This window comes from Nannobrachium achirus, assembly GCF_963921795.1.
Source record: "Nannobrachium achirus genome assembly, contig: SCAFFOLD_278, whole genome shotgun sequence".
NCBI classification, from domain to species: domain Eukaryota; kingdom Metazoa; phylum Chordata; class Actinopteri; order Myctophiformes; family Myctophidae; genus Nannobrachium; species Nannobrachium achirus.
In genome coordinates this window covers 2,361-74,449 of record NW_027664790.1, presented here as the reverse complement: position 1 = coordinate 74,449, position 72,089 = coordinate 2,361, and the positions used below count along the sequence as shown (strand labels likewise).

At 40.9% G+C, this 72,089-nt stretch overlaps 2 protein-coding genes across 2 annotated transcripts; both read right to left on the bottom strand.

The window, feature by feature from the left end:
- Nucleotides 1-45,962: 45,962 nt before the first annotated feature.
- LOC308280793 (uncharacterized protein) lies at nucleotides 45,963-55,455 on the bottom strand. Its single transcript, XM_080755111.1, has 19 exons — nucleotides 55,434-55,455; nucleotides 52,779-53,268; nucleotides 52,496-52,601; nucleotides 52,046-52,263; nucleotides 51,563-51,694; nucleotides 51,274-51,441; nucleotides 51,011-51,147; nucleotides 50,801-50,912; nucleotides 50,636-50,716; nucleotides 50,307-50,487; nucleotides 50,035-50,124; nucleotides 49,872-49,958; nucleotides 49,266-49,326; nucleotides 48,544-48,582; nucleotides 48,411-48,449; nucleotides 48,279-48,317; nucleotides 48,004-48,191; nucleotides 46,934-47,118; nucleotides 45,963-46,578 (listed from the first exon to the last, which is right to left on the bottom strand). The coding sequence occupies exons 2-19, from the start codon at nucleotides 53,217-53,219 to the stop codon at nucleotides 46,225-46,227; spliced, it is 2,658 nt and encodes an 885-aa protein (XP_080611237.1). The 5' UTR covers nucleotides 53,220-53,268; nucleotides 55,434-55,455; the 3' UTR covers nucleotides 45,963-46,224.
- A 3,894-nt stretch (nucleotides 55,456-59,349) lies between these two features.
- LOC308280794 (uncharacterized protein) lies at nucleotides 59,350-70,730 on the bottom strand. The gene is made up of 14 exons (XM_080755112.1): nucleotides 70,624-70,730; nucleotides 69,983-70,000; nucleotides 69,522-69,655; nucleotides 69,273-69,399; nucleotides 68,318-68,493; nucleotides 67,431-67,593; nucleotides 67,137-67,220; nucleotides 66,301-66,471; nucleotides 66,038-66,109; nucleotides 65,825-65,890; nucleotides 65,011-65,070; nucleotides 64,821-64,880; nucleotides 63,181-63,243; nucleotides 59,350-61,921 (listed from the first exon to the last, which is right to left on the bottom strand). Exons 2-14 carry the CDS (start codon nucleotides 69,993-69,995, stop codon nucleotides 61,590-61,592), a joined length of 1,521 nt encoding a protein of 506 aa, XP_080611238.1. The 5' UTR covers nucleotides 69,996-70,000; nucleotides 70,624-70,730; the 3' UTR covers nucleotides 59,350-61,589.
- Nucleotides 70,731-72,089: the final 1,359 nt, after the last annotated feature.

Sequence of the window (72,089 nt, the reverse complement as noted above, 5' to 3'; positions counted from 1 at the left end):
CTATCAGCCAAGGGGTCCTTGGCCTAAAAACGTTGAAGACCCCTGATGTAGGCCCCAAAGCATGATAATTCTGGACCGTCATTCCTGTGTATTGTCTTGGAAAGTATACTTTGGATTACAATAAGAATGTGGTAGAAATGTTTGCACATTTATAAACAATGAAACATATTTCAATTCATAAACATATTTTTTCGAGGTTATACAATATAATAGAGAGACTATCATGGTGTTAATCATCAGTGGTCAATGATCAAAATCAGTGATCCTAATGTGTTGCACAGACCCAAGTTAGGCCCATATCTGTCTGTGTTCTATCTGTCTGTCATTCAATGTTATATGAGTTAAATAGTACTGTGTGCTATCTGTCTGTCATTCAATGTTATATGAGTGAATATGTCTAATATTCTCAAATTATTTTTTGAATGTGCTACATTTTTGAGCGCCCACACAAAAGTCTCTTAAATTCCTGTTATTTCTGTAAGATCTAAGCTACAAGCTCACAGCTTTGAGCTTAAAAAATGACAAAGAATTCTTCTAAATCTAAATCCTAATGTTTTTCAGGAACAACTGTTTCTAAGATTAATATTGCTCAAATGTTTTAATATTGTATTATTTTTCAAGAGGTGAATTTAACATAAAAAGATGCGTTCCCAGTCTAAATGGGATTATTGTCTCCAATTAAATGTGCACACCCAGTTATGTATTTATACACATGTACCATGTGTCATCAGTTTAAAGAATATGTAAACTTTAAATAAATTGTTAAACTATGTAAGAATTATTATTATTTCTATGCATTTGATTGATGTATTGACCTTGCTTATTGCTCTGGATTAAGAGCATCTGCTAAATGCCTGAATAGTTGCCCATATTGTTACACTACTAGAATATAATTATATTGTAGGGGACAGGGCCATGAATATAATTATCATCTGAAACTGCAGTGGAAACGTATGTTGCAAATGTTGCAATTCGGACCTTTTAGCCTGCTGCACTTAATAGATTAAGCCCCCATGTTTCTACCCTCCCTCCCCGGCTCTCCCCTATAATTATCGGGTCAATTCTATAATAAAATTACACTCCATATGACTGCTTACTTGCACAATGTGTAGATCTACTACAAATAAAAGCTTTTAATATAGTACACGAGTCCACGACTGAAAAAAAACTGAAAGAACTACAACCGCAACAGATTTTCCGGTCACGTGACACTTACGTCACTGCTGCTTCCGTTCTGCGTTCTTTCATTTTTCATTATGAGAGAATGACACGGAATAAGCAAGACCCAGAACGGACCGCGGAGTGGTTTCGCAGTTTTTGCATTGGCTATTTTGGTTTTGTCACGTGTAAACAACAGAGTGGAAATGGACGGTTCGGGATTGGTATTCCGTTCCTCGATTTGTTAATCAAAAACAAAAAACGGCAAACCAGAACTAATTGTCTCCTTTTTCGTTTTTCGTTCTTAAAAACCAAATCAAATAACAAACTATCAAAAGGTACACGGACCTACACGGACCAGTGTTGCTTGATGGTGGAGCTTCCCCGCAACCGATAGATTGTGGATGTATTGTGTGAGGAACCTCATCTCTGAGCTGCATAATAGTCCATGGGCCAGACGGGTTGTCGGTATCAAAAAGGTGGCAAAGGTTACCATGCATTTTTGAAAAGCTCTATATCTGTAGATTATATTTTGGTATGATAACCCTTTCTTAGACCCAGCTAAATTGGTGTTATCAGCCGCTAGAGTTGGTCCCATTAACTTTACATTACAGGGAAAAAAAGCAAAAAATTAATCTGCTTTAAGTAGCATAAGAGGGGTCAAACTAGGGGGTTTTCATGATGCTGAATCCATTGCAAGCATCTGTTTAGCACGAAAAACATTCCTGGGGCTAAAACAGCCCCCACAAAAGTGATGACTCATCACTTTTCATCACTAAACCATAGTCTTTTTAGCCCAAGGAATGTTGTTTGTGCAAAACAGATGCTTGCAATGGATTCAGCATCATGACAAACCCCTAGTTTGACCCCTGACACCCCTCTTATGCTACTAAAAGCAGATTATTGTTTTGCTTATTTTCCCTGTAATGTAAAGTTAATGAGACACCAACTCCAGCGGCTGATAACACCAATTTAGCTGGGTCTAAGAAAGGGTTATCATACCAAAATATAATCTACAGATATAGAGCTTTTCAAAAATGCATGGTAACCTTTGCCACCTTTTTGATACCGACAACCCGTCTGGCCCATGGACTATAACGGAGGGAGAGGTTCAGAAAGGAGAAAGAAAGGTGAGCTGAGCACGATGACGTCAATCACCACTAGGATGTTGTGGAGATTGGAAATGAAGTGACCCCTCTTGTTCATTTTGTAATCAAGCTCCAGAAACGACTTCCCATTTATTTTTCCTGTGCAATTTCACTCGTAAGTTTTGGTCAGATCTAGAAGCCCACTTTTTCAATTCGGTCAATCTAAATTATTCCTTTAACCTCAAGGACATCATTTGCTACTACAGCAACCCAGACAATGACGAATTTGAGTTTATTTTTAATTTCATTATTCTTTATGCCAAATTCTTTATTCACAAGCAAAAATTCGCCAAATCTCCACCTATTTTCACCCACTTCAAATTGGAATTCTATCTTTTAATTAAATCATTAGATCTAGTAATTAACAAAAAAAAATTAAAACTCTTAGATCTGTATCATTTCCATTTTCCCGATCTCTCTGATTAATGTTATGATATAATATGGTTGTACTGTTGTTTTTTTGTCTTTTTCCGTTCCTGTATGTAATGTTTTTATGTCTATTACCTGTGCTGTTTGAATACCTGAACTTTTTTGTAAATTGTATATTCAATAAAAAAAAAAAAAAGATTGGAAATGAAGTCCTGCACAAGTTTATGTAATCTGTAAACATTAACATTGAATTTTAAGGACCTTTTAAGATCTTTGAAACGTAAAAGAAAGAAATAATAGATAGAAACAACATGATCTCTATACTGCAGCAGAAGTAGGCTAACAAAACAACACAATGCATCACAACACCATTTAGTCAAACTAAATGTAATGCCTCAACTCCTACATTCTAAGTGCTTGTCAGGGTGGGGGTCCCTAGTTCAAATATGTTTTTTTTTTTTGGTGGTGTGTATGTGGGGGGGGGACCAACATACAATAATTCTACTCTTTTCTCGTATATAATAATAGTAAATCTTGAACATATGATATCCCACTTTTCAAGATCAAATAGATGACAAGACTGGAGGTGGCGTTTCTGAGGACACATGCTCTTTTGAGAATTACTATTTTACACAGAAACAAGGATTATATATTTATATTTATTATATTTATACACTGTAAACAGCATATGAAAGTGATGCATTTTTACAATTCGAGTGAGTGACTGTGAACATTTCCCCATTACATTTGGGTTGGGTTTTTTGGTGTTTTTTTTATCCGTCTGTAAAAGTGCCCTCTCCAGACCATGAATGCAGTTTTTACTATGGTGAAAGAAACGCAAATGTTCCCTCCTTTCCATGATGCCATACCTGAACTTGAACGCAGCATCTTATGTTGAAAGAATTGCCCTCTCTGTGTAGAAATCCATGCCGTTACGCCACATCTCCAGTATTGACTTGATTATGCTTAGTTCAGTGTGATATCTAGCACCGAAAGTAGCCGACCTCCAAGCTCACAACGCGTAGCGCTGCAACGCGTTGTGAGCTTGGAGGTCTGCTATTTTCTAAATTTCCACCAAAAGGCCCTTTTAGAAATGTCAGTCCCTGCCTCTGTAACATTCTGTGCACGTCCCCGGTCAGGATCTACGGTGACGATGTGCTCCCTCCTCCTCCTGCTGCTGCTCTGCGTCGCCGCCACCGGCCGGGTGACGTCATGGCCACAAGGCAAGTGACAACCTTTCATTCAACACTGAACAAGAATACAGTCTTAAGAAGATTATCACGTTACTGTATATTGGTAGTGTTGGTTGGCCGGTATGACACAGACACACTACACAGGGGTGTGACTTACGGCACCCGATTGGTTGAAATTGGCAACCCACCAGAAAATCACAATCATCATCTTCATTCTCTCATCACAGGTTTATATATTTCTGCTTTCTGGCAGAAACCAGCTGTGTCCACAATATTGTAACGATGACGCAAAAGACCCGTCCGTAACTTGCTCCTGTAAGGCAGTGGTTCTCAACCTTTTCAGGCCGTGACCCCCAAAATAATCATATTTGAACTGGGGACCCCTCACCCTGAAAAACACTTGGAGTTGTAAGACTTGAGGCATTACATTTTGTTGAACACGGTTCTATTGTGAAAATAGCTGATTTACATGCTCATATTACCATTGTGAGCATGTAGATCTGCTAATAGTTGACAATTATTTAAAGGAGTAGTTCACCCCCAAAATGACTTTTTTTCTATTGATTAGTCACGCCATGGAGACTTGAGTTCAATAATATTTTTTGGTTTTTGTCGCATTCCTAAGACAAAAATGTGATTCTAGTAAATTTACCCCAATTGATTCCGGATGGTGACCCGTTTCGAAACGAGTCACCATCCGGAAACAATGGGGGTAAATTTATTGTTATCACATTTCTGTCTTAGGAATGCGACAAAAACCAAAAAATATTATTGAACTCAAGTCTCCATGGCGTGACTAATCAATAGAAAAAAAGTCGTTTTGGGGGTGAACTACTCCTTTAAAACTCCTTAAATTGTCACTTTTGAAATGTGCAGATACCCTCTATACACTTATACTGTATGAGTGTATGTTGTTTGTTTACTGTTTAGTGAGAAAACAATGTTTCAAGAGTTTTGGTGAAAGCTAGTATAGGGCCTAGGCTAGGGCATACTGCTCAGCTAAGTATTGGGATTCTGACAGTTTGCATGGAGTTGCATGAAAGAGACGTTTCCACACACATGGTTCATTCACAATTCAAACCAACAAACTGTACTGTCTTTGGTCTCTGCTGACTCCAAACACTTGAAACTGCAACTCCACAGAGCCTTTACTAGAAGTACACAATCATTCTGTTAACTAGTTATCATAACTAGAACACAATCATTCAGTTAACTAGTTATCTTTACTAGAACACAATCATTCAGTTAACTAGTTATCTTAACTAGAACACAATGATTCTGTTCAAATTGTTGAAAGAACAAGATTGAAGTTGTTAACCACTTAAACCCTGTATTCTTAGTCAAATGACTGTACTTGGACCGCTGCTTCTTCTTTTTTTTTTTTATCTCCACCAAATCTCTAAAACAGAATTGCTGATGTGCACAATGTTGTGAGCTTTTAGATCTGCCACTCTTGGCTATGTTCCCCCTTCCAAAGAACACAATTACATTTTCACTGAGGGGAGGGGGGGCCGGCACAGCACATGCACACAAGGACAAAATTGTTCCATAAGCACTTTAAGCAGTGTTTGTGGTTCACAATGACAATGACAGGAAATCAGACCCTACGATGTACGTTTTATCAGCGTGAAACAGCCAGTGATTTGGTGGAACTATTTTCCAGCATGCCTTGCATGCAGCAGCCCGGGAGGCTCTCTCCATTCCGACATGTCGCCACTCCGAAATTGACTTCTTATTGTCGGAGTGGCGACACTCCCATGGGCCTAAGGTTTAGGGTTAGGGTTAGAGATAGGGTTAGTGTCGGAATGGAGACATGTCGGAAAGGAGACATGTCGGAGTGGAGAGATGCACTCCAGCAGCCCAGCCCACTACGAGTCCCTAAAAGTGTGGGAGTCGGTCACAAAAGCAGTCCCCTGGTTTACACCTCCAACGTTGCTGAGTCCGCTACTCGACACGGAGACTCGCTCGCTTTAGCTCGCTCAGCGGTTTCTCACGTGGATCAAGGATTGAGACGGTGCGCCTCCGTCGTGGTCAATAACTATACTTTATCTGCAAAAGGTTGTCTGTCTGTGGTGAGCAGGAAAAAAGTAGCACAAGCAGATGCAAACCCGGGAGGTGTGTTTTGGGAGTCTAGTGATTATAGCGAGCCAAGCCACTGAGGCCGGTGCCGAAATGGGGCATTGAATGGGTCTGTATTAGAATGGGACAAAATTGGATTTGTATTAGAATAGGACAATGCCCAACCACTGTAAAAAGAAAAGAAAAACACGCAGGGGAGGGGAAGCCTACAGGGCGAGGCTTCCCTCCTAGCTGGGGAGGAACTGGTAAAGTTCGTGCACTTGGTGCAAAGTTTTAGATTTTTTTGGTATGGTGTTAGGTATGGGTATAAGATTTTCAAAAACCATCACAAACAAGTTGGGCTCGCCCCCTAGTGGTCTACAATATACTGATTTATCTAATATTTGATTCATTGCAAACAGACCACTCCACCAGGTCAGGTAGTTTATTGGGAAACCCTGCTCTGATCATTATTGTAATTATTATTTCTGTATTATTATTATTTTTACAGTTTGATACATTCCCGTAATGTATTAATTTTTGTTTTGTTTGTTTTTGTTTTGATGTGTTGACGTTGTATTTCTGTTTCCCCAGAGAACGCTGTGGTCTCGCTATCGGCGTGGTGCCATGGCGTGGTGAGGGTGGAGGGCATCAGGTTGTGCAGCGACCGCTGGGACAACAACCACACACAGATAGTCTGCCAGCAGATGAAATGCGGCGATGCAGTGAGCTTTCACCAACTAGGAATGACCCAGTCGCATGTCTACCACGTCCACTGCAACGGCTCTGAGTCCAACCTGGGCCAGTGTGAGAGAGACTGGGGAAAGTGCCATGGTGGACTGGTGTCTGTCAACTGCACAGGTCAATACTTTCACTATATTATATCTTGTAGCTTCGATGAAGAAAGTCTGCAGAGGGAAACAGGGTCTGTTTTTGTTTCAGCACTTTTACATTTTCTTTATCTTTGCTGGTTTAAAGATGCAGTTCACACATGCAAAGTGTGGTTTAATTCTCAGAAAAACGATGATCAATAAAACTACATGCTAATAATTTCCCCACCCCAAAAATGTTCCTAAATGAACTTTATGGTATCTCAAACTTTGCCCTATATGTACCTTCATTTACAATGCCAGGATCTATGAATATACCACGCCCTCATCAATATGCCAGTATATGACATGCCCCCTACTCATCAATATGTCAGTATATGCCACGCCCCCCACTCATCAATATGCCAGTATATGACATGCCCCTTACTCATCAATATGCCAGTATATGCCACGCCCCCTACTCAAAATGCCCAAATCTCCAGTCCTCTGCGTGATGCCACAGACATATTGATGACCCCTGCTGTTTCCCATTGTAACTTCAAACTCCATGTCAACCATGTTAGATTCATCCAAAACACCTGTACTTAGCTCTTCTTTTTTTTTCCCAAAGAATTAAAATAAGTGAAAAAAGTAATCGAAATAACACATCCCCCTCACATATTATTAGGTATTGCCAGAACCAAGTGTAGTGATGCGCAGGAGCGGGAATCGAACACCACTTTCCCACTCGCCAGTCCGACACCCAAACCACTGTGCCAATAGAGCTGAGCTCGATTGGCAGGGCGTTTGCGGGTCGGTTTATTGGCTGGGGCTACAATCACCCCCTCTGTCTTTTGAAGCGCGTCCTCGCGCTTCACACAAGTACGGGTGTTTTCTATGAATCTATCATGGTTACAATGGAGTTTGATAAAAAAAATAATATCAAATATCTAAATACTGAATGGAGCAACTTAAAAACTGTCCGAGGTGCTCCCAAAGTAGATAATATTAAAATAAAATGACCCAAATCTTTTTTTGAAAGTGACATTCCCCCTTAAAGGACCACAATATAAGTTCTCAAGCTCTTTTTGTGTTGTATTTGTGTTTTCCCGCAGGAAGAACCCCGTGGCGTGTCCTCTCAGGGAACTGCTCTGTGGCCGGGGTGAAGATGGTGGACGGCATGCCCATGTGCCCCGATGCGTGGCACAATCACATTCCCAACTTCCAGGGTTCAGGAGACCGTTGCTCTGGCAACCTGAAGATAGCATACCAGGTAGGGATGGGAAGATAATCATCGTTATCGTTTATAAAAAACTTGATAAAAAACAATAATTGTATCGTGGAGGTTTAAATTTATCGTGAAATTATTCTCCGTCATTCACTGGGATCAATTGGCCTTTTATTTGTGGAGCTGCATATCTGGTACCACTTGAACCCTCTAGAATTAACAGACATGGAAATAACATACTTCATACACTCTCTACCAAATCCCTGCCAAACCCCATGCCAAAATGTAGACAATCTACAAGCTTGTGTTGCGACGTTGCAACGCGTTGTGGGCTTGTAGATCTGCTCTTTTTTGGTAGATGTTCTGCCCCAGGATAATGGGTGTTGGGGATATTTTGATTATCGCGATAATACCGTATGGTAAATCGCAATTTCTTTAATCACAATAATCGTGACTTGACGTTTTCATATCGTCCCATGAATCCCTCCATCCAGGGCAGACAGCTCTCGGTCTGCGAGAAGGCTCTGAAAAACGAGCGCAACGTCCGAAACGCCATCTGCAGACAGCTGGAATGCGGCGAGACCGGAGAGTATCTGGAACACTCCGGACCTTTGCCGCTGAGACCGGAGATAGTGACGCACCTGAGTTGTTCTGAAAACAGCTGGACACTGTTGACCTGTTCCAAACAGTCGCAGAACTATGACAGCTGCACTCTAGGTGGCCTCCGCTGTTACGGTATGTTTTTAAATGCTCTTCTACTGGGGGTCCTCGGAGTTACTACAGGTGGGCCACCAAATCTTTGTGGGATAGGATTCTTTTGATACTGTATGTATTTAGCTGCGGAAGTGGTCCTTTAATTGCCTTGGTTTTCTTAATCTGTGCTTTGCCTCTGTCTCTTTTACTCTTCATCTTATCTCAGACTGGCAGAAGATCATCCTACAACATCCAACAGTGCCTGGAACGGCCTCTGAGGGCAGTGTGTTTGTTGACAGCCAGATGGGTCCCAGGATGGTGTCTAACCATGGCTGGACACAAGCAGAGGGAGAGACACTGTGTCGTCATCTCAACCTGGGAGGATATAAAAACCATACGACATCAGAGCTTTCTTCTCCTATGTGGGTGAAGAGCTTCAACTGTAGCCGTGTGAAGGAACCCCAGAGCATCTGGGACTGTGAGAGTGAGGAGAGACCCTCTGGGAGCCAAGGAGTCTACCTCCAATGCCAGAGTAACAGCAGTTATTAACAAATAGTCAAATCCAAGATGATAAATAAATAATAACAAGAAGAAAAAGATAATAATGTAGCAGAGTGGCACACATAGACACCGAAGGGGGATTGAGCCCTGCCATTTTGCCAGTGCCCTCTCCAGACCATGAATGCAGTTTTCACTATGGTGAAAGAAATGCAAATGCCCTCTTTCCATGCCATACCTGAAGGCAGCATTCAAGACCTTGTCCAAACTCTCCTGAACTTGAATGCAGCATCTTATGTTGAAAGAATGTCCCTCTCTGTGTAGAAATCTGTGCCGTTATGCCACATCTCCAGTATTGTCTAGATTATGTTTAGTTCAATGTGGGATAAAGCACTGAAAAAAGGCAACCTCCAAGCTCACAACGTGTTGCGCTGTGCCGCGTTGTGAGCTTGGAGGTCTGCTATTTTCGATATTTTCACCAAAAGGCCCTTTTAGAGATGTCAGCCCCTGCCTCTCTAACATTCTCTGCTACACTAACTTCACCACTGTGGATTTAGCAAGTCCATTATTTACACATTCACAGTTAAATTAACACAGGATGTACAATGTACAAAAGAAATCAAGACCATTTGATGTAGACACTTTGAATGACATCTCTACTTGAGTCCAGATGAAACATTTAATTCAGACATATCTGATTCAACTGATTTATTAGTTGATGTTTTACGGCTGTTTTCTCAGAATCTCCCGAGGTCACGCTATCAGGGAACTGCTCTGGCGAGGTGAAGATGGATGACAGGTTGGTGTTCAGTGATCACTGGGACAGCAGACACTCTCAGCTGGTCTGCCAGGAGCTGGGCTGCGGCAGCGCCCTCCACTTTGAATCCTTTCAAACAGAGTCAGAGGTAGACGCGTACCAGATGCACTGCCAGGGCTCTGAGTCCAAACTGGAGCAATGTGAGGCGGTGCTGGGCCACGGTGCTGGTCAAACCATGTCTGTGGACTGCTCAGGTGAATAGTAATGGCATAACCATGTCTGTGGACTGCACAGGTGAATAGTAATGGCATAACCATGTCTGTGGACTGCACAGCTGAATAGTAATGTCACAACAGTCACCCTCCTGATAGCTTTGATAAAGAAGGTATGTGGAGGGAAAGGGTCTGTTGTGTTTTTTGCTGCCTTTCACACCATTAACCCATTATGGACAGTCGGGTGCACATTAAACTTTAAAAGTGTATTACCCCTTCAGGCTGGGAACACATTTATGTGTATTACAGTACATGTACAGTATGTAGTACAGTAATTTTACGTTTTTCAGATTTCTTTTTTCTATGAAAGCCAAAGGTGTAAGCTATCAAATAGTTTTGGAATTGTGTTTCTAGCTGCTACAAAGCCTGAGTAATATGTTTTCCAGAAAGACGGAGGGTAATTTTCAAATCGGACATACTCTGGTGCGAAACTCCTGGAAGGAGCTAAGCTCCAACATCTGGCTTTGTCCGGGCCTCAAAACATGTCCGGGCTCTGAAGCATGGCCTACATCTGGCCTACATCTGGCCTACATCAGGCCTACATCTGGTCTACATCAGGCCTACATTTGGCCTACATCTGGCCTACATCTGGTCTACATCTGGTCTACATCTTGCCTACATTCTGGCACAAAGCGCTCACAGTTAATGTACGCACAGGGTCACATTAGCCAAGCTACACAAGACCCTTAATGAAATTAACTCATAAATAGCTCCACTCACTTCACACTGGGTGTGATTTTTGTATTTCGTTGAACTTGTTGCAGACACTGTTGAATTCAAGACCACGGAGAAGTGTGGAGGCACGCTTCAGGTCCTGTTTAGAAAGCAGTGGCAGCAGGTGTGTCCATTCCATCTAACACAGCATCTCAACAACCTGCTGTGTAAGAGGCTTCCTGGAGACTGTGGAGAAGCCATAGACGACCCAACACCACATGTGGAAGGCTGGACCAAGGTAAACTCCTGTTTCCTCTTAGTGTTGTATTTTATGTCACATTAAAGGTGTCGTTCACCCCCAAAGTGACTCTTTTTCTATGGATTACTCTTCCCATGGAGGCTGGAAGTAATGGATATTGTTTATTTTTTTGTCGATAATCTGATTACCAGCACTGGTTCCGTAGGAGACACAAAAGAGTCTGTTTTTGTACATTTTGGGCTTTATTATTATCATCAAATTATTGGCCTAGTAATGCGACAAAAACAAAACTAAAAGAAATTCCATGGGATGAGTATATCGATAGAAAAACATACATTTGGGGGGTTTTCATTCCTGACTGAAAACAGACTCTCACACTAAAGGACGTTTTTTTTTTTTACAAATTTCTTTATTGTTTTTTGGCAGATGAACAGAATAAAGGATTAGTCACACAAAATTACATATCTGCTTTTTTTCCCAACAAAGAAGAACAAAAGAAAACAAGAAGAAGCACTAAAGGACGTTTTGATTATTATTTTTTTCTTTCTTTAGAACATGGACATGTCGTTGATTTGCAAAGAAGATCATTTGGACATCAGAGACTGTGTCAGCAAGAAGCCTTGTAAATATGTCCTACCAGCTGAAATCTATTGTCAAGGTAAATATGTCCTACCAGCTGAAATCTATTGTCAAGGTACCAAACCTACTTTCATTATAAGCAATTCACAAACAATAAATCCTGTTAAAAATTGTGCTTTTACCTTAATATTCAGTTGTTTTATTTAGCTTCTTATGCATCAATTTTGAAATTAATGTTGTCTTTTTAAAATTATGATGGCGATCAGGCATATGCACACATAGACATCAAAGGGGGCTTGAGCCCCTGCCCTTTTATTCGTCTGTAAAAAGTGCCCTCTCCACACCATGAATGCAGTTTTTACTATGGTGAAAGAAATTGATTATGCTTAGTTTGGTGTGATACCATGCACCGAAAATAGCCGACCTCCAAGCTCACAATGCGTCGCGCTGCAACGCGTTGTGAGCTTGAAGGTCTGCTATTTTCGATATTTTCACCAAAAGGCCCTCTTCGAAATGTCAGCCCCTGCCTCTCTAACATTCTCTGCACGTCAATATCAACAACAACATTAACCACATTAGCCCTTGCCTCACTATTTGGGTAATGTCATTATAGTCTTAAGTGGAGTTTAACCACTGTAAGAGGTTAAACTCCATTCTGTCAACTGATTTCAGGTTATCCACTTCCCCTCTCAACTACGGAGGTGACGATCATTATAATCGTCACTGTCCTTGTGATTGTGACAGCGTTGATTCTCCTCTTCCTCTTCCTAAGAAGAAAACGCAGAACTCTTAATCGTGAGTAACATTATTGTATTATATTCTGTAGTCATAGGATGTTCTGTCTTTTATTTGAACATCATGAACATTCAATAAGCTGTTGGGTCAAATGGTAAATAAATGGTGCCTTTATCCAAGGCACTTTTACAGAGATTACATTCACACATTCAAACACACATTCATACACCGATGGCAGAGGAAACCATGCAAGGCACTTCAGAGTCTTGCTCAAGGACACTTCGACACTAACTCAGGGGGAGGCCGGGATCGAACTGGAAACCCTTCGGGTACTGTAATCTATTATAACACAGAGGGTTCCTCTGTGTTCTAAAGACGACAACTCTACCGCTGAACCACTGCCGCACTGCTGCGGTCTTTGAGATGAAGATAACAGTCCTGTTTCAAGTGTCTGACATGTTTTAATACTTCCAGTCCAGTAATTAATGTTTTAATGACATGTTTTAATACTTCCAGTCCAGTAATTATAAAGAAAGGAACTGCTATTTGATAGAGACACTGATATCCCTCATTTGAACTGTAGATGCAGCAATGCTACTCTCTGGCCAGAAGAGGGCAGTATTTGAACACATAGAATCATGTTGTCCATAGTATTTAGCCCAGCCTTGGTAGTCAAACCAAAATAAAAAATTGTATCAACTTATTGCCTTGGCCAAATATTAAATGGTGAAAAACAAAAAATCTAAAATATGCAAACAAAAAAACAACAACCACAACTTCAAAATATGCTAAGACTATCACAACCACCCAAAGACGCTTTCCTCCACCATTGATAGCTTAATAAACCCCACTCCCCCAAGTGCCAACACCTTTGCCCCCCAAAATAAATAAATAAATAAATCAACCTACTTCAGTGATAAGGTCACCATATGATTAATATTAGCTGTACAAGATCAGCAGAAACGGCTAAACGGACTCCTGCACGCTTTATTTGCACTTTAGATTTCAATTTCACTCCAGTGGACACAGAAATGATTAGAAAAGTGGTAATTATACTCTAAAGTCTTCTATTTGGTCCCCATTACTTTTTTTTTAAATATATATTTTAACTGTCCATCTGACAAATGATTAGAATGAATCAATCAATCTAGCTCAGGGTTTCTCAAAGTGTGTTTAAAGTTTTAACTTTAAAGTTATGTTTAATCTGTTCTAATTGAAACGGACATTCTGAGATCCTCTCAAGTTTTCCTCGTGACATCACTTTATCTGAGTGGGAAAATAAGACACATGTAAACTTATTCTGCAGTCTTGTCTTGTGTGCCTTCGGTGTAGGACGTACAGTATGTACATGTGTGTGACTGTTACAGCGATGTAAATAAATGTTTTCTATTATCTTTTAACATAGTTTCTGAGTCAAGGTTTTCTGTTCTTTTGAGAGTTTCAATTCTGCTGGGTTTTAGTCCATGAATAAAGTAGGATTTCTACGTCACCCCCCAAAAAACCTTAGTTTTTTCACTCAAATACATTTTGAATTCTGGACTTTTACTTACATTGCAGTATTGATACTTTTATTTAAGTAAAACATGTTCTTCTTGAACCAATATGTTGTTGTTTTTTTACTCTGTTGTTTTCTAGTGAGCAGAAAATCACAAAAAGACAAAGAGGTTGAAAATAAGGATGTGGGTGACACTGCAAATGAAATGAAAGCCCTGAATGATCTTCGTGAGTGGAATTGACATTTTCATCAGACAGTGACACACATTCACTGTCAAACTCTGTTTCATTGTCTGTATAACACTGTATACCACAGCATAACAACAGTATAACACACCCTGTAACAGCTCATTCGCACTGCCTGCGACGCTAGCGACGAAATCTCATTAAAGTACATTTGTTTCAATGGAACCGTCCTGACGTACCGCGAGCGACAACACATCGTGCATCGACGTCGTCCACCTCTCCTATATTTGCTCACAGAGTCTCTATTTGAGCGAGGTTTCACGGCCACGTCCCACCCCCAAATACTTCTTCTTCTTATTTATCTATTTGATTGGTTCAGGCTACATCGCAAGTTCGCAACGCAATGGCTGATGCTCCAGATGAGGACAGTTTTTCGCACGACATCGCGCCACGTCGCTCACGTCGCGGGCAGTGCGGATGAGCTGTTCGCCTTATAACACACAACACCATATAGCCTACTGTAACGTTGTATAACACAACATCATATAGCCTACTGTAACGTTGTATAACACAGGGCTTTTGTGAAGCTTATCACCAGTTTCAGTAGGTTGTGTTAGGGCAAGAATTTCATGGAGGCCACGAAGGCCATGACCGTCGTTGCCCCTCAGTTTGGCCTTGTGATCCTAAAAACCAATTTGCGGCTTTACGGCTTATTTACACAGGGATCACGTTATGTTCAAAGCACGGGATGTGTAAAAAGATAATTATCGTTTTTTATAAAATGTGCAGCAGTGTCTGGATACATGTAAGTTGTTTAACACTGTTTCTGTTTATTTTCATCTTTAACGCAGAATCCAGATCAGAGGCAGCAGCTAACCAGGACCTGGAGACCACCTAGACTAGAGTGTGAGTGTGAGTGTGAGTGTGAGTGTGTGTGAGTGTGAGTGTGTGTGTGTGTGTGTGTGTGTGTGCGCGTGTGCGTGCGTGCTAAGGCTGGGCGTTATCAGGTAAACCTTCGATAGTTGATAACGTTGAATACCTCGATATCGATATTACTCATGATATTAGTAAAAACAATTGCATTATATTGTTTTTAATGTTTTTCTGCTTTAGGTCCACAGCCTGCCTAACGCAGATAATGAATAGCATATCCATGCATGCACACTGCACAGTATACATAGAATAGAATATATATCCATATTCCAACAATAGTTTTATTGAAATAACCACACCTGGTTACAGATGGACTGCTTTTGTTCATGTGCTACGTGCATGCATAGTGTGTCTGTTAATTAATTTGACACGTACACCAATACCTCATTTCAAGCAGGCATTGTTGGCTTGCAGATGTGTTGTTGCTCTTTGCCAAGCGACACCGTCACCATGCCATGCAACACCTTGCCTGAAGACTCACCTCTTCAGACTCCGCCTAAGCCCATAGCACTTACCGTAGCACTCGCCTACCCTCAATGACCACACATGAAAGGTAGATAGCATTTTTTTTATATAACACTTTTTTACTGAACAGGTGCTACCTAAGTTATTTTTTATCTAGATTGATATTTCTACATTTGATGTATTCATGTATTACCTTGCTTATTATATTGATGTATTACCTTGCTTATTGTATTGATGTATTACCTGCTTATTGTAAATCGCTCTGGATTAAGAGCATCTGCTAAATGCCTACACTGTAAACTGTGTGACAAATACACAGAGATTTACAGATTTATCAAGTCTGGCTCTGAATCTACAGTAGCATCCAAGGAGTTGCTGCCGATGGCAACAACTGAGCAATAAAAGATGACCAGCGTCATATTATGTCATGGACGTTCGCTGGCCTGACTTTATTGTTGAAGAAAGTAGGAAAAGATTTTTTATCTACCTGCCAATTTTGAGTACCTGCTCATGACATGTCAACTCATTATCAAATATATATGAAATATGGCGCTCGGGTGACACAGTGGTAAAATGACTGTCAGCACTGAAGTGTTTTGGCGAGAGGAGTAGGACGAAGTCTCTCCATCCTCCCGAAGGGGGCTCCTTGCTCCATTGCTTTTACTTACATAGGTCTTTGCACTATACTCTAGTTTTCTTCATTTGTTTTTATTGTATTTGTTTGTATGTACTTTTATACATTTTTATTTCCCGATGCTTTTTTGCATTCTTTTTCTCCCATGCTTTATTTTATTTGCTGTTATTTTTTAATTATAACCTACTCTGTTGAAGCACATTGAACTGCACTTGATGTATGGAATGCGCTACGGGGACTGCCCATAAGTCAGAAATCTCATTAGTCCGAATTTAGTTAGGGTTAGGTTTAGGCATAGTTTTACTGAGGTTAGAGTTATGTTTAGCCATAGCATTTTTTCACCATGTTCACCAGATATGCTACAGTGCATATAAAGTAACATTGATTGATTGAACAGCAGTTACAACACACAAAAGTGTGGGTCTAAGTCAGAGAGAAAAAGGCGTAAAAAGCATGAATAAATAACTACAATATATCACATTTTATACTATTTATTTGTTTGCATGGATCGTTATGGTGATTGTTACATTGTACCACTGATGATGTGTGAGGACACCTGGTGCAGATGGCTGCACTTGGCACCTCATTATTGGTAGATGCCAGGCGTTGGCATATTGATAGCACCCTCTGCAAATAAACTGGACGATTATGGAGCAACTCTCTAGTCTCTACTGCCTTCATTCATCTTTCTCTCAAATCTTTCCCTGGACCTTTTTAAGAATTCAGTCTAATTAGGGAGTATTAAAATATACTTCAGTAGCTTCAGCAGACTGAGGCAAATATATTTTCTTTTGCCCAAAATAGCAGACCTTCAAGCTCACAACGCAATTTGTTGTGAGCTTGTAGATCTGCTGTTTTATCTGAATGTTTGCCCCAGAATAGACAGACTGTGTTTGCTGGGTTCCATGCATAGACTGTTCCATGTGGTTAAATGTTGCTTCTCTCCTCAGTCAACCCCTCTTACCACTAGGTGGTGGTAATGGACACATTTTTGTCAAACTTCTAATCAAGCATTCAGGGTGATAGTCTCCTCCTGGAAGTATGTTGATATTCTATGTTGTTGTTAGTTAACCATCTTCCCGCTTCTCCTATAAAGGAGAATATTAGGATACAGTTCACCTTGATATTTCAATAATGTAAGTAATGGCTGGGCTCAGAGGTGTCACAAGGGGGGGGGGGGAGTGGGACTGAGTTATTAGGGCCCAAGGTGGGGGGGCCTTAATTATTCTATACTTTAACTATTGAAAAATAGCAGATCTACAAGCTCACAGAGCGGCACCGAGTGCCACGCTGCGAGCTTGTAGATCTGCTCTTTTTGAAAATGTGTGCAAATCTTTGAATATATGTATTTTTTAATACTCAAATGTTGCTTCTGGGGGTCCCTGGACGTTTGAGCACCACTGACATAGAAACACAGGTTTTTCAAAAAACCTTCAAAGACTTAAAGCACAAAATAACGCAGTGAATCCTTGTACCCAGGGCCCAGAATTTGGTGCGACACCCCTGATATTAGGATACGGTTCACCGTGATATTTCAATAATGTAAGTAACTAGAAATAGATTAAAATGTTTTCAAAAATCCATTTTTAGATTAACACACACAAACAATTACAGCATGTGGATGGCGGCCATTTTGGCAGGCATCTTGAAGAAGGTGTGCAGAAAGCTGATTACATGAATTAATTTTTTATAATTTTTTATCAGCATCACAGGCTGCCCAGAGAGCAGTGAACACATTGCTGTCTCATATATTAGTGAACAGTGCCCCCCAGTGGCGACAGGGGGCGAATCAGGCTTCAAACATGTCCGTTTTGTGGAGGCTTCATGTCCGTTTTGTGGAGGCTTCATGTCCGTTGTGTGGAGTGTGGGCGTGGCTCTTAAAGGAATGTATATATAAGATGGCTGGGCTTAGTGGGTTACAATCTTGCAGACACATACTCCCTGGGGAGTAGCAGGGCTGGGCAGTATACCTTACTAGAAGGCCTACAGTACAAATGTAAAATATTAATATTGTAAATATTATGTATTTTCCTAGCTAAATATAAGAGCTCCATTACATTCCCTGTGTAGAGAATGTAGAGAATGACATGATAACACAGATCATATTGTTTTGTTCTTTTTTAAGATTTGTTTTTGGGCTTTTTGCCTTTATTGGATAGGACAGTAGACTGACAGGAAATGGGGGAGACAGGGAGTGACATGTGGCAAAGGTCGCCCGGATCGGGAATCGAACCGGCGACGCCGACAGGCATTGATGCCGAAATGGCAATGCCTATATGGTATGCGCCTAGGCCACCAGGCGCCCCACAGATCGTATTGTTGTTGGGCCTGTTTTCCAGTCAATTCTTGGGATGGAGGCGGGACATGAACATGTGGTTTATCTACACAATAAAATCCAGAGTGTTCTTTTTGCGACCGTCAGGTCGCACTTACTATCAAAACCTCCACAAACTGTGAGTCAGTCAGTCAGTCAGTCAGTCAGTCAGTCAGTCAGTCAGTCAGTCAGTCAGTCAGTCAGTCAGTCAGTCAGTCAGTCAGTCCGTCCGTCCGTCCGTCCGTCCGTCCGTCAGTCTGTCTGTCACATCTCACACGTCACACTATTGCCCTGCTCATATCTCCGCAACCGTTGCCCCGATCCATGCCAAATTTTGCACACACACTCCTTGCCTGCCAAACTACAACCTCCAAGGACCGCCGGAGCTCCAGGGACCCCCAGGTCCCTGGGGGACCCCCAGATGTAAAAAATGACCAAATGTGCAAAAATGACCAAATGACCACCCCAACGGCTGCTCACGGGGAATTCCCGGGGACCACCGACTCCTGGTGCTCCAGAACGGATGCCAAAGTGGTGGCGCCCCCAGTGGAGGACCCCCTCCACTGCAGCTCACATAAAATGCCGTAACTCGGGCTAGGAGCGTCCGGGAGAGCCGGGGCCGGTACCTATTCGTCCGCCAAGGCAACGCGGAGACCCCACCCCTCATTTCTCACATGGCCCTCTTCTAGCGCCACCATGAGGCCGATTCTTGCAAAACACATTTTTGGACACTGCTCCTACAGATTTTGCCCTAAAATCACACAAATCGGTACACACTATGTCTACACTCATGTCATCAACATGGATCTGTCCCATATAGCGCCACCATCAGGCCGATTTTTTCAAACACATTTTTGGACACTGCTCCTACAGATTTTGCCCTAAAATCACACAAATCGGTACACAGTATGTCTACACTCATCTCATCAATATGGATGTCCCATATAGCGCCACCATCAGGCCGATTTTTTGAACCACATTTTTGGACACTGCTCCTACACATTTTGCCCTAAAATCACTCTGCGACCTGACGGTCGCTTATCTCCCGATTAGGGAGTCTTACTGGTAACTCAGAGTATATAAATGTAACAAAGTGGACCTGACATATTTAGGATGGCATTTTGTTTACCCTTTATTCTGCTGGTCATGATGTTGAATTGTTCATCTTTGTTCAGTGTTTTAGGCATACTTGCAAAGCAAAATCAAAGAGTTTGTCTGATTTGACTGCCCCAAAAAAAGCCATACATTTGATCATGCATTGATTTATCAACCATTACCATGGCCTTTGTTTTGAGTGAGAGAATTCAAAACTTTACTGTCATAGAATAAAGTATTCTCAGACTAGCTCAGGACAAGGTGTGTGTGTAAAAGCTGCCTGCTTCTCATCTTAACCATAATAATAATAATAATAAAACGCCATATTGTTTCAAGATTTTCCAATGTGCAAATATAACGCTTTAAGTCCTGAGGATCTTGCTCTGAGTTTATTTATTTCGACTTTATTATCCTTCCCCAAGGTAATTTAGAACGTTTCAAATAAAGAATAATATATAAAATAAAAGAATAAAATCATCATCATCATCTTTCTTTGCCTTAGTACCCTATCTTACTTCAAAAGCTGCAATGAATGAACTTTGTTGATCATTATTCAATGACAATTATTAAATGTAACAGAAACACCAAGAAAGTATTGTCCAAAAGTGTTCACTTGGCCAGCAGCACATACAGTAATTGTTTTACAGGTCCAAGAAGAATTGTGAATTTCTGATGGAAAAGAAAGACTGCCTTTGTGTTATCGTTAAACAAATGAATAGCACTGTTGTTGTCCAGAAACGACAGCATTCACCTGACTACCCAGATCATTTAGTATAAAATTGGATTATTGACAACTGAAGAAAATCCATTTTTATTGGTTGAGTGACTCGGCAACAATATTATTTCAAAAGAGCATCTGGCTCAGTTCTGCACAGCTTCTGTCCGTCGACTTTTCTCCACATTTGTGGTGTTCAGGGGAAGTGAATGAATGGGATCCAACCTGATGGAGGTGTTCTTGTCTGCTGTCTTTATGCTTCATGTGCTCTCGTTGGGAGGTGGATATCCAACCGGTGCACCCACTTCTGCCTGCGTGGATATGGTACCTCGCCATGGGGTGCAGCCACAGCCCTTACCTTCACCCTATGCTCTCCTTACCAACGCCAAGACATTTCAGCCGGGTGAGCCCATCACAGGTAAGAGGAGTGACTGGTACCCAATCCTCTTAATTTGTCAAAGGTAACTGTTTATCAGGCAAGGTTGTGTGTATGTTTAATTTGTGTTTAATTTGTCATTTTCAAATTGTCACTTTAGAAAAGTGCAGGTACCCTGTTTACACTTAAACTTTATGTTGGTTTGTTTACTGTTGAGTGAGAAAACAATGTTGCACAATAAGTTAATCATCTGGGGACACCCCAAAATACTTTGGGGACCCCCCTGGGGGTCCCGACCGGACCACAGGTTGAGAACCAGTGTCTTACAGTATAGGCGCATATGCTGTATCTGTTTGCCTGTATTTTGTATCAGGGAAAAGGAAACCCTCTTGTTCATCTGAGCTTAGTCACATATTTGTAAAGTGAAAGCAGAAGTCAATGGAGCTCCATCCACTGTCACTGCATGAATGGATGAAGGATTATTGTGGGCTCGCCTGGAAGGCGAGCACACGTATGTTATCTTCATTATTTATTTCTATATTTAGTGTGGTTGCCCAACAGGGCAACACACTATAGTTCTAGGGAAACTTTATTTCTTTCTTTACTTACTAGAGTAACCAAAAGTTTGGCGCGCTACTCCTCCCACAGTTTTTGCACCACACACTCGCGCCATATGTCAAATCGACCGGCTTAATCGGGAATCGTGTGCTATTACTTTTCTAAGAGAAAAGTTGTATCGTTTAATTGATATTAATTTATTAGTGAATTCATTTTCCCCATTGACTTATAATGGGAATCGCAAAAACTCACATTCATGTATTTTTCTCTTGCAAACCATAGGGTCTACAGTTTCAAAACTTGGAGAGGAGATTCATAATAATTGTAAGAATTAATCAAAAAATAATTACATCAGTCGGCCACATGGTGGCGCTATAACACTCCACTTTACGTTTTGCCCTATAACTCTTGAACCGTAGGTCGGAAAATTAAAATTCCTTTTTCCCTGGATTCCTTGGGTCATGACGCATCTCCCCATATAGGCCCCGCCCATTTGCGTCAGGATAGATTTTCCGCCATTTTGAATTTTCTTCAAAACACACTTTTTGCTCCTTTTCCTACATATTTTCTCCAAATGTCACAAAAATCAGTACACATGATCTCTGGAGCCATGCGATGAACATATTCAAGCGATATTTCGATAGTCCATACCGTTCGTCCGTAACAGGCTTCCAAAGTTAGCGGGAGGGGCCCGTTTCGCAAAAAATAGCCATAAATCCGGAACGAAACATCCAGTCAACACCACATTTTAACCACTAGTCGGGGGTGGTATACTCAACAAATCCCCAAAAGCATTTCCATTTCGACCCATAGGGGGCGCCGGGCAACCACACTCGCAATTTCCCAAATTGCACATTTTCTAGTTAGTGTGGTTGCCCTAACAGGGCAACACACTATAGTTCTAGGGAAACTTTATTATTTTTTTTCTTTATAGATAAACTTTTATTTCGGCGCGTTTCACCGCCCACAGTTTTTGCGCCACACACTCGCGCCATATGTCAAATCGACCGGCTTCATCGGGAATCGTGTGCTTGTACTTTGCTAAGAGAAAAGTTGTATCGTTTAATTGATATTAATTTATTAGTGAATTAATTTTCCCCATTGACTTGAATGGGAAAATGCAAAAACTCACATTCAATTATTTTTCTCTCGCAAACCATAGGGGCTACAGTTTCAAAACTTGGAGAGGAGGTTCATAATGCGTACAAGGATTAAATAAAAAATAATTACATCAGTCTGCCTCATGGTGGCGCTATAACAGCTCACTTTACGTTTTTGCTTATAACTCTTGAACCGTAGGTCGGAAAATTAAAATTCTTTTTTCCCTGGATTCCTTGGGTCATAACGCATCTCCCAATATAGGCCCCGCCCATTTGCGCCAGGATAGATTTTCCGCCATTTTGAATTTTCTTCAAAACACACTTTTTGCTCCTTTTCCCACATATTTTCTCCAAATGTCACAAAAATCGGTACACATGATCTATGGACCCATGCGATAAACATATTCAAGCGATATTTTGATACTCCATAGCGTTCGTCCGTAACAGGCTTCCAAAGTTAACGGGAGGGGCCCGTTTCGCAAGAAATAGCCATAAATCACAAACGAAGGGTTAGGGTTAGGGTCAACAGTCAACACCAAATTTTAACCACAAGTCGAGGGTGGGATATTCAACAAATCCCCAAAAGCATTTCCACTTCGACCCTTAGGGGGTGCCACAGACGCGCAAAACGTAACCGTTTCATGCCAAAACGTGTTTTTCAGGGGGAACAACCCTCTCAAAACGAAACACAAGCGATCTCGGATGCGACACGACAACGCAATCGCCTGGCGAAACGGGGCGGGGCGGGCAACCACACTCGCAATTTCACAAATTGCAAATTTTCTAGTTATATACTAGTCAGTATCCTCAAAACTTTGGCGCGATTCATCTCCTACACGCTTACACCTTTCAACACCATTCAAATTTTTATGTGTTCAGCTTACTGAGGACACGTGTGCTTGTATTTTTCGTTTTGAAATGTTTTGTAGAATAATTATAAAAAAATAAAAATGTTTAACTTTAAGCACCCAATGCATTTCCAATGGGTTTAGTGAGTGGGGACAGAGTGTAGACAGAGGAAAGGGACCCATGTGTAGACAGAGGAAAGGGACCCATGTTTATGTTAAGTCGCTGTTAAGTCGCTGTGGCTGCAATGTTCACACTTCAGATATGCTATTTATATCATTGCGTTCACACAGGTCTGCTCTCTGATTTGATCCAAATATCTAAGCTGTGTGATGTATAAAACTATAGTTATAGTTAAAACTATAAATAAATGTCCCTCTCCACTCTACTGATTACACAGCTGTGATTAAAGGCTTGGCTGTCATTGGCTGTTCTGTGGTGCTGCAAAGTAACTAAGTACATTTACTCAAGTATATACAAGTACTTGTAACTACAGTACAATTTTGAGGTACTTTTACTTTACTTTCCATTTTTGTTACTTATACTCTACTATAAATACAGCATTTGACAGCTTCAGTTACTTGTTACTTTGCAGATTTTATTATTAATAAAAAAACATAGATGGACCACTTAATACTGCTATGAAGTTGATCTACAATGTGCACACGCACGCACGCACGCACGCACACACACACACACAAACAACTGTTACTGTGTTACTGTGGAGACGTTTGCTTGTATTTGTCTTTGAGACATGTTTTGTAGTGTTTTAGAAATTTTAGTTAAAAAGAATAAGGTTTTAGGATCCCGGGCAATGGGATTTACAGTATATATCCTAGAACCCGCAGGGACACTCAGCCGTATTAGTGGTTGTTGTTGGTTGTCAGGGAGATATCACAACCAATGCATTTTCAAATCAGATCCACAAACACAATAAAAGTCATGCTCCACTCCTCAGTCTGGAGTGGCCACATAGAAGAACGCCTTGGTTATAGACATAGTGGAGGACAGATGTGATCTGGGATTGTTAACCTACAGTATATGCACTCAATATACACCTCTAGAACACATACAGTACAGTAAGGTACAGTAAAGTACAAAACAATACAGTAAGGTACAGTAGAGTACAGTAAAGTACAGTAGAGTACAGTAAAGTACAATAAAGTACAGTAAGGTACAGTAGAGTACAGTAGAGTACAGTAAAGTACAGTATAGTAAGGTACAGTAGAGTACAGTACAGTAAGGTACAGTACGGTACAGTAGAGTACAGTATAGTATAGTACAGTAAGATACAGTACAGTACAGTAAGGTACAGTAGAGTACAGTAAAGTACAGTACAGTAAGGTACAGTACAGTAAAGTACATTAGAGTACAGTAAAGTACAGTAAGGTACAGTAAAGTAGAGTACGGTAAAGTACAGTAAGTTACAGTAGAGTACAGTAAAGTACAGTAAGGTACAGTACAGTAGAGTACAGTAAAGTACAGTAAAGTACAGTAAGTTACAGTACAGTACAGTACAGTACAGTACAGTACAGTACAGTACAGTACAGTAAGGTGCAGTACAGTACAGTAAGGTACAGTACAATACTGTAAGGTACTGTACAGTACAGTATCCTATTTGTTGGGTTGGAAGCGAGCCCACACTGTTTCGAAGGAACAGTATTTCTAGTTTTCGTGTGTTGTCGTAAAACCCATCCCTTACGGATTTTAAGACACCAAAAACACAATATCACATTCACTGAAAACAGAAAAATGCACAAATAAAAATGTGGTTAATACCCCGGGCCCAAAACTAAAATAAATATACATCACATATATATATTTCTTTGTCCCACGCTTTCGCTAAATTTCTGCAAGTGAAAATATCTTATTTAAAGAAATCCATGCAAGTCGCTCTGCAACACTTAAACATATCAAATCTATAGGGTTTTATACCTATTCAATATTTTTGGACACAGCGGTATACAATAAAATAAATGGAACTCATTCTCAATATCATTAATGGCACAATAAGTGGAGAGCCGCTCTTCTTCTACTATACTCCTCAATACCTATCAGTCTCAAGGTGCAGGGGCAAGATCCCAGAACGGAGTTAGGCACATAGAGATCTTTATCTTTCGGATAATGGAGCACAAACATACTTTACACATCAGCATAACAGCTTTTCATCATAATAAATATTCACAGTTTTAGTTAATGCAATATGTCCTGTGACCATTTGTTCTAATATAAGTGTATATAAAGTGTGTCTCTAACCATAGAGATGTTTACAATGCTGTTATTATGCCATCAAATGCTACCCAATTCTTAGAAGTGTATCCTCTACTCTACTGCACTTGCCCATGCTCCTTACAGTATATAGATACATCCCAGTTACATATTATGTTCCTGCATGGCAACTCTATTCTCTGGCACTTAGATTAATCTACTCCATAAGGCTATCATGCTGCCTTTCCACCTTATCTCACACCCTATTCTGGACCATTTGAATTTGAGCCCCATATACCTGCCATATAATCCATAACAGGTCAGACACAAGTGTGTGAAACAGTTCGGAGCAGATTCAGCCAAAACAGATGTAGGCCTATACCATATTGAAAATGGACAAATGTTCATCCAAATTACGACCAAAGTATTTATGAATTTCAACGTAAATTTGTTTTATCTAGACAATCTGCTGGAAGGCTTGCAGGGTTTTTACTGTATGTACAAAAGGTAGAAAAGAGTCTCCATTTTGTGAAAAAGGTATGTGTTAAGAGTGAGGATCAACACCTAACCAACAATGCTTGACCAACAGTGGACATATATGCATCCCAATAAAGTTATTTCTATTCATAGATGTCAAACATTTGTAAATACAATGTGCTTCATAAAATATTCAACGTTTATAACTAATGCGAAAATATATTGCCATAATAGATTGTTATCTATAAGAAATGTTCAGATTGTGTCACTGTCATAGCAGCCCATGCAAAGCAATTCTGCTCTTCTGTTCAAAAGTGACAATAATGGGACCGGACTACAGAGGTTTGCTTTTGGAAGCTCGAACAGGAGAAAACACAGATGTTTTGGGACGTTGGCAACTACCCCCTCCAGACACCAAGTTTATTGAGGTATCATTCATGTTTTTTTCTGTCTTCTCTGTCTTTTCCAATGTTCTATTATACTACAATAACTGCTGAAGAATTCATGATAAATGGTAAATGATGATGAGTAACATGCACGCTACTTGTTGTGTGCTTTTAGATCGGCAATTTTTGCTATTTGTCGTAACAACAAAGTAGAAACTGTAAATTACATGTAATCTAGTAACTGAACAAATGCATTAACACAGCAAATAAAAACATCAGCCAGTGATATGTGATTTTGTGTTTACAGTGCACAGAGAACCCACAAGGTGCTATGACTCATTCCAATACCAACCTAAAGGGCAACACTACTGCATACACTTGGATACCACCCAGCTCTCCCAGTGTCAGCACCGTCTATTTCATGTAAGATTCTTGCTGCAAGACAAATGATTCTCACCATATCATATTTCAAAATTCAAACATTCTTAATAATTATTTATTTGTATTTTGAATGTATTTAATTGGAAAATATGGAGTTGTGTCTAACCCAGTTCAACCAAAGAATATGTGATAGAATGATTTGTCCGATTTTCTGTCTTCTTCTAACCTAGCGCAATAAACTGATATAAATAATATGTGAAATTTCAGAGCCACTGTAGCCCAGCAGCGCACTGTGTTCTGGCTGAATGTCAGATCTGAAAGTCTGACCAGAGGTGGGTATGATAGAAACATCAGTCTAAAAGTGGGGTCCAGGGACCCTCAGGGTGCCTTGAAGGTGTTAGTATATGTACCGGTAGGTCCTTGAAATGTAAAAGTTTGAAAAGTGAACCACTGTTATAGGCATACAGGGGAATAATAGAGCAGCTCTCTGAGTTTGCACAACATCACCCAGGCCTGGGTTCACGCCACAGGCCATTTTATACTGCATTGCATGACAGAAGGGTTCATTCATTCGCATGAAGTCCCTCAGCGACAAGGTGGTCAAACCCCCTGAGGAGAGGTTTAAGGTGGGTATATGACGGTCTGCAGCCGCATCATGAAGATCAGAGGTTCAAGGTGGGTATATGACGGTCTGCAGCCGCATCATGAAGATCAACACAGAGAGATTCAGCATTGAGTTGCCTCAACGAGTCCAAGATCTCCAAGAACAGGTACTATGATGACTTTGACATGGAGACAGAGGCCCAGAAGAAGAACGAGAAACAGCTCAGGAAGAAAGAACAACAACAAAAACCCAATATAACGCATGCAATCACTCAAGTTGATGGAGTCCATGCAACAGGGAAGGTATTTACCAGAATGTGTAGGCCCCTACGTCAGAGAGGTGCCTTATTATTCCCTTCTCACTCCAGCTCAGGTTATTGTTTCTCTTCTCTCTACCCCACAATTAATCAGAGTAGGCTACGCAACAATTGTTTTATTTTTATTTTTTTTACCTAAATTTACACACCCCGTCAGGGGTCTTCAACAGGGGGTCCGCGACCCCTAGGGAGTCCGCGGAGGTACTGCAGGGGGTCCGTGAAATTATTGCTTGATAAAAAAAATAAAAAAAAAGATTTCAAAAAATGTTTTTTTTTTTTTTTTTTTTTTGCCATTTTCCACATTTATGTTAAAAAATAAATCATGATTCTATCCATTTTGAATAGCTTGAATACATGATTACTATGCAATTGACAGATTGTTGATATTATTGACATTGGTTCTCAGTTAATAAGTAGTATGTTTAGAAATGGTAGTGGTACGGCCCACCCTGCTCGCTATAACTTGTACTTGTTTAAAATAAAAAAAATATGTCGTAGCCCCGACCCCCCCACCCTACGAGGTGGTAGGGGGTCCCTGCTCCATCTCCCCATCAGTTTGGGGGTCCCCGGCCTGAAAACGTTGAAGACCCCTGTAGCCTATAACATTAGCAGCAATATTTGGCACATGTGGCCCATCAGAACACCGGTATTCTATCTATGAGTTTGGAATGATCAATCTGAATAACTGGCATATTGAAAAATATATATAATTCTACGACACCATGTATGTATATAGTTTGTCTATTGTGTCTCACTGTCGCCTATGAAGCAAGAAATTGAAACATGAAAATACACACACACACACACACACACACACACACACACACACACACACACACACACACACACACACACACACACACACACACACACACACACACACACACACACACTCGTTAGAGAATGGTACTTAATTTGTCCCTCCATTGTCTTCTTCAGGGACACAGCAACACACTAAAAACTCATGGGTCATTTCTTGACCCAAATCATGGGTCATTTGTGTTAGGTCACATTTCTGGGTCATTTCTCAGAGCCACAACCCTTCCTTGAGTTATTGGGATATTATTTTGACCCAATTCCAGGGTTGTTCGAGTTAGGTAATATTTATCTGGGGGTGACCCGTTTTTGGGGTTAGTGGTAACCCCTATACTTGGGTCAGTTGTCTAGCTTTGGGCCAATCAGGGGACAGGCACCATAAACCTGTTTGCAAAGCATGCTGGGAAAAGCATTTTTCTAGGTTTCCAGAGACATTTTCTAAGCTGTTGGGAGCTAAAAATGCTAAATATGTCATATCCATGTGTCTGTCTCGGCAAGCTGTCTGTCATATGTCTGAATTTGATTTGTCAATATTTGAGCCTAAACCCTAACCGTAAGTGCTTGGCTGCTAGCTTAGGGTTGAGCTCCCTCCCCAACAGCTTGTCTGAAAGAGAAGAACTCATAGTAATTCTGAGATTATTTTTGTGTATCTTCTCTAAACTATTCTGACTATAGTATTATCAACATTGTTGCATAATATATTGTATGCACTTTTATGTTGATATTACCAATCTTCGAACAAATCATCTGAGAAGAAACCCTGAAACATTTCTGATGTTATGTTAATGACAGATAATATTGACATTGTCATTCTAAAGACCATGCATATGTAGGTTGTATTCATTTAGCCCACTCAACCCCAAAACTTGGGTCATATTGACTACAATCTTGGGTCATTTTAAACAAATAATTTGGTTATTATTTGACCCAATTTATGGGTCAATATTCATAACCAAATTTCTTGAGTTAAAATAACCAAACCTGGCATTGGTCCCTATTTGACCCGTGAGTTGGATCAAAAATGACCCAAGTTGAGTTGTTTTTGACCCAGCAGTTTTTAGAGTGAAGGTATTGGCCTGGCTGCCAGTGGAGGTGTTGGATTGGACCATGGACTGCTGCCAGGGTTTCTTCTTGCGATATGGCTGCTTTTGTCACAGGTACCTGTAGAGGGTACCTGCAGGAAATGTTTCCTGCTGACGTTTCTTTGTTTTGGACTAGTGATGTGCTTTAAGGAAACCATCTATTCTTGGTAAACTAGTGCTTAGTTTACTAATAGTCAGTAATTCAATCTAAATGTTCTCCCCAGCATAGGGATGCTAGGGTTCAAGTGGTTAAACGTAATTGACTTATTTTTATGACTGACATGTTACTGGATTAGACTCCATAGTCAAATAAATTGTGATATTATGTGAACTGCTTTCTATTGCCATATTACATTTTTGTTCCTTGCTCTTCTAAGGCAGTGGTTCTCAACCTGTGGGTCGGGCCCCCCAGGGGGGTCCCCAAATTATTTTGGGGGGTCCTCAGATGATTAACTTAATGTGCATCATTGTTTTCTCATTCAACAGTAAACAAACCAACATAAAGTTTAAGTGTAAAGATAGACTATAGAGGGTATCTACACACTTCTATAAAGTGACAATTTAAGGACTTTTTAATACCTCTAAAATGACAAATTAAACATTGGCCAAATATTAGAGGCAGAAATTGTATATAGAACCGCGTTATACAAAATGTAATGCCTCAATGCTTAGTGCTCGTCAGGGTGGGGGGTCCCCAGTTAAATTATGATTATTTTTGGGGTCGCAGCCTGAAAAGATTGAGAATCACTGTTCTAAGGGAAACCTCTTTATAGATGAATAGAATTACTAGAGTCAGAGGTAATATTTACTTCTGGCAGACCACGTCCACGTCCCTCTGGCTCAGACATAACCATAAACAAACCTGATATGCCCATAAATAAGGCATATATGGAGATAATGGTTATCCAGAGCAACACATCTGACCACTATGCACATAATAGGGTCATGTGCATTTATGAGACAAACTTCAATCTGGGCTAGTCCATCGGCAAGGACTCGGGGGAGTGCGGTGACCGCCGCCGAGTCGTTCAGATATGCGGTTGTCCAGAACCGCCGATCCGACCGATATGTCCATATGGGCATGCCAATATACAGGGTATGAGCCTTGAATTAGAGAGTTCTGCCAATTTGCAGGGTCAGAAGCAGCGCCGGTCTTGTGGTTCATTTAACTCGAAATGTCACTATTTCCCCATTCTGTGAACTTCCGGTTCAGTGCTTTGTCACTATTCGCCACTAGATGTGTATGTAGAAGACCCCATGAAGTGAACGGAGATGGCGCAACTCTCCTTGAATGGCTCTGGCATGACATCAGGGATCTCCAACATGGGCATACAAGGTACACAGGTGTGGGCACAAAATGGACAAGACAGACGGGTAGCCTACAACGGGTACTCTGACAAAGCCCACACATAAACAGGCCAATCCCTCTTAAAGAATGCATCAATTTAATTGATAAATAAATGGGGGAGAAAGGCAGAGAGGGGGAGGGGGGCTATAGATTTGGCCTACAGTAAATCTCATTCCATTTATCCCTATAAGCCTGTATACTGCCCTGGTTTCCACATGCAATCTAAGCTACAGCACATTCTCTCTATGTGCTGGTCAACATGAGCCCAGGGGACGCTAAAGAGGCTTAGGATGGACATTACATGTGTCACTCTCATTTCTGTCCATTTTCATGTCAGATTGCTGCATTTTCAGTTTTCTTCTCACATTGATCTGTCCAAGATCTAATTTCTCCTTTAACCAGATCAATTAATAACTATATTATGAATACTAATAGAAATAGTAGTAATAATAAGAATAAAAATCATCATCATCTTCATCATCTGTTTTTACATCTAGAAACTCCTGTCCAGGACAGGCTTCAGACAAACCTCCTCATGAACCCGTTTGATTTGGCGTTGTGAACCGCATGCCCCCCAGGCAGGGTTCAAACCCATGAACATCAACATGAAAGGCGTGTGCTCTAACTGCGACACTAGGGTAGCCTGACACTCAGCCTGAAATTCCTGACTTGACATTTCGTTTCACTCCATCGCCTGCCCTAAAACATATTTTTAAAGGGGCGTGGCTAGCGATTCAGGGTCTGGAACCAGGATAACACTATGGCTTAAAATGCAGTTAATAAGAACTTTATACAGCACGTGAAAATAAAATAATACCATTGTTTTACTCATACAGTGAACTAAACTAAATGAATGAGATCAATATTCTAAACTTGTATCTTTACACATAGATGTTCCTAGCTTACAATAGAAAATTGCAAACCATGGGCACAGAAGAAAAGAAAAAACACCACAGTAAAGTCCCATATTCTGTAGTCCAAGAATATCCCTCTTTCTCACTCAGATAGTTCACATTGTTCTTTCAAGAGAGACAATACAGAGCAAATTTCATGTGGGAGAATTGTAATAACCACAAAGACAAATTCAGACCTTCTAAGATCAAATGGCTCAAAGACCTCCAACCCCATATTCTGCTTCCATCTTTGAATAGGTCACACCTCAAAATAATAAACAAAAGGGTAGCTACAGTACATGTAGCTGAGCAGCAGTAACACTTAGTAGTTTGAGGCGCCTGCTGGCCTTGCGGTCCAGGTGCATATACCACAAGGGCTCTGATGCCTGACAGCGTGTCGCGGGTTCAGATCCCGATCCCAACGACCTTTGCTGCGTGCCACTCCCCATCTCTCTCCCCATGTCCTGTCAGTCTACTGTCCATATCAATACAAGCCCAAAAACAAATCTTTAATACTTGACGGAGATCGACAAGCTATCAGTGTGTGTGTGTGTGTGTGTGTGTGTGTGTGTGTGTGTGTGTGTGTGTGTGTGTGTGTGTGTGTGTGTGTGTGTGTGTGTGTGTGTGTGTGTGTGTGTGTGTGTGTGTGTGTGTGTGTGACTGTGTGTGTGTGTGAGTGTCTTTGTGTGTGCGTGCTTGCATACGTGACTGCGTTTCTGACCATGTTCTTTGACATTACAGTAAATCCTACATTCACGCTGAGGGATTAGGCTGAAGATATTATGGGATGTGCTATGGGAGTATGGGGTGAGGGGGACCCTGTTGAGGACCATCCAATCCTTGTACTCCCAAAGTGAGAGCTGTGTCTGGGACTGGGTCAGGCCCCCAGAACCGCTGTAGAACAGTGAAGTTGCTGTCGCCTGGTGTTCAAATATGAGATTGCGATACTTCCGCATTTAAAACACTACTGCACATGCTTCTATCGTCTGAAACATTTGTGCATCTGCTCTATTGGCTCCAATATTGTAGTCAATACGGGAAGTACAGGAACATCTGGGTGCTTCATGCGCTTGTGAGCAACTTTAATTGAAATGAATCGGTGGGATCGGAACAGTAAGTCAGACTCGCTCTCGGTGGGGGTTGGCCTCCTACAGGGCTGTGCGTTGTCATCTGTCTTGTTTGTGATATTAATGGATAGATCTCGAGACGCAGATGGTAAGTAAGTTTTCCCATTACTTGCATGATGCCCCCTGGTACAGTTATTTGTGACTCACATCGAAAATGTAAATGGACATGATGAGATTTGTTGACTCAACGTCAACAGTTAAATTTGGTGAGGGAAGACGTCACTTCAGCAAAAGCACTCCATTTTTTGTACACAGTTCAGTGGGCTGAGGATTGCATCACTGCTTTTTGCAGATGATGTGTTCCTGATGACATCATCGGTCAGTGACCTCCAACTCCCACTGGATTGGTTCGCAATTTCGCATGCCAAGTGTGAAGCAGCTGCGATAAGGATCAGCATCTCCAAAGCTGAGGCCATGGCTCCTGGCAGGAGACCAGTGGATTGTTCACTCCGGGTTGGGAATGAGGTCTAGCCCCGCGGTGAAGGAGTTCAAGTATCTCGGGGTCTTGTTCACAAGAGAGGGAAGGACGGAGTGGAAGATCAGCCAGAGAATAGGAGCAGCAGAAGCAATATTGCAGTCGCTGTACCGCACTGTTGTGATTAAAAGAGAGCTGAGCTAGATGGCAAAGCTCCAGTCCAGATATACTGTACCGGTCAATCTTCGTTCCTACTCTCACATGTGGCCATGAAGTGTCGTCATACTATGGTACTTACCTATTATTTACTGTAGGCCTACTTGCTGTAGTGGTTATCTACTGTATGGTACGTACTTACCTATTATACTTACTATGGTAGTTGCCGATTTAATTTGACTTATTTGCATAACAGAAATGTTATATACACAGTATACAATTTCCAGAATATTGTTGTGTGGGTAAGGTAAGAAACCAAGAAAGTATCCACCTGTTTACACGATAATTTACTGTAGAATTATTTGTGGGACACTTCCGGAGAACAGCAGACATACAAGCTCACATCGCGTCGCAGATGCAACCGTTGTGAGCTTGTAGATCACTCTCGGCTGCGATGCCGGAAACTGCCGCACACCTTCTGCGCAATGCACGATGGGATGTTGAAAACTTGTGGATATAATATTTATTAAGGTACTTACCTATTATCTACGGTACTTACTATGGTAGGTCTATTATCTATGGTACTTACTATGGCACTTATCTATGGTACTTACCTTTTATCAATGGTACTTAATTACTTACAGTACTACTTACCTATTATTTATGGTACTTATCAGGCTTGACATTTCATAATTTTAGAGACAAGACCGCTTGGTCTTTGGTGTAGTCTAGTCAATTTATACACAGTATAACTATTAGCTAAATACAATAAATACATTTGTTTTTTTAGAATTCAGAATCTCAATAAGACACTGGTGTTTAAAAAACATATTGACAGAAAAGAAGCAAAGGAGAAAACTGTGAAATCACCTGGCACACTTGGGCAATGTGGACAGAGCATCAAGGCCACTGTGGCCATAGGATAATATTATTTTTTGAAGGGCATACGGCCAAAACGAGGGGAAACGATGGCCATATGGCCTCCATGAAATTCCTGCCATGTTCATGCCTGAAAGAATACGTTCGCGGATACGGAATGAGTGAGGTCCTCTGGGAATGTTCCACTGGCAGGACCAAGGACCAGATGGAGGGGATTATATCTCCACACTGGCCTTAGAACGCCTCGGGATCCCTCAGGATAAAGTGGCTAATATGGCCCGGGAAAGGGGAGTCTGGCACTCTCTGCTGGAAATGTTGCCCCTTTGACCGACTCCGGATGGATGGATGAATGGATTAGGCTGAAGAGAGTGGAACATAAACCTTGTCACTTTGACCTCAGATGATAATCATTCCTTGAAAACTGAAACATTTATCATGAATATTATATGTTGCATTCGTTCATTTCATGAATAGTCTGATTGTTGTTTGTTTGTTTAGTTCATTCATTATCTTACTGCATTCTTTCTGTGTCAGCCATTCCATTCTAATATTTTCTGAAAGTAGAACTAACAAAAGGTCAGTCTATATCCTCTCCGTCTCGCTGTCTCTCTCTCTGTCTCTCTTGCCACTCTGTCTCTCTCACTCTCTCACTCTGTCTGTCTGTCTGTCTGTCTGTCTGTCTGTCTGTCTGTCTCCCTCTCTCTCCCAATCTCTCTATATTTCAGTTATTTTGCCCTGTGCATAATATTGACTCAACTGAATGGCCCATAGCCCTGAGGATGTACAGTACCCTTGGTCATGGGACGTTACAACACACTAGCCTGGCTCCACTGCAGGCCAATGGCTGCGGGAGCTTCACCAACATATTCAAACACACGGGACTTGAGCACATAAAGCCTAATTTATGCTCCGTCGCACTACGCGTCGCGTATCGAAAATAGAAGACCTACAAGCTCACAATGTGGCTTCTATTTCCAACACACGATACTGTCGTGCAACGCATTAGGCTTAATGCTGATCAATAGTAATTGGAACAACAACCTAATATTATTGCCCTACATCGTGGAGACCTTCCGCAACACTAATGTTGCTTTTTCCATAGGCCTAAGGGCATTTTACATGGTATGAATAGACATTGTGTCTGGCAGGATAGTGTCTGGCTGGTTGGCAGTTGGAAACCAGACTGGCTAGCAAAGTCTAGGTGGGCGAAGTGAATTAATGATGCCCAAGTGCTTTTAAAAATTACTTATTAATGTTCTATGAAGTGCTTTTACTGTCTTTGATAAAGTTCCTTCAATTGCATTTTCTCTTTTATTCATTCATGGCCTCGAAATGTCTTCCTTTGATTTGGACTTGTTTGCTATATTTATTCACTTAATGTCGTACAGTACAGTGTAATTGCAAAAAAAGAAGCATAAAATCCTGAGTACTGTAGATCAGTGATTCTCATACGGATTCCATGAGTTAGTTCCAAATGGACCATTACAGGTCTGTAACTCTAAGAGCGTACAAATGTTACCACGGCACAAGCCTGGGATCAATAAAATCTTCGGTTTTCTGAACCGGTCTGGAGCGGAAATCATCACACCCCATCGCACGCACGCCAGTCATCATCAGGCTGCCGAAACCCACGACCGGAACCTCTGGTGCCGTGCACCTCCAAAATGATTCCCCTATAGTTTAAAATGTGTTTAGTTTGGTTTGGTTTAGATTATTTTAGTATGATAATCCTTTGGTATGTCCATCTTTTATTCTAACTCGTAAAGCGGCATGCAAAGCTGCATTTTTTTATAACATTCACAAATACCCCTTCATACGTCTGTACATGAAATAATAGTATATGTGAATATTGTCAAATAGACACAGACACCCTATCCTCAAAGGGCGGAGTGGCAAACTGGCAATCCTCTCTAAATAAGATCAATCTGTCAATAATGCGTATCTCATATGAACAACAGATGTCTCCATCTGCTCACCATGCCCACTGGTCAAATAAATGCCATGGTCTCCCATGCATGGTAAACTGGTGGAAGAGCCTCTACATTCAATGGCAAACGACCAGCAGATTCCTGTGTTTCATGCATCCATACATCTTTCAGCATCCATTAATGTGCTCAAGTTTGATAGATTCTTTTATTTTTTTCATACAGTACATGGCAGTTTGACAGGGATTAGAGAAAGATGAGAGGAGCAAGGTGAGAGGAGATGTCATGTATCAACATGACAACTAACCTTCTGCCATGCTTAATATAGATTTGACCCTTTTGCAGTAGTAGTACTAGTGGACACAATCCTCAATAAACTGTACAAAGTCAATAGATTATTCCATTCTGGAATGTTTGTAGGCCTAGTGTAATCTTTATTTAGTTTTGTGTATAAAATGTGTTCTTTTTTAATTTTAGTTTCAATTTTGAATAGGCCTACATATACATTGAAATTGCACAACTTGTATTTTGGGGTTTAGAGACAAATAGGTACTTTGTGAAATGTCATTTTGTGCTAGCCATTCTAAATGACGGAATTCCTGTAGTAAATCTCCCCACTGTTTCAATGATGTACTAACGTAAACGTAAACATAAACCCAGCATAAGGTCAACAAGGCCGGAACAGCCCTGCAGCTGTCAACCTGAAAACATCTGCTGATGCTGTGCATGATATGTATTACAGAATGGACTTACACAAGAACAACATATACACATGCACGCATATCTGCACACTCAGACATGCATACGGGCAGACACAGATTCAAATACACATGCATGCACTCACACACACATACATACACACAACATCATAATATCTCATATCAAGCAGAGCAAATTATGCCCATCCACATGCATGCACAATGGAAAGATTATGAGGGTTATTGGTTGCTGTAGGGGCTTAGTTTATATCGTATTTCTAATCTCTGCATTCCTCTCCTTCCTTCATCTCTTTGGCCTACATGAAGGTCCTGCACCATAAAAAGTAACAAAGTGAAATGTAGCGTTCCAATGTGAAACAGCGTTTAAAATGCTGGGAGACACCGGAAGGACATTCAAGAGGGGATTTGCCAATATCTTCTCTTATCAGTGACCCGTTACATTGCAACGGACACACTCAGTTTGTAAGTATGTGTGCATCTTTGAAGCACATGAAGCCAGTAGTACCGTACATGTTTGAATGCCAAATGCAAATACAAATGCAAATGAAAAGAATTATTAAAATGACATATACTGCGTGTGTTTATATACAGTAGCCTATATGTAAATTATGAACCAACAGCTGGAACACAAGAGCAGTAGCCTACATGCAATGTTGTCTTTGTCAGTATGATGCACATTTGTCCATACCTGCACACACACGCACGCACGCACGCACGCACGCACGCACACACACACACACACACACACACACACACACACACACACACACACACATGGAAGAGTTCGAACAGTCAAGAAATCAATAGCCATAGCCATACAAACCTAATGTGCGTGCGTTTGTGTGTGTGTGCATGAGAGAGAGAGTTAGTGAGTGAGTGAGAATGTAGGGTAAAATGGCTATTGGGGCTGGTTACTTATGTTGGTGAACATCATGTATGTTACATAAGAGATGGAGTTAAAGGGTTCGACCTCAGGGCTGAGTTGTGTTCCAGGCGCACGTATTGGGACACACAGAGAACACAAGGGGCAGGATGCGTTCGAGGAGAGGGAGGAAGATATTTAGACAGGGACGCAGAGAGGGAGAAATAAAGGCAGAAAGGGAGGGCGGTAGAGCAGAGAGCGAGTGACGGAGCAGAGAGACTCATCGAGTGAGAGAGAGAGAGAGAGAGAGAGAGAGAGAGAGGGGAGGGATGGAGTGACCATAGCAGCAAAGATAATCAAAGACAGGACACTAATACATAGAGCTGGTAGGACAGCTGCTGTGGCTGGTGAAGAGGCTGCAGGCTAAAACTGAGTGGATGCTTAGAGACAAGTGTCTCTACAGTGGAGGGCTTGTGCCCATGGATCTAACACACGGGAGGATATTCTTGTTTCATCAAGTCAACCTGGAGCCAGTTTGAGACCTGTGCAACACCGTTTTTGACCATACTACTGGAAGAGGATAATGGACCTATCTTCTTACGGCACCGGCAGGGAGCCGGCACCTCAGTGGCCCCTTCTAGTCCAGAGCCAAGGTTTGGTGAGGAAGTTCTGGTCAGGAGTCAGGAGCACAAATTGAGTCACTGGAGAATTTAATATCGGTCCTTAAATTATTCCGGACATAATTGTTTTCTTCATCAACTGAAAGCATTATGTGCAATTTAGTTTGAAGTTGCTTTTTATGTTGCCCTAGCTTCCACTGTTCTCTGCAACACAGTTGAACTCACATTTGAATCTGTTTATAAGTAACATAAACCTGGAGGAATGTTTAGATTAGCACAACAGCATTCTAAACCATTTGGACTTGCAAGATTTCTAAATGAATGAACAATGAAATTAACACATCTGCTTTAACGGCCACAAGGATTTGCCAGACTAGCCTGTGTGTGCAATGGCATGCACAGAGAATGCTGAGAATTCTCTGCTAGAATTTCACAATAATGTTATGCGGGGACGCCTATGGGCAGTGAAATGAGAGATGAGGCTGTCAGAACATATTGGATGAGACATACAGTAGAGTTGCACTGATGACCAGAGCAGCATGATATTTAGGATGTAGCCAGTATTCCTTTAGTTATTGGAGATTACTGTATGTTTATTTTGTTTTAACAAACAACAGGATACGTGCACCTTTGCTTTTGATCAATTCTGTATTTAATGAAATGGATGTATAGCTTGATCCCTCTTGATCAGGCAGAGCTGACATACTGTCATTGCTGTGCTGTGGCTATAAGCTGCCAAAGATGCCCTTTGATGGTGCCTCCATATGAACATTACAGCTCACATCAAAAGACAGAGACATAGCATTTCATCCTTCCTAATTGGCACATTTTTTTTCTTTTTTAACCAATGATTTCTGCTGAATAATCTTGTTGTTATAAACTTGGTTTTGTTAAAGATACATTTTGATTTTTTGACATTCCTTGACCTTGACATTGCACATTATAAAGAGGGTAGCCTAGGCTACTGTAAGATCTCCACTGCACTGAACCTGTCAGAGTGCCATGGAGGCTAAGCAGAGGCGGAAAGGAATGACCCCTGAACTTGAAACTCTAGAACCAGAGGCTTCCATCTTCTTCTCAACTCTTCCAAATCATGCAGTGTTGTTTAAAAGGTTCCTCGTCATATTGCCCACCACTGTGGTGCCGCTTCATTCTGCTGAGCTGACGGTTCTGATGGGGTGTATGAACCATGTGGTCCACTAGCAGCATGGAGCCCGAGCAGACCTTCACCCAGAGCAGCTTCTTTCACAAGGTGGAGGTGCCGGACCATGTTCACTACATCGTCGCCTCCTTCGTCTTTGTCATTGGAGCTCTGGGCATCACCGGGAATGCCCTGGTTATGTTCGCCTTCTATAGGTGGGTTATTTATTTTTTACTTATTTTATTTTAGGGATTACAATATGCATTTGTGGGAGTGTGTGTGTGTTTGTGCATTGATTTTAGCTGAACACTGAATGTCACATCAAACTGTCATTGAATGTATTATGTCAGAGTTGGATGTGTGTGTGTGTGTGTGTGTGTGTGTGTGTGTGTGTGTGTGTGTGTGTGTGTGTGTGTGCGCGTGTGTGTGTGTGTGCGCGCGTGTGTGTGTGTGTGTGTGTGTGTGCGTGTGCGCGTGACACACACCCACACACACACACACACACACACACACACACACACACACACACACACACACACACACAGCGTCGGCATGTGCGCATTTGTTCAATATAGGAAATTGCCCATTTACATCAAAGTGAGCCTTTCTCCGCACTCTATAGGCCAAAAAAAGAGAGGTTAAACTTGAACTCTGTCGGGCTGTGACTGTCCAACCTCAAGCCTTCAACCAACACTGTCAGAGTTGCACTTGTAGGCCTATAGGTCGATTTAGAACCCTTTTAATTAATTAATATATTAGGCTCAATAAGCTGAGTCGTGAACCTTTTTCATTTACACACACGGCATCCTCCTCTCTCCGCTCTGGCCATTAATCAGTGAGAATAGAATGCTTTCAGGTGTGCATTCAAAAGATGTGTTGTGAGCCTTTCTCAGCGCTCAATAGGCCAAGTAAAAAAAAAAAGAGAGAGAGGTTAAACTTGAACTCTGTCGGTCTGACTTTCCCACCGCCTTCATTTCGGCGACTCTACTGGTATTCGTAACGGCCGGTGTTGCTGAAATGCGTCGCGACGAACTGTATCTCTAGAGCGCTGCTGACAGAATGCAAGGCCGCAGAATACTCTGGACTCTGGAGTCTGGAGTCTGGAGTCTACCGCTCAGACTGGACGTGGACGTGAACATTTCAAACACCGTTCTTTTCGCGGCAGCGGCACGAGACCACACGGAGCTCGCGTTGTGATTGGCTGAGAGGAACCGTCAAACGCAGAGCGCACCAATCCGGGCGCTACCTGACCGAACAGGGTCACAACGCGATTACGTAACTCACCTCGAAACGCATACTTTGACACTTTTATGATGATACTTTTGCTTTGGCATAGCAGACCACTGTATTGTATTTGTCTGTCATTTAATGTTGTCTGAATTGAAAAAGCTTAAACTATACGCTTAAACCAGTGGTTGGTTTTCAAATGTTTTCAATTAATATATAGGCCTAATTGTTAAAATATTCAAAATATTTAACATTAAAAAAAATCAAAATGGCAGATCTAAAAGACAATGTACATAATATAGGTTCAAACTCAAAGTGGTTAAACTGATTTAGATGCTATAGGGCAGGGCCTTGCAAGCTGATAGTTTAGGAACAAAATTTACCCTTTATATGGGTCTGTATAACTCACTCGAGTTATATTATTAGAGGCTATTTAGATAGAAAGGATGTCAGCAGATCTAAAGGTGGGAAAACAATAGTTTTCTAACCCTAATTACATTTGCATTGTTACTTAAGATTTTATGTTCTACTTTCTTTTAATTCATTTAGAAAATACAGCGCTGCAGTAGGCTAGAGAAACAAAGTTTGCCTTGAACGAATCTCTGTTCCAAATGTGAAATGTGAATTTCCAAATTTGGACAAATGTGCATAATGACATCATGACGATGTCACAGGTTATAGGTCATAGGTTATATATTTGGTTGATAGGACTACTGTGTACAGAGACACCTCAAGTTTGATAGACTAATTAAGCACTTACCCACGACACAATGGCTTCCCATTTTATGCGCCACCTCAGAGCCGCAACTCAAAGAATCCGGAAATCGAAGAAGGATCGCAATGTTTCCAGGAAGGAAGGCCGTAGAGCGCACCCCACGGCCGGTGCTGACCTCGAGACAGCGCCTGACAGCGAACCCGTTAGTTATGGCAACAGCAACACGACTGGTCCCCGCGCGGATGAGCAAGCGATAGGCAGCGAAGGGCCCCCTCCTTACAGCGAAGAGCAGTGTAGGCCAAGGCCATACATCGAGGTTAGGGTCAAAGATGTAGAGGATATGATGCAGTTATTCTTGAAGAGAGAGGCTGATAGACGAAACTCGGCCTTTGCCGTGTCCCTTTCATATGGGGTCCTAGCCCCCTGGGAGAGAGAAGAGATTCTAAAGTTTGATGAAATTATTACTAATGACGGGAATAATTTCCACCCAGACGACGGAAAGTATCATATACGCCACGCCGGAGTCTACAGTTTCAACTGTACGCTTCACGGCGAGGACCGTTGGGGACTGCAAGCTACCATTCGCCGCGGCTCTCTTGTGAACGGTCGCCTGGAGATTTCCATTCTCGCAGGCGCGATTTCATTTACACCGGGGGATACACATGGACATGCAGCCTTCAGCGTATCTATGTCTGTCAAACAATTGTGTGAAATAGGTGACGTCGTTTATGTTGAGCTTGGGCGCAAAATGCGTGTCAGGAAATCAGGGCATCATTTCAATCAATTCAATGGCTCCATGTTATGATGAAATCGCCACGCAATGGGGTCATCACGGCAGCGCGTGCGTGCGTGCGTGCGTGGCATGGTTCATCTGATGGCCGTTTATCATGTTTTATCAGCCGATAGGACTGGTACCAGTATAGCCATGCTTTGCCGACTGAATGTGTCAGCAGGCTTTCATCAGCGGTTCTTTCGGATGATAAACTCCCGTTCTACATAGTCTGCCCATACCACCCTTTTAAACCATGCCATCTGCAGTTTATCAGCGAATGTATCCTTTGATCAGACACGTGACGTCACCATAAGGTCCAATGTTGCTCAGAAACATGGCGACCGATCGGATTAAAATGCTTCTTATAAAACAATACGTAAAATATGGTTAATTCTGCCTTAGCGGTCCATATTCTGACATCCGTGAGCCTTCAGTGAACACTTTATTTTAGAAATCTGGGCGTTAGTTCAGATAGTATAGTGTGTCAAGATCACATTTCCAGCGAGAAATGTGTATTTTAATGCCACAATCCCGTCCAGTGGTTATTCTTTTTTTTTTTCACAAAAAAGTATTGAGCTGTTGGCTATAATGACATCTACTGCAAGCGTTGCACCAGATTGGTAGCTCAATCAGCTAGAGCGCTTGGCTGCTGAACTGCAGACCCGTGTTCGACTCCCACGCAGCTTGCTCTTTGAATTTTGTTTTATTGGTTTTAATGTAATTCCAAACCATTATGAAGCAACAAATCGTACTTTAGTGTTAGTTAACGGTTGGTCATAATTATAGGTTAGGCTTAAGGCTTAATGACTTTTATTCTCAATGGAATATCCAGTATTTTACCATACTGGTATAGGCCTATATTTTGCCTAATATTGTCTGCATGATAGTGTGTCATGATTACATTTCCAGTGAGAAATATAACGCCACAATCCCGTCCAGTCGTTATTATATATATTTATTCTTTTTTTTTCACAAGAAAGTATTGAGTTGTTGGCTAAAATGATATCTATTCATACCATAATAATGCTTGGATAGTCAGTCAGTTGAGGTCTTCAACAGGGGGTCCGCGACCCCTAGGGGGTCCGCGGAGGTACTGCAGGGGGTCCGCGAAATTATTGCTTAAAAAAAAAAGATTTCAAAAAATGTTTTTTTTTCTTCATTTTTTTCATTTTTCACATTTATGTTAAAAAATAAATCATGATTCTATCCATTTTGAATAGCTTGAATACATGATTACTATGCAATTGACAGATTGTTGATATTATTGACATTGGTTCTCAGTTAATAAGGTACGGCCCAGTTTGGGGGTCCCCGGCCTGAAAACGTTGAAGACCCCTTACAGTGATGTACTACCAATCTATTGACCCGTGTTCGAATCCTACCAAGTAACAACATTTTTTTTTTTTTATTAATGTCGAAACCATTGTTTATGAAGCCACAAATCGTACTGTGCTTATATTCATTCTGACTATACTGTGTGCTGGTAAAGATAATTAATTCCTACTTCAAATTAATAATAATTCTAATGCTATGGACCAGAGCTAATGGTTGTCTTTGCTGAACATCTCAATACATCAACTTGTGTCATCATGTTCCTTCATTGAGTGAAAAATCTGAAAATGACCACTCACATGAATTTAATTAATCAGAATTAATACCCACAATTCCTCATGGCACACTGGAAATGGATATACTGTAAACATATTGATCCACATGGCTGGAAACACAGATAGTTTAGCTTATGTGTGAACTGTGAACATCATAAGCCTGACTAAGTCTACAGCCATCTTCATCTACATGTTGAAATAGACTATCCCTTTTACAAGCAATAATACATGCCACTTACATAGTTTGTAACTGGGCAACCAAGACCAATGTAGTGCACAGACGGACAGGTGATGGTGAAACTGAAATGTCATATTATTGGAAGCAGATTGTGTTCAGTGAAGTTTTTATTTACTCCACAGCAGTATTTTCTTACAAAGACTTTAAACACTAATCAACAACACAAAAATAAAACAAGGAAATCTACCATACATAAAGGAAAAATATATATATATTTTTTTACAAATGTAAATTTACTTTATCCTTATTCAGTTTTGCAGTTTTTGCAAAACTTTTTCAGCAAAATATTTCTTGACATTGGCCTGCATAAAAGTAAAATTAAATAAAAAGGAAAAAGGAAAACTACAGCATATCACATACAAAGGATGGCAGGAAATAAGGTGCACATAGAATACAACAGGCTGGCATATAACATAGTAACGGGCCTGATCTGCACAAAGCGATGCAACGCACCTCACGGGGGCAGCAGAATCAGAGGCCTGGGTTGTGTGCTTGTAGATCGGCTATTTTCACTACTTTTGTGCAACACTTTTGTATGATGAAGTAGGGCTTTAATTTACAAAAGAACTATTTGAAACTTGGAGATACAAGGTTTCTGCCTGACAGTGATAAGGAGGGGGGCTAATAGGGAACAAAGATTGTGAAAAGCTGGATTAGAGGTTGGCAGCATTGCAACTGCAACGTTCTCTAGAAACCATTTGGCTTCTCTGATGCAACGTAATGTATTCAACTACAAATTGACTGAACAATAAAATCTATTTTCTTTTTCAAATTCACAAGGCTAATGTGAATCAGTGGGAGACCAGTCCTAGTCAATTTGATCTGCAGAGGAGAGCTACGTATGACGTTCGATTTCTGACATCTGGCTCCTTCTTATGGACAGTCACTCATGTTTCTGCCTGGCACCTTAAGAAATGACAGAGGTGATTGGATTACGTGTTCCGACTGTTCTCATGACAATGATATAACAACCTATAAAAGTTTTCAGCATAAAACTTAACAGCAGTGGTGGAAAGTAACTAAGTATATTCAGGTGCACAATTTCAATGTCTGCATTAGTTTATACATTTTTTCTTTAAGATTGTTCAAATGCAAACGCCAGGGACGTGCTGGCCATTGGGAAAAGCCGGACAACGCCTCGCGTTGTGTGCTTGTAGATCGGCTGTTTTCACTAGTTTAAATCATTTTTAAAATGATAAATACAAAACAAACGGTTTCCACCCGACAACGACGAAATTTAACTCATGTAATTGGCCCACTGGCTTGTCACTGTCACAAATCTTTGAGTGGCAGCAGCGCTATAGAGAGAGAGAGAGAGAGATCTCTCTCTATAGCTCGCAATGCAATGAGGGCCTCTCCAACTCTTTTTCCCGGGCTGAATCAGGGGCCCAGCACATCCCTGGCAAACGCCAACCACACTGCTGAAGCATATACAGTATCTACAAACTACAAACTAATTAGGGTTGTGCTTGGTCTTCCACCCGAGACCCACCTTACTGATCATCACCACGAAAGCGTGGGGTGGCTCAAAGTAGCTGACAGAGTACAGCATCTTGCAATGGGCCTGGTGTACAGGATTCACTACACCTCCAAGATACCCATGTACCTGGCAAACTACTTCTTAAAGGTCAAGGATGTTCACGATCACAACACCAGAGGCAGCTCCACTAATCATCATCAACGTAGATTTAACACTAAACAAGGCTCTAACTCGTTCTCCTGCTATACCATCAACATGTGGAACGCCCTTCCACAAGCCTTAAAGGAGAGCAAATCCCTAGCCTCCTTCAAAACTGGTATGAAAAGTCACCTTCAGACAGCTGCTACGTGTGACTTGTAAATAGACTAAGCCCCCATTGCCCCCCCCGCCCTTTTTTCTCTTTTTTTCTGCCTTTGTATTTGATATTATGCTTATGAAACTGATATTATCCTAGATAAAGTACTATGTTCTATCCGTGTGTCTTTCAATGTTATATGAGATACTTAAAGTGTGGTTCCTGTGGAAAGAAGCCTCGACTTTCTAGGATCTCCTTTTAGTTGACCTTGTACCAGTGATTTGTACTGTCATGAAACTGTACTTTTTTCTATTGCAAACATCAAATACATTCTTCAATCAATCAATCAATCAATCAATCAATCATCCCTCCAAATTCTGGTGGGAAACATTCACCAAAAATAGCCGATCTATCGACTATCATCATCATCGTCATCGTCGTCTTCATTGTCGTCGTCGTCATTGTCGTCGTCATAGAGTGGAACTTCCCCTTGACTTTGATGATGAAGGAACATCCCCATAACATCTTGTATTTTTTTTTCTAAGCCTACAATCTTCTCGGCAAGAACAGCCTTGAGTCCCGGGTGCTCTTGGTCATTCAGGGCCATTTGTAGAGATGTTGTCTGATGCTTGAGATGATCGATAAGGGTGTTCATCTCTTGCTGTAGAAGATTCTTTTCTTCTGCAGCCCGGGTCCTCAGATGCAAGGCATCCACTGCACGCCTTCTCAGGGAGCTTGGGACTGGGAGATCACCCTCTTGTGTCTGTAACATTGTTAAAGTGGCACCAATAAGTAACACTATTACCGGTACTTACTAAACACAACACGCTTTTCTTCGCGAAATAGACAACAAAAAGGTAAAGGTTAATTTGTACAGCATTGTATTCCAAAGTGCTTTCTCCAGCTGGTCTACCGGGCACTCTACCCCTGATCCACTGCCAGCCCGACAATGTACACAATGTGTCACATAGGGAAGTTGTAGATTGGCTATTGTCAGCTAGGAGACTTGGTGTATGAAGTAAATACTAGATGAACTTGTAGAGAGAGCCTTGGGGGACCCAGGTCAACTAAGTACATAATGTTTAATTCATCTGAGACCAAATTTGAAATACACCCACCTCTCCATCAAGGCGCAAGTAAACATTCCAGGAGGCATCACACACTTGTTGAAACTCCAACTGGGCTGGAAAGGTGCTTGTCTGTGGTGGCCAAGGCACCCCATTATACTCGGTCATGGTCTTCCGCAGCCTGCCGTTGGAGCCCTTTATTTGTTTCGCTAGCCTGATGGCAATGCCTTGTCCATCTGGAACGGGACATCAAAAATAACAATGAAAAACATTATGTAGTGATACCTAATACTCAGTCTTGAAGTAGCTCTACAACAACTCAGCTGACATAGGTTTTAAACTTCTTTATGCATTTCCGATTGAAAAAGGAAACATCACATCCATTGTATATTTATTTTGAAATCCATGAACTTCTGTAGGGTAAACCCAGTTGCACGAGGGCTTTAAAGTTAATTGCAGTCTCCTAAACAGTGTTAGTATGATCTCAGTATGATCTCAGAATTAAAGGCATGGCCAGAATTAATCATTTGATTATACACATCACCCGTCCTAATATCTCCCTGTAAAAAACAGTCTTCTGTTTGGCGAGACCATTCATTCGTATTTCCAGTAGCCTATGGAATGAGGTCATGTCACCCGGTGTGAACAAGTTTGTCTCTGCTGAGGAGGTGAAGAACGGACATGCATTTCGAAATGCAGTTGTAAACGTGATATTGGTAAAAAGAAAGCATGTTAACAACTAAACCAGCTTCTCCATTTCTCCACAGCCATCTCTCTTATCTCTCCCTTTGGACAGAGCAACCTGCAGTCATTCACTAGTCTCGTGTGGCCAGACTGTTGCCTCCCAAAATTTGCAAATGCTTTCATCATAGTCTTTAGGACAGAAGCTCTGATCATGATAAAGGGGATGTGAAGCCTCTTCTCTACTTCTGTTTTGTTTTTACAGTCAAATTCATCCTAATCTAAATCATCAAAGCATATAGAGCTTTCTGCTTAGCAGTTTAATCATCAATAAAATGCTTGACAAGCACAATGCTGGTGTAACTAAGATAACCGTTGAGATAAGTATATATTTTATTTACACAGATAACAAAACAAAAAACCATGGCAGGATATGCTACCTGGGTATTTGCGCTTCAGAGTGAGTAGTGTCATTCTCTCTCTTGCTTCCGAGCGTGCCTGAAGTAGTAGTTCACCCCTGACTTCCTGGTCGAGGTCTTGCAAGGTAGACTGAAAAATCTTATCTGACTGGTCCCATCTCCTTTTCACACGATGTTGTCTCTCCAGCACCTGAAGACAACTTTCTATCCTAAACAAGACACATGAAACAAATGTTAATACTGTCCAATAGAGCACACGTGGCCATATTTGAAACGTTATACCTAGGCTTACTTACTGTATTTCAGCTGAAATCGATGACTCCTGGGCCTGCGATCTACATAGGGAAAGGTTAGTGTTAACAAATGTTAAAACTGTCCATTAGAGCACACATGCTCATATTTTAAATGTAATACCTAGGGTAACTTACTGTGTTTCATCGGCAATCAATGACTCCTGGGCCTGCGATCTACATAGGGAAAGGTTAGTGTTAACAAATGCTAAAAAATTTCCATTAGAGCACACATGCTCATATTTTAAATGTAATACTTAGGGTAACTTACTGTGTTTCATCGGCAATCAATGACTCCTGGGCCTGCGATCTACATAGGGAAAGGTTAGAGTTAAAGTTGTCATCTGGTGGACATACCATTTTTTAAGCGCTTAAATGAACTCACTCCCCTCCAAAGACATATATATACGTCATACCATGTTTGGCCACTGGGGGACAGTCTTCACTAATATATGACAGCAATGTGTTTGTTACCTGTGGCTGCATTGGGAATGCTGATCATGGCATTAGATCATGTAATCAGCTTTTCTGCAGACCCCCATGAGTATTTCTTCAGAATGGCTGCCATACATGTACTGTTTATGTTTGTGTGGGTTAATCTTCAAATGGATTTTTACTGGGGATGATTATATTTTACTCAAACTTCAAGGGAGCGGTCTTCGGAGACCTTTTTTTAATTTTTTTATTATGTGCTCAAAATGTTATGAAAATAATGAATTAAAAGTTTAAAAAAAAATACATGGCGGCTAATGTGAATAGGATTTCTACAATGTCTTCTGTATGAAGTTCAAATTGTGCTGGACAAAGTGACTTCAGTCTGATAACTCATGAATAATTTAAAACAATATTTTAGTATAAAATGAGTATGCAGTGTGAATGTAAATTTATCTTTGTGTTCAGGCTCTGCAAAATACCCTCCCTGTTCGATTAGAACCATCATTAACCCTTAAGAGTGGATATATATTCTCTCACACACACACGTATGCTACTTACTTGAGCTGGTTGAGCTCAATCAACTTAGTCACATAGTTCCTTTTCCACCTGGGAACACCATCTATAAAACAGACAGACATTATTCAACTCCAATAACCATGGTGGAGAAACCAAAATTGTTATTACTATAAAAATTCTTGGTTTAAATCAATATAGTATATTAAAATCACAGCGAGTGTGAAGTATGCAGTGGCGGTGCTTATGAGTTCATTTCAGAGTGTCTGGCAAAGGTTGTCTAATGTGGGATGAGGCAAAAAAAATATGCTGAAATCAAAATGTGCTTTGAGTTAAAAAATTGGAATAGGAGCTTTTCTAGTAGGTAGCAGGTGAATGAACTTTTAGAAATTTGGAATGAACTTTTAGAATTTTGGAATTGGACAATTTCCAGGTGGATTTGTTTTATTGCTGACCTTGTGTTGTGTGGTAGTCTGTATGTGTCTGTGTTTTTATTGTGGTGTATTTGTTTTTAGTAGGCACTGTATGCACATTACAACAAATTTCTGTGTAAACAGACAAACTGACTTGAACTTGAACTTGAACTTCTGTCGTAGCACCATTATTTGAATGCGATAACATTCTGCATTACTGTAATGATTACATGCAAACCTTTTGCTCTCGTCTTTGAAATTGAAAGTTGGGCGAGTTCCTTCTCCTTTTCCATCCAACCCTTTATGTCTTGTTCTGAAATACACACTTAAAGAAACAAAAAATATTCATAATCTTTCACTTAAACAAAAAGTGATATGTGCTCCGTAGAAGAAAGCTGTACCTGGTGCCTCTTTCATGATGGAAGAAATGTCCTCCTCTGCAGCACACATGACCTTCTCGGCCCTTCCCCATCTCTGATGGAGCGAAACGTCTAAAAAAGAAAATGTCAGCTTAATGGCACAATGTTAGGATGCATAGTGCATACAAAGGTTGTCGTATGCTGCGTACGACAACCTCAAACAGTACAAACAATTAATTCTAAAAACATTCCATGTGCAGAAGTTGGAAGCTGCATTAGTTAAGATTTAAAGCAAATATTGAAATGGGGCAAACCTAGATCGGCTAATTTCCTCCTTCGCCAGTGAAGTAGAGCATCGGTGAGAAGGTCTAGCCTATGGGATGGAGTCATTTCCTTTGTGACCCTTGCAAAGCGGCGAAGAAATGACCATAGCCTCTCCATGGCTTCTCCATCTGTTAGTCCAAACCCCTCCTGCCTTCTCGTGCTATACATGATCTGGGAATGACAGTCAGGTACATTACATTCACAATTTACTGTACAAAAGTATGACTACTCAAACTGCAATAGTAAAAGAAAATGGGCACTATTAATCCAGAGAGACTTAATAAGCAAGGTAATGCATCAATACAAGTTAACACATTACCTGGCACTGGAGCTTGTGTCCATATACGTGAAAGGCTGGCACAGCCAGGCTTAGACCAGTTTGTATTCCTTCTCCTCTCTTCTGATTGATTAAAATAAACAACAGTGAATACATAAATACTCATGACAACATTTACTCGTACAATAGTTTTCAGAAATGACTTACCTGCATATGAGAAGACAGAACACATGCAATGTCATAGATGACCTGGAGTTTGATGCTCTTGCCCTGGCATTTGCTCAGCAGCTCATCAATGACGTACATCGGAAAAGCCAGCCTATTGAAAACAAAATAATGTTACCCAATTGTTCAAATGTGTTCCACGATGCAAATACATTTATTTGGGAAAGATTTGGAGTTGCGAAAAGAACTAACCGTTCTCCCTGATGCATGTTCAAAAACATGACTGGAATCTCGTGTCGACAGCAAGCACCAAACACCCCAGTCACGTCCAGTTTGTCTTGCTGCTTCTTAGACCTGAGGCTGTTCCCGGCCTTAAAGTTGCTACAGTCCTGTTTAGAAAAGGAGATTTAAATATAACAACATGGAGATTTAATTATAACAACATACATTAACTCAGCCCGGAATGATGACCTCTCCCAGCTGAAAGATTGTCACAACTACTAAACTTTACTCACCTCGTTAGGTTTTGAGGCATCGGTATGGGAAACCAGGTACTGCTGAACATCTGCGTCTTTTACAAACATGATGTTCCCCTGCAACGGCTCAACCGGACTCCTCCCAGAGCTCTTTTTGCGAACAAGCCCAAAGTTGCCGTCCATAGAGATTATCATTTGTCCGTCACTCTGAAATATAAATCATAAAAGTGATTTGAAATCTGGTTCTGATGTATCATTCTCTTAAGTAAACAGTGTGAATATGAATTCTTGTCATTTCATTATATGAACATCTAGAACTAGATCTTACCTTCGGACATGCTGGACATGTTTTGCCATCATCGTAGGCTGTACATACATCAGATAATGTCTGGCGCCTGTGGTGGTGATTCCGGAACTGAGAGATGGATTCCCCAACAAGGGCCCTGTACAGCATGTTAACCTGTTAAGCAGTAAAAAAACAGTATTACTAATGCTGTAAATGACATGAGTATTTAACAGATGTTTCGGCTGGAATTCTAGAATAACAATTTTCAAAAATTGTGTACTAGGTATATATGCATTATGAATAATTTCTATAAATGCCTGCAAAATTCATTCACGTTCAGAGAAATTATATAGAAAAGAGGTAGGAAATGTGTTTTTACACTCATATCTTTGTACCAGTTAGTTGTGGAGTACAGCTGTAGTTCCTACACTTGTATAACTAGCCAGGACTAGTTTAAGAGGTTTCACAGTAAACCATAGTTCCATTGGACATTAATCGCTGGTCTAACAGACATTTGTACATTACCTCTGCAAGAGTGAGGTTGTTTTTCCATCTCAGCGTGTTGCAAAAACCCTCAACAGAGACCTGGCACTCCAACGATAAATACAGGAATAACTCAAGCAGAGCTATGGAAAACGCTGTCTGTGGTTTCTCTGGACTTGCAGGCCAGAGTCCGTACATCAAAAGGGTGCAGGGTTCTGGTTCACACTCGCATAGTGTGACACTGAAGTTGCACAGCTGGCCTACCACAGGGCAAAGGGAAAGGCAAACAGTTACTCTTGTATTCTTTACTTTTGTCAATTAAATCAGCATCAACAACAAGTGACATGATGTCACTTTCATGATAATGACATGAAAGGGTTCTATTTTTAGGAAAGGAATAACTAGACATTCACTAATAAATCCTAATATTAAATGTATTGCTTCAAAACAATTTCTATACACTATAATATGGCCTGTATGCTATAAACAAACCTGTGTTCACAACAATCTTCATGTCCCTTGTGTAGGTCCGATGGGAAACATGGTCCTCATTTAAACGTAGGCAATAATCAAGGGCAGCTCTCTCATAGTATGTTTGCTACGGAATAAGGACAAAGGACAAATAGAAAATGCAATGATCAACTTTGGATAGACAGAGACAGACAGACAGACAGACAGACAGACAGACAGACAGACAGACAGACAGACAGACAGACAGATTTGTCACACAGACTTCACATACATGTTGTAGTCTAAATCAAGAATAAATACTAACATTCCATTTCTCTGGGAGGTGTAATGAATTGATGTGTGTCGCTTCCACACAGCCTTCACAGAGGGCACAGGTGCTGCTGCATTCTAAACACCTGTGTGTAGCAACGTTGTTGCTACAAAAGGTGCAAATGTTTGTCGACGGTGATGCAGAATGAAAGGACACTTTGAGCATTGGAGTCTGTATAGACTCCCAAATGCTCAGTTCTCTACGTTTAGCCTTTCCATAGGCGGTCTCATTCGAACTGCATGTTGGGTCAACAGGTGCTTCTTCCATCTGTTCAAAAGGGGCAGTTGATGGGGCAGTCGATGGGGCAGTCGATGGGGCAGTCCCAGATGTGATGGAATGGGAACAGTGGAGAGGTGAAGAGCAGTTAGTCAAGAATGACCTTTTAGTCCCACCACCGATGGTCTTCCTTAGAATCTTTATCTTCTTTGTTGGCATGATGACTGATGACAGAATTAGATGGGAGAAAGATCTTCAGGTCAGGACTCTGCAATGAAGAAAACAAATATGACCTGAAGGACCTCCAAAGGAATGCAGTTAAGGCAATGACTGTTAATATAGACAACAATTTCATATGAGTCTTATATTCAATGTACCGTATATACAATGTAAACACTCTACATATCCATTCATAGGCAATATAAGTATATGATCATACAGTATGTCATGGTGAAAATGGTTAGCTATATTGTACCAGTATATTGATAGAATATAAATAATGTTAAGAGAATTAGGCCTATAGAACATGCAGATGTTTAGTCTTTGTCCATTGGTATTTTAAAAGATACAGTATCGTATTAGTCCTCCCTGTTCTAGCCCTAGAATGTCTCCAATGTTCGGTCGATTGACACTCAAATCTGGAGCCATAGAACGCTCCCATTGCGCGGCGGTTAGCAGCTAATCTGCGCGGCCCTAAAGTGCAGCGCGCTACTTGTGTACTCACCCAATAATGTATTCCTCAGCCTGGGAGAACGATATTGTCCTATAGTGTCATATCCATTTGAAGGTTCTGGCTGAAAACATGTACTTTGTAAAATATCACCACTTATCACGAGCCAACACGGACGATTTACACGACCGGGCGAGGGGCTCGGAATGACTGCTGGACTGAATATATCAAAATTTGGGATTGGGAAGCACAAAACGTACGGGGCACACAATTGACAGGTGCTTGTGATTGACGTGGGGTGACTAATCACACCACCTGCGTGATTGTGTGCCCCGTACTTTTGTGCTTCCAAAATAAGTTTTGATATATTCAGTCCAGCAGTCATTTCGGGCCCCTCGCCCGGTCGTGTCAGTCGTCCGTGTTGGCTCGTGATAAGTGGTGATATTTTACAAAGTACATGTTTTCAGCCAGAACTTTCAAATGGATATGACACTATAGGACAATGTCTTTCTCCCAGGCTGAGGAATTAATTATTGGGTGAGTACACAAGTAGCGCGCTGCACTTTAGTGCCGCGCAGATTCGCTGCTAACCGCCGCGCAATGGGAGCGTTCTATGGCTCCAGATTTGAGTGTCAATCGACCGAACATTGGAGACATTCTAGGGCTATCCCTGTTCATGCTTACGGCTGGACTAATAAGATGCAGTATGAATTAAAATACCAATGGACTTGGACTAGACTTCTGCACATAGTACAGGTTTAATTTAGAGGACCGTTCATATGTTCCCATCAAGTAAAAAACTGTTCTTTGTTCCCCGCACATCCAGAAATGCAGGGAACCAAAAAGTATAATTATTAATATCAACTCAAAACACACACAATGGAACACTATGGGTAGAAATTATGAATACTAGTGGAACGGGGGGCAACGGAATCAGTGAGCACTGGGTACATACGGGCGAGTGGGCACTTTGGGGTGGAGACATCTGGGCAGTAGGGACACCTGGACAACTGAACAAGTGGGCACCTAAATAAGGATTGCCCATATGTTCATAGTGCCCAGAATCCCAGATGTCCCACCATTGCTTGCATTTGAGTTTGAAACATATAGGAATGTTTTCTTGGGTGGGGAACATAGATTATTATTATCATCATTAATATTTTTAGTTTTTGGATGAGCAGGGAACATTAACGTGGGGAACATAGGGAGGACCCACCTTATAGCTACTATGACACCTGAATTCCCACACAAGAATCAATAATTTATAGCAGAGATGAGAGTAGACCTACTAAACCGTGTAAAAAAATATGCAAACTTGACTTTGGTACATTATTATCTCCCCGTTAGTAGTACAAAATGGTCAAAATGCCATGGCAGGCCTGCAATCCTTTTATGTTTTCTTTTCTTTTTTCCCCCCCTCACTTTGTTGTTTGGGTGCATTGAATGATTGCACTCAATAAGGAAAAGAAAAGAATTAAACCCATTGTTACACATATTGGTGTTGTTAATCTCAGAGTCTGGGAAGCCCAAAACGATAGTGTATGCTAGGCTAGCAGAGCAGGCACATACATGTTTGTTCGGCAAATGTTTGGTCGGCACTAATCATCACACGTTTGGCTGTGTTCGAGGCCAGCAATCACTCATTAATCAGCTTAAAATCAAGTTAAACATGTAGTCCTGTCAAATTGCAGCCATTTTACAAGTTCAGCTGTTGATTATATCTTAAAATAGAAGTGTAAATAGTTAGTCTCAGATTATCTTACCTGACGAGACGAGTGGTTAACTGCGCTCAAGAGATTTCTTTTCCTTGCAGCAGCGTCGTGGGCAGGTGGACTCAACCATTATTATTTATGGGGGTGTTAGCATACGCAAGTCAGTCCCTTGTGGGCCTAGTCCTTCTTATTATAATAGTAATAATATAATATAATATAAGAATAAGAATAATATAATAGTAATTATATAATAGTTGTTATTATAACTCTATGGCCTAGTCATACTGACAGCTTGCTGGCACCCCTTTTACTTGGTATGCTCTCCCCAGGGTGACCCGAACAAAACACGCCCCTTAATACCAGCCTAATACTGATTGTTTGATTTATTGATTTATTGATTGATTGATGGATTGATTGATTGATTGATTATTTGCATTGGAAAAGATGGGCCTACAGTTTCATGACAGTACAGATTCACTGGTACAAGGTCAACTAAAAGGAATGACCCCAAGAAAGCATTAAGCTTGTTTAAATTGAGATCCTTTTTTATTAATAACATTGAATAACATACAGATAGAACACAGTAGGCTACTATGCAGAAAGTAGCATTCAAATGACAAATATACTGCAAGAAAGAAAAGGTAAAGGTATGTACTGTAGAACTGTACACCTTTACTTTTCTTTTTTTACTTATTATTTTGTATTTATTTATTTATTATCATTTTGAACTGACCCCAACCCCCAATGGATGAGAGTCAGTCATTCTGTTCAGTCAAAATGTAATAAGAGAACTATAAAAGTAATGCTATAGAAAAATGTCCTATTTAATAGAGGTTTTGAAATACCGTATACATGAATCTTTAGAAAATTGCATTTCTACAAGCTCACAATGACTCGAGATTGTAGATTGGCTATTATCATATGCCCGAAATGTATCTATGGCTGAAATGGCTAATGTATGATTTGAAAGAATAATAGAAAACTTGCCCTGTAAGCAAGGCTTCAAAAAGCCCAAGGCTGTCCAGAACTCTAACACCCGGTGCAGTGCCACTAATCATGGCCATCCCTGATTTGTCTCAAACCATTCTTTTGTCAAATTCTTTCTCCTGCTATACAGAATCCAGTTTCTGCCCATATGGAGATCCCTGATGTCATCAATATTAAGCCCATATCTAACAGGACTACATATGGAAATGCCCATATATGGAGAAAGACAGCCCATAGGCCTATATGTGTGGCTGGTTCAGACAGGGATCTGCATGTATGGGCATAGAAGGGATTGTATATATGATGTCAGATGTGATAGACGTCATATCATTTTCACCTAACAAATAACTGAGTAAGCATGTTTGGGGACTCACAGCATATCTCCATATACAGTACATGGATCTCCATATAGACCGCCAAGACACGGCGCGACCTCGCTGAGGTCGCAAGTCACCCTGAGGCATCTTACTAGTATGTCTTAAGCAATGTGCGTGTGACATCATATTGAATCAGCAATGCAACACTGGGAGTAAAAGAGGGCACAGGGGCCATTACCTTTCAATATGGGTGATGCTTGAGTTAATTGGGACCCTGGGGGAAAAAGCCCTTCTGACTGACTGGACTAGTCCCCCTGGGCTACCTCACATATTCTCTGATATTCCTGATCATCAACTTCTGATCATCAACTTCAACTTGATCATCAACTTCCATTCTGTATGTGAGGCCTTTTTGGTTCAGCCCTGAAAGTCTGCCAAGGTGTTCAGGAACAGTGGGTAAAGGTATGAGTAGGCCCAATATTATTGAGCCCCCCTGGAGGCCCACTGTCCCAGCTGAAATGTATCTAAATGGCACGGTGGAAGTTTCCATACACACAGACTGTTACCATGCAGTTCAGTTTCATAGTGACTGTGTAGAGTCCATTCTCCATGGCTGATGAATGCTGGACCCTTGGGTCTAACCTTCCGAAATCTTGCTTTCTACACCAGAATGCTACTGTTACTGCATGTGCATTAATCATCAACCAAGCAGTGTTGTAAAGCAACTAAGTAGATTTACGTATGGGGGGTTGGGGGCAGATGAGGGACAGTGAGAAGATTGAGCTATTGAGGCTGGCACTGAGCTCCCAGATATATAACTGTGTCTGTCCCACACCTACCAACATAGATGTTCAAAAGATACAGAGGGGTGTAAACTACTGGTGAGCTATTGAGATATTTGAAGGATCAAGATGACTGGACTGGAGGGCTCTTCCATTAGCTAATTGTTGCGACCGAAGGTCACAGTTCACCATGAGAAATGTCACAGCTTGTCCACTTATAACCGGACATGAACACATTTTTACAGTCTATGAGTTTGCCACTGACACCATTCTCTGATGATGACACTGTGATGTCCGGCACATCTTGTCAATGTATCTGTGTATCTAAGAATGTAGCGCCTGGCACTGTGGTTCCCTTGACACATCAATGTGACATCACAAGTGATATCACAGGTGACATCACCTATGTAAAAGTCCATATATGGGTGTTCCCAGAATCCCATCTATGCCCATATATGAAGATCCCTGATGTCATCGATATATATCACTGGCCAGATGGCCAATGGCCCATATCTGTGTGGCTGGTTCAGAAAGGGATCTCTGTGTATGGGCCTAACAGATATTATATGTTGTGATGTCATGGGGACCACTCTAACAGAATCCCTTTCATGCCCATATATGGAGATCCCTGATGTCATCAACATTAAGCCCATATCTAACAGGACTTCATATGGGAATGCCCATATATGGAGGAAGACAGCCCATATCTGTGTATGGTTCAGACAGGGATCTTCATGTATGGGCATAAAGGGGATGTACTATATACAGTACATGGATCTCCATATATGGGTAACTGTTCTGATATACATCACTGGCCAGATGGCCAAGAATTAGGGTGAGGTTGCATGTCGCCCTGAGGCGTCTTACTAGTAAAAGAGCTTCTGACAGAATAGCCTTTCACAAGTAATATGAATACATCCATCGTCCAAGAATGGCTATATGGAGAGACCATACAGTATATGAGGAGAATGTACTATGAACGGTGAGTATACTAAGCACATCTACAACATAGCAACACTTCAACAGTAAAAGATTAACAGCTAAAATGTGAGCAGTCGTCTGTTATGGTTCCATCCACTATTTATTCGCCGCATAAACAAAAATTATGAGATTTAGCCTCTCCCACCCAAAACTTATATTTTGTTTTTTGATTGATTTAGTCCACAATCCAAGTTAAAGATATGATAAAGGCCCATTTGATTACCTCCATCATTTAGAAACCCACTCAAGGACCACTAGTCTCGGGAACACTGGTCGAGAACCATTGTCCCTTTTTCTCTCTTCAGACCTTCAGAATTGCTGGTCCAGCCAAGTGTATAGTTCATGTGTGGCATGCGGTTTGTCTCCTATTAAGAAATGCTGGCCATTTAACATTGATCAGCATGTGATTCTGCATTCAGCAATACATCCATATGAAATCCGGCTATTTGCATGCTTGACCATGTACATTTTAAAGTTTCCATTGCACATAACTTATGATCACGGTGTGCCACACTGTACAGCGTGTCAAAAAATGACAATATCAGATCAACATCTGAAAATCCATTTGACACTACGGTTTCCTCATGTGTGCAATGCAAATATCTTTATAGGAATATTTATATAGTTATGCTTAATGTGTTACTCAATCATATGTTACTCATTACCACATTCTGTATACTACAAACCTTCATCCTCACCATTGACAATGCATTGTTTAAATCCTGGCAAAATTATCTCATAAATCCATTTTGGAGAACATTTATGTATCATTAATAATCCACATTTTTAAATGTCCAACAAACTCTTCCAAAATAGTTCACTTTATTTATACTTTAACAATTGTTTTAACAATTAGTGTAAAACAAACATTGTAAATTATACAACATAATCCAAGCACAGGGAAATGAATACAATTGAAATATGCCACACACAAATTAAATCAAAACCTACATAAACAATGTTCTGTTGCATATGTGCTTCCTGAAAGAAAACTCCAGTGGAGCTAACCCACTCGGGGGGAAAACTAAATTATTTCAAGTTGTTAACATGTAACACAATAACATGTGAGCTTCTTGGCCAAGATAACTTATTTTCTTGCTCGTCCTTCCAAAAGTTAGGATTTGCTAGATTGATGCCACATTTACACTACATGACTCAACCTATCTACACATGGTGTTTTTTTTTTTTTTTTTTTTAATCTATTGAGAAACTCAAACCGGTGGCCGACCTCTAATAAAAAAAAAAAGAAAACATTTACATTGCAAAGGCAGTATAATACTGTATCAGTATTGGTTGCGACCGTCAGGTCGCAGTTTAGTATGAAAACCTCCACCGGCCGTCCGTCTCTGAGTCACACGTGTGACGTGACATCATCAGCTGTGGACTCTGTGATGTCACGTCACACGGGCAGCCAAGCGACCGTCAGGTCACGCTGTGACCTGACGGTCGCTTATCTCCCGATTTGGGAGTCTTACTGGTATAGTCCCATGTGACTTCACATTACTAGGTAGACAGAAGGGAAAAGAGTGACACTAAAGTGTAATTTATCTCCAAAAATCCAAATATGGGTTGTTAAGTTTGGAGAATCCTTTAAACAATGTTCTGACGCGTATGTGCTTCCTGACATTCTACAGTAAAGAAGACCTCGGTGGAGCCAACACGCAGAAGGGGGGGAAACAAAATTATTCCAGCTTTCAAGTAGTTAAATAACATGTGGGCTTCTTGGCCAAGAAAAAAATAAAAAATAAATAAAACAGTAATTCCAAAGGCGACGTTAATATAATACTGATTCAGTATTGGTCTAGGCCCAGTTGACATTAACATTACTAGGTAGACAGAAGAAGATAGTATAATTTATCTTCACAAATCCCAATAAGGGTTATCAAGTTTGGACAAGTGTGTTCCAATCAGGGTTCACTAATTAAATGTTTGCCAATATAAAACATACATGCTACCCTCTGCAGAGTAATTTGAGGCTTAATTAACACAATCTCGTAGTAGACACTTATCTTACATACAATATCCCATTACCCCTTTTGAACATCAAAAAATAAAATAAAGACTTAATGTCTTAAAATGTGTCAACATGTTGAGATCAAATGAGAAAATAAAACAAATTGAATGTAACGTGTTCTAAACATAACACAACAACCACTCAGCATGATAAAATCTGCTAAAAACGTTGGACAACCTGCAGTTAACGGTGTCATTCAAAATTGAGGTATAAAACATATCCAATTAAACATTTCTTAAATTCCTTTGCAGTATTTTTCAACCCTATAAAGCCCATGTTTTCAGTGGCATTGCCTAAATTATATTCCACATTATGCTGAAAATACAAGAATTTAAGCAAATTCACCATAGTGTAATGGTGTAATATTTTTTAAGGCCATCTTGCATCGTTGCTGAAGGCAACTTTATTCCCTCACTTATTGTATCAACAATAAACAACAATTGTATCACTATTATTTCAAAATACAGACTTATTATATGACAGATCACAAAGAGACAGCAAAGATCAGTCTGATCACAACAACCAGTCTTGCTGAATATTATTTTAACTGTCTTTAGGAAATTGGTTGATGTACTAGCTATTATGCCAGCTATTGTCTGTACCTGGCTCAAAGATGGACAGAATGCCCAAGAGTTTTCAGTCCAACAGTGTGTCTCTTCTCACACACAACAAGTGTCTCAAACATGAATAAGAGTCTCACAGTCGATAAGAGGAAGGCCTCAAAGGAACAATCGCATCCAGACCAAACCCAGTTCTTGCAGTTCTTTTGAAAACAAACGTTTCAATCTTCTAATAGAAGCACTGTTCACTGGTGCACAGAGGCCTGGGATGAGAGGAAAGTATATTGGGAAGAGGAGCAGCGGCCAAGGGCTTATGGGGCTGTGTAGAACTCAGAATACTTGTCAAACCTCTCCATCTACAGCTAACTCTGTCCTGCCTCATTTTTGCATTCAGACCAGGTTCAAACATGTCTCTGACCCCTCTGAGGCAGCAGATGTAGAATCCAACCATCAATTCCTGGCTCAACAAGCAGGACACTCACTGCTTGATCTCCGTAGTCTACCAGGAATCCATTTTATCCTAATTGTAATGGTCAGTAAAGCAATTGTTAAACTGACAGAGGATATTAGTTGTCAGGCTGGCACCGTTTGCATAGGTTTTTCTTGAACCCACACGCTAGGTGTCCCCACAACTTGCACTTGGTGCACTCTCGCCAAGGAACATATCTCTCGTCAGAATTCAGCTTCTCGTCTTCATAATGGCCATGACAGATGATGCAGAGTAAATAGCCTGGCTCTTTCTTCGAAGGACCCTGCTTTGGCTCTTTCTTCAAAGGACCCTGCATCAGCTCCTCTTTCTTCGAAGGACCCTGCTTCCGCTCTTTCTTCGAAGGATGCTGCCTCGTCTCTTTCTTCGAAGGACGCTGCTTAGGCTCTTTCTCCGAAAAAGGCTGCCTCCCTGGAAAAAAGAATGATGATCAGACTCTGCAGTGGAAAATTGCAGCTGAGAGACAACCATTACACCTGTACACGTTGGGCACCGGCCTACTCGGGAAAGATGTAAGGTGGGATCAATGCCACCCCACCAGGCACTGCAATCCCTCAGTAGTCTTTTAAGTGTGTGGCGAATTTGAAGTGTGTGTGTGGGTGCGTGTGCGTGCGTGTGTGTGTGGGGTGGTGGTCCGTACATACAGTATGTACGGAATAAGGCTGTTGCGTTTTCTAATCAAACAGAGAGTCGAAATTGTTGTTTGATTCAGTGAAATCACAACCCAAATCGCGATTCACTTCCATGTATGTGCATGTCCAATTGCACGTCCGAATCACAAGGCTTTGTCATGTTTTTTCTGTGCATCCGGTGCATGAATGCTTCCGACAGGGAGAGAAAAAAGACAGGGGACAGACACACACACATCGACCGCAGACAGGAGTTCACTCACAGTCATATTAAGTCATATTAATAGTCATATAGCTCTCAGTGCTGTAAAAGGAGGCATTTAAGAATAGTCTATCCTATATCATATCGAAAATCGAATCATGACCTTTTAATCGAAAGTGGAAGGGAATCGTGGATTATGCATATCGCAACAGCCCTAGTAAGGACGTACGTACGTACTTGTACAAGCTACAAGTACTTGGGTGTGGAAATGGACAATAAACTGGACTCGACTGGGAATACAGATGTCCTGTACAAGAAGGGCCAGAGCCGGCTTTACTTTCTGAGGAGGCTCAGCTCTTTTGGTGTGTGTAGGACTCTGCTGAACATGTTATATCAATCAGTGGTGGCCAGCGCAGTGCTCTATGCAGTGGTATGTTGGGGGGGCAGTATCAAGGAGGGCGACAGGAAGAGGCTGAATAGGCTTATCAAGAAAGCGGGTTCTGTCCACGGTACCACCTTGGATACTGTGGAGGAGGTGGCCAATAACAGGATCAGGACTAAACTCCTGGCCATCATGGACAACCCCTCTCACCCCCTACATGACGCTGTGAAAGGGCAAAAAAGCTCCTTTAGCAACAGACTGTTACATCCAAGTTGCAAAAACGAGCGCTATAGGAGATCTTTTTTGCCCACAGCAATAAGACTGTACAACTCCTCATCTGGTTGGCTTGACCAGGCCATTTAGGATGGGGGATGTGAGATTTTGTATTCAGTTAATTGAAATTATGCAAACGTTTGGTTAAGTATAATAAAACAAAATTGACTATTTGAATACTTACTCTTTACAGCTGGCTGCACAACTACAGTAGAAGTGTCCATATAAGCTGTGGAACAATTCCCATCTGGAAAGAGAAAGATTAGATCACTACATCTGACAACCAAAAACATTACACTACTATACCTAGTCCAGAAAGTAAAGTTTTGCATGTCCTATTGTACGTTGTCAGTGTGTGACATTGCAAAGCTGTGACACTGATAATTCAGCTGCTGTTAGCAGCTGAATTATGCGTGGGGGGGTTAGTCCCTGCATGCTTGTGTCTCATGCTATAAAAACAGTAGCGGAGCCTTATGGCTCCACAAGGCTATTTCTATTGGCCTCTATTGTTCACAATATATGTAAATGAAATGTTATCTGCTTGCAAACGTAACCTGTTCCTGTTCGCAGATGACTCGACTCTACTCGTCTCAGACAGGGATAGTATGCAGGTTGAAAAGACCCTTAGCTCTGACTCTGAACAAAATAAGATCTGCTCTGGGCTCAATGACAACAAATTATTAATACACATGAGCACACGTACGACTAACGGATGAGATCATTCAGCCCCTGTATGACTATGGAGTCCACGTATGGCATTGCACCACACCTAAGGCCCTAAAAACAAGAGTCCTAGCATCTTAAAAAATAATAATTATGGTCCTTATCGTGTTCCCCTCACCGCTATTCAAGCTTATGGTTGTTCAAAAGTAGATGACAGAGTACAGCATCTTGCAAAGGGCCTGGTGTACAAGATACACTACACCACTAAAGCCCTATTTACACTGGCAGCCAAATCCAGCCTGAATCAACCCTGAATCAGATTTGAGTCACATCCAGAGTGGAATGGGATTTGTTTAAATAAGTCTAAAAAGGGAGTCTTACCGGTTTAAATCAGTCTAAAAATGCAGACATTACAAACTGGGGGAATTGCATCTTGATTTACAAGAGTGCAAGGAGTGTAATAAAAAAAAAAAAAGATTTCAGCATAAGTAGTGCTACAGATTACTACGGTAATCAAAGCAGATATGTCTAGGCATGGCGGCTTAGGGTTGACATTGGTAATATCAGTCTGAACACAGAGATCTGATATGGTCACTTGCAAATGTGGTGTGAAGAGTCGGGCCAAAGGATCGCATTTGAGAAATAATACCGATTTAGGCTGGATTAAAAAATGGGACGTCAAGGATGTTCAATTACAACACTAGAGGCAGCGCCACAAATCACGTTCAACCCAGATTCAGCTCAAACAAGAATTCTCCTGCTATACCACACAAATTTGGAATTCCCTATATTCCTTTAAAATCGATCTGAAAAAACACCTACAGACGGCTGCCACTCGTCAAAATAAGCCTTGCCTAACCGTACCCTTCCCTTGACCAGTTTTATTTTTTAATTTATTATGTTTTTTCTGATGACAGCTTCTACATAGTACTGTGTTCTGTCTGTCTGCCATTCAAAGGTATTCGAATAAAAACTAAAGAGAAGGATCTCAATGAAAATAAGCTGCAGCTTTCCTAATCTTATCCTTTAAGTTGACCTTGTACCAGTTAACTGTAGTCATGAAACTGTACCTTTTCTCAATCAATCAAAAGGCTTACTTTGTAATGCTTACAAACCAGCAGAGGGCTGCTAAGGTTCAAGTGGTTAAAGAAGTAAACATACCATCAACGATGGCCTCCAGAATTTCCATTGCACTCTGACCCTCTGTATTACTGGTTGGCCCTATTCAAGACAACAAAACCATTACAAGTTAGTAAGTCCAAGTGATGCATTCACAGACTTCAAAGACTATTTTTGTCCTAAAATAGATACCAGCAGAGGGCTGCTAAGGTTCAAGTGGAAGTAAACATACCATCAACGATGGCCTCCAGAATTTCCATTGCACTCTGACCCTCTGTATTACTGGTTGGCCCTATTCATGACAACAAAACCATTACAAGTTAGTAAGTCCAAGTCCAAGTGATGTATTCACAGACTTCAAAGACTATTTTTGTCCTAAAATAGATATAGTATTCATATCAGATTTTCAGACAACCAAAGGGCATTGCAGAAGCAAGATTGTTGTATCAAAGCACTTATATTGATGGTTAACATAAGTTGAACTTGAAAATAATTTATACATGGGCTAACGCAGGGGTCTTCAACATTTTCAGGCCAGGGACCCCTTAGTTGAGAGAGAGATGAAGCAAGGACCCCCACAACCTTTTCATAGATTCCATATACAGTAGTTTCATCGTTTGACAGCACAATCATCACATTATTTTGGATTCATGTCTATTTGTGTTTTCAAATATTTAACCACTTGAGCCGTTATTACCTAATAAACTTGACCTTTTACTCTGTACTTAGTCTTCTCTTTTTACCACTCTACCACGCGCGAGGCGTTGTGAGCTTGTAGATCTGCAGTTCTCAGAATATGGACACTAGGGTTCAAGTTGTTAATATGAGGCGTTGTGAGCTTGTAGATCTGCAGTTCTCAGAATATGGACACTAGGGTTCAAGTTGTTAATATAAAAAGGATTGGAAGATTTGGAGGACCCTCTGTAGTAACTCTGAGGACCCCCTTGGGGTCCCGGACACCCTGTTGAAGACCCCTGGGCTAACGGGTTACCAGAATGAATTTGACCAAGTATATTCATGATAAATGACCCCATTTGAAGACCTACCAGCAACAGTTTTCAAGTTCAACACCACCTCACTGGTTGATGGGTCAACTTGCTCCACAGCACTATCTGTTAAGAAAGGTCATACAGTTTTCATCACTGCAAAAACGAGCTGAGAATGCACAAACAAGTTAACTGTCACAGCATAAACAAATATGCAAGTCTGCAGACAAAAGTTCATCTTACAGACAAATAATGCCATTCTTTACAACTGACCTTCAACAGTGGTGGCCACTGCCATAGAGGTAGAATCCTCTAACAGGGGGACTGGCACCTCAAGATGTTCCACTGGAAATAAATGGCAGACATTTTTCATCACTGCAATGCAGAGCCATTTCTGATAGACACAAACAAACTGGCACACCACATACACACTTTCAAGTAGCATTTGGCCGATGATAAACACATTGTGTACCCAGGTGCGCTGGAGAGAAGGAAAAAAGTATGACAAAATTGGTCCAAATCTCAAAATCACTTACTTATTTCAAAGGACAACTGCTCTGCTGCTTGAAGGATTTTTTGCAGTTGATTCCTTCCAAAACGAGAAGGCTTCTTAAGAACGAGGCCATCAGGCATTCCAGTGACTCTGATCAGGACCTTTTGGTCCTTCAGAGACTGGTATGGCATATTCCCTTGGCCTCCTGCCTCCCCTAAAATGACACATCAACATTTTTTATACATACTGTACACAAAGTATGTCGTAAAACTCATACGAATGGAAAACTACAATACTGTTAACTTCAACATGAGAATGAAGATGGTGATGCACCTATTGTCCAATCTGTTTCAAATAAGTTCAAGAGTCGAGCAGTCCTTCAAGACACAAGGGTCTCATGTACATGTAGGTAGGTACCATAATGTCTCAGAGGTGGGCTGTGGTCAGTTCATAAAATCAGCCTACCAGTGACATAGATAGGCAGGTTTTGTCATTTCAAACAAGATTTCCAAATATTTAAATTTACCTGATGAAGTTATGAATGACAAGCGTTTTCCCAATAATATAATTGCATGTTTTCTCTTACGCACCCGTCGGTGGAAGTGTGAAAGGTTTGTTTCTCTACTTTTTGTTGATGCAAGAACAATGTCCTTTATTTCTATTTTCTATTCGATCATGTCACTAGTAGGCAAGTTTCTTAACTGTCCAACCCCCCCCCCCCCCCCCCCAGAGTCATTAGATAGAAATGAAGAAAGGATGAAATTGTGTGGTCCCTTAACTCTACCATACAGATTGTTTAAAATAAGTGTAACATTAAATGAAGCACAACTAATTGGTTAGTATTAATGATGTATTTGTTATCATTAGTTTAAAATTTACTGTATTTTTGGTTGAAGAGATCCTGGACTCTCTTCACTATTTCACCTGGTCTGTCTTTGGTGGAGGACACCCCACTCGAGTTAGCTGCAAATGTAAAGAAAATACAAAAATAATAACACACACACACACACACACACACACACACACACACACACACACACACACACACACACACACACACACACACACACACACACACACACACACACACACACACACACACACACACACACACACACACACACACACACACGACAAGTTTGGGTGCATCAGTGTGGATGTGTTAGTATAAACCTTGAAAATGACAAGCAAACTTCTCGCTTGCTTTGGTCTTCGATAGGTACTCCTCGGCTCCCTTGCTGCAGTATTCATAGACCACCACCGGCTTTGTGTCTGCCTGTTTGCGGTCATATGCCATAGCAGAGGCCTCAACGCCTAACTCTTCCAGAGAGTCCACCTTTAATCACATTCAAATAGATTCACAAATCAGCATGAAATAAACCATAACAGGGTTTGAGAAAATGTCTTCAACTAACATGTAGAGATTCATATTGAGAGAGGTATTAGACAGGTTAATGAGAACTTTAGGCTATGTTTGAAATCACTCCTCGTTTCCTTTATAATATATTGTTTAAATGTGCTTGCTGTCCTTAAAAATAAAAACAATTACAACAGTAAAATGAGGGGAGGAATTCATAAGTGAACAGAATACATGATTTCAAACACAGCTTTAGAAAAAAATATATTAGATAATCAAAGATTATAAAATGATGTAAAAATTACGATTTAGTTGAATTTGTATTGATTCGGGTCTAGAGCTTTGTACTAGACAACACTTGTTAAGTGCATACGCAAACAATTCAACCTAAAATGTAAATAATTTGCAAATCACGTCAGTTCAATCAAAGTGTGCCCATTCGCTTTTTGAGATATTCTAAAGATGCTGTAGGGACTAAATTATTATTTAATTATTAAATACATAACAGAATCACAGATACAAGGCAAAGAGGTTGGGCCGTTCAAAAAACATCATCATTGCTGACGGGTGGAAACATTGTCCAGATTGGACAAGGAATGGAAAAAAATAAGCTGTGTTCCATCAACAACTATATGTGACTGACTGGCTTCAGGATTGGTTTTCAAAGCAGAGCCTACTCAAATAATTTAGGCAGAATACAAACATCTATCTGGAACTGCCTCAGGTGCCGCCGCTTCTTCCACGCCCTCTGCTCCTGGGTGAGGGGCTTCATTTTGTCTGCAGCCTCCACAGCAGCGGCCTCTGCACGGTATGCAGCTTTCTGCTCATCATTTAGTGATGACCATTTGGTGTTTATGTTCCTCAGAGAGTCGTTATTGCCTGATAATGTGGGAGAAGGGAGGGTAAATGACAGACAGAAACATAACAATAAAGTCTGAATAGTTATTTTGAATGTAGATAAGATAACTGAAAAATACACATTTACTAGGAGCAGATACATAACTGTCAACCTGACTATAATGAACAAAGGGCAACAGAACAGGGCTGGGCAATAAAGTTGGGTTAGGAAAACACAATTTCTTCCAGAAAATTTGCAAATCTCGCTAATCCCCCCTTTATATTTCACACTTTATAGTCTAAAAGTGACAAATCTTGCACAGATGTAGCCCAGGGTATGCTCTAATGATTTAGCTAGGGTACCCGAGTCGGCGGCCTTCGGGGTCACCACAGCGGCTAAATCAAGTTTGGCTCCCATCGACTTTCAGGAAAATACCCAGAAAAAAGATCTGCTTTAAGTAGGATGTGCAAGCATTTGTTTTGCACAAAAATAATTCCTTGGGCTATAAATGGCCCAAGAAAATGGGTATTTTCCTCCTGTATAGAAAGTCAATGGGAGCCCAACTTGATTTGGCCGCTGTGGGTCGCCGACTCGGGGGCCCTAGCTAAAGACTTTGATTGGTGCAGGGGAGTATGGACCAGATTGTAAATACCATCATTAATCTATTTCACTGCAGATTAGGATATTATCCCTAATCTTTAAATTCAACAAATTCTTTCAATGGACAAAAATCTTGTTTTATTTGATGGCCTTCCTGCCCTGGCATGGTTTGCAATATGCTGCAATACACCCGAGTCAGACACTAGACGTATTCTCTCACCGTTGCCATGTAACTGTTGTGCACAAAACAGGTTATATCCTGTCAGCGCCCTGGTTCTCATCTTTGCTTTTTTGGTGGGCTTGGATGTAGAGGGATTTAGATCCCTCTTGTGATTCCCAATCCAATTCTACAAAGACAGAAACAGACATCAAGACAGTTAATATTATAAACAGACATCAAGACAGTTAATATTACAAGGTAATAATAAAATGGCATATGTATTTACATTCAAAATCAAAGTAAACTTACTTTAACGATAGCCGGTTCAAGCCCGGTGGCTTCAGCCGCTGTAATCACGAGAGGCGAGGAGGTTGAAGTCATTCCTCCACTGAAGGAGGACATCAGTACCTCCCTCTGCTCAGCAGAAATGTGAGCTCTTTTCCCTAATGGAATAGTAAAAACAAAGCAAATCAGTAATGGAAAATAAATGTATATCCTATAGATGACTGGGGTCCCACAGATGTTCCTTTCCTTCCCTCTCTTTACACCAAATAGCTTCAATGAAAATTGATCTGTGAGCCTGTACGTATATGCTATTGACATTCAAATGCAGATTTTCACATAATGACTTGAACAGAATGGGGGGAAGCCAAGATTAAAATGTAACATGCAATAAAACTATAATGTAATGCTTATCCATTTACACACTTGACAATGACATTCTAAATGGGTTCATCAACTCTTGTAGTGTCAGTAGCTGAGGAGCTTACCCTTTTCTTCCATTGGGCCTAAAACAGAAAATAGAGATACTCAGATTACATGCTTCAAATGGTATTGAACATTCTAGTCTTTTTCATGAATACGTGGAGATTAAAAGTTGAAATAAAACAAAATGGACATGTAAGGGTCCATTTGGTTTCATTTTAGACTCTCAAAGAGTCAAGGATTTAGAATTGTCAATTTGGTTACCAATTCTCCATCATTTAGCTGGGGATCAACTGAAAAACACTTAATACTGATGTGGGAAGTAAGCAAGTCTATCAACAAGTATCAACAAGGTTTGTGAACCATGCAAATAAACAATAAGAACTTTTTTTAATACACTTCATAGCGTGATTTCCCCAACATAGCCAATGGGTAAATGTAAAACTGACGAAAAATACCTAGGTGAAGAGAGGTATTTATCTGTAAAAAAAAGGTTAACTTAATGCTAACCTGCTAATAAAACTCGTGTTTGTTTACTCATCAAAGCCATACACACTTAACCAACATCATGAGTGGGCCAAGGCCTACTTAATTTTCCAAAGGGGACTACTACTAGCACTAATGTAACCTTAATAAAGTTTGGTAAAAACTTCCATCTTACATTCATAGATGTAGATTAAACTACATCAAACAATTTTAGTCTTACCTGTGGTGAAGTATGCGATCAGTAATCAATGACAAGAAAGAAGAAACTCTGCATTAACGCCCGGTTAACGCACACTCAAAACAAACACAGCTGAACGTAAAATCAGCTGCTCACAAAAGCACGTGAAGGGGGTGTGTTCCCGGTCACGTGATACCCCGTTGCATTTCGGGAAATGGAGTGTTTTCTTCACCACAGTACCCTTGACTAGTACAGTAGCTACAGATTAATATAGTTTACTGTACGACGCGTCGTTGTGGGCACCGGGAGATCGACGCGTTGGCAGTTTTGGCACGTCGTGGGCATCAAGCACTGAAGCTGATTGAGCTGACCAACATTAGGCTATATAATATAATTAGGTTATTATTATTATTATTATTATTATTACCCTTATAGTACATAAGAATAAATAAGAGACAGTGACAGGATTGTGAACGGGACTGTGGCGTTAAAGTACACATTTCCCACTGGAAATGTTATCATGACACGGTGCACTATCATGCAGACAAACAATATAAGGCAAAATGTAGGCCTATTACAATATGGTAAAATACTGGATATTCCATGAGAATTAAAGTTATTAAGCCTAACCTATAATTACGATCAACCGTTAACTAACACTAAAGTAGGCCTACGATTTGTTGCTTCATAATGGTTTGGAATGACATTAAAACCAATAAAACAAAAATTTGAAAAGCAAACTAGGTGGGAATCGAACACGGGACTACAATTCAGCAGCCAAGCACTCTAGCAGCCAGAGCTATCAAACAGGCTCGTTGACCTTAGGAGATGTCAGTATAACAAATAGCTCAATACTTTTTTCGTGGGAAAAAAAAAAAGAATAACTACTGGACGGGATTGTGGCATTAAAATACACATTTCTCGCTGGAAATATGTTCACTGAAGGCTCACGGATGTCAGAATATGGACCGCTAAGGCAGAATTAACCATATTTTACGTATTGTTTTATAAGAAGCATTTTAATCCGATCGGTCGCCATGTTTCTGAGCAACATTGGACCTTATGGTGACGTCACGTGTCTGATCAAAGGATACATTCGCTGATAAACTGCAGATGGCATGGTTTAAAAGGGTGGTATGGGCAGACTATGTAGAACGGGAGTTTATCATCCGAAAGAACCGCTGATGAAAGCCTGCTGACACATTCAGTCGGCAAAGCATGGCTATACTGGTACCAGTCCTATCGGCTGATAAAACATGATAAACGGCCATCCTATCGCGTGATACCATTCGAAGCGGGTGGCCCTGTCCCTGTGATTTTTATATGCAAACTGCTATTAAAGTATTCAATCAAAAGAACGAGAGATGTACGGTATCTGGGTGACTTACAGTGCGTGCGCCACAGTGCGTGCATGAACGTTTCTTTCTGACAACCACCTAAATATTGTCTGGTTACCGTGTTAGCAGACGCAATTTATATCCGACACCAATATTGATTTAATAGACGTT

What these genes read in the sequence shown, in the direction of transcription:
- LOC308280793 (XM_080755111.1), bottom strand. Translation starts at nt 53,219, where the DNA reads ATGCCAACAAAGAAGATAAAGATTCTAAGGAAGACCATCGGTGGTGGG. An exon ending in GACACAAGCTCCAGTGCCAG is followed by an intron (nt 50,488 to 50,635) that starts GTAATGTGTTAA and finishes TGTCATTCCCAG; the next exon opens with ATCATGTATAGCACGAGAAG. An exon ending in CATCATGAAAGAGGCACCAG is followed by an intron (nt 49,959 to 50,034) that starts GTACAGCTTTCT and finishes TGTTTCTTTAAG; the next exon opens with TGTGTATTTCAGAACAAGAC.
- LOC308280794 (XM_080755112.1), bottom strand. An exon ending in AGTGGCCACCACTGTTGAAG is followed by an intron (nt 65,891 to 66,037) that starts GTCAGTTGTAAA and finishes CTTTCTTAACAG; the next exon opens with ATAGTGCTGTGGAGCAAGTT. An exon ending in TGTGCAGCCAGCTGTAAAGA is followed by an intron (nt 61,922 to 63,180) that starts GTAAGTATTCAA and finishes TCTTTTTTCCAG; the next exon opens with GGAGGCAGCCTTTTTCGGAG.